General features: G+C 34.1%; 1 protein-coding gene across 1 annotated transcript; it reads left to right on the top strand.

The window, feature by feature from the left end:
- Positions 1–14,452: 14,452 nt before the first annotated feature.
- On the top strand, positions 14,453–51,840 carry LOC128225925 (receptor-type tyrosine-protein phosphatase epsilon-like). Its single transcript, XM_052935819.1, has 14 exons — positions 14,453–14,572; positions 15,521–15,575; positions 31,167–31,379; positions 33,479–33,625; positions 47,164–47,300; positions 48,062–48,149; positions 48,751–48,824; positions 48,959–48,995; positions 49,228–49,325; positions 49,769–49,891; positions 50,012–50,157; positions 50,296–50,431; positions 50,710–50,859; positions 51,697–51,840. The coding sequence occupies exons 1-14, from the start codon at positions 14,453–14,455 to the stop codon at positions 51,838–51,840; spliced, it is 1,668 nt and encodes a 555-aa protein (XP_052791779.1).
- The last annotated feature ends 20,249 nt before the right edge of the window (positions 51,841–72,089 follow it).

Genomic DNA, 72,089 nt, shown 5'->3' with positions numbered 1-72,089 from the left:
CAAGCGGGATAAATAAGTCATAAAAACATCATGGTTATAGAAATGACAAAAGGAAAACAAACAAGACACAATCAAATTATGACTAAATCGTTCGCTAAGGGTGGTGATGTCTGGATTTACCTTTAACTTATTTAAAAAAGTTTTCGTTGACTGTTTTGACTCATTATTTATACAGTGTTTATTCTAAATATCATTGATTTAATTTGTAAAATGCCTAGGAGCTTCATAATAAGAGTTATGTTCTTTTGATAGGCTAGAATATTCTGCTAAGCCACGTCCAAGCAAATGTAAGCTATTTTATCACATACATTGGAATTAATTCAACAAAAGTCTTTCGTAGGACGAGGTCCGTGTTCATAAGTTTAAAAGGTAATGTACTTACTAAGGCGAGTGTTTCAAACTAAATATATCATTTAATTATGAAATTTTCAAAATACTACACGGTTATGAGTTAATATATTTTGCGATAAAAACAAACCTTTGAAACAAAGCTGAGTAAAATCAAGCGCAAACAAATCCCCAAACCATGATAAACACTTTTCAATAATACCAAGTACATACAAGTGAACGTCGGATATATATTGTTATTATTGTTTTCGAACTTTTCATATAATGTTATTCAAAAATAGATATGTTTACTTTTAGCGACTGAAAAACCAGTAATTGGACGGGTAAATCAGTCCTCACAATACAAGCACGAAAAGATACTTTCTGAAGACACATTAGCCTGCTCATGTAGTATTACAGAACCTAATACATTCCCGCGATTAGTCCAGTCATATTGTGGGAAAATTGTGCACATTGGGTTAAAATCTTGAAACTTGGTATACATGCAGAAAATGTGAATATGATTTAAAAAAGCTCAGGACCCACTTTGGATTCATCCAATATGGCCGCCAAAATCCAAGATGGCCGCCATTACCCTAATTGTGTTAATATATTGTTGCGGTACTGTGGTACTATGTACTGCGACCGCAATTAAGTCATTATTTAGTGATTTTTAATGACTTTTAAGATGTTGGAAGTGAATCTTTTAAAATTCATACAAATATTCCTTGATAAAAGGCTTTTTGTTGCCATGGCAACAATGATTTCCTTTAAAATGATTAATTTACCGATTTTAAGAGAAAAGAAAACTTTTTTGATGCTTCTTATAAATTTATGTTTGAAAAGTAACATTAATTGAATATGTTGCAGTAGTGCTGCTTTTTTAAACTTAATTTCGTGTAAAGAAGACCAAGACATCCAAGATGGCGTTCAAGATGGCCACCATAAATATCTTATTGAGCATTGTTTTATCAATGCGTGTATGTTATTAGAAAAGGGTATAATGTTTCAATGTATATTGGTCATGTACATTATGTTTCCTAAATTAACATTACGAACTGACTACCTCAAAGTCAAGGTCAAGGCCATATCAAGGTCAAAGTACAAAAAATCGACAAAATTTGAATTTCTGTATAACATTCGAGTAATTGATACTAATGCAAATTCAATTTTACTCAATATTTATAGCCGTAATTGAAAATTGAATATTCCTTTACATTTCGTTACTATTTATGAAATCGTTAACATTACTTAGTTAACTACGGGGTTTATGGTTAGGGTAAGGATCGAATCAGAAAACATCAAATATGGCACCAAATTAAATATGGTCACCTAATCAAATATTGCCACCAAATCAAATATTGCCATCATGTGGTATTGAGTACTAGGCTTTATTATAGCGCTTGGTTTGGTTGGCCCTGCATGGGCTTTATGGTGGCCAAAATGTGTAGCACACAGGTTTATTTGCTTTTGGCTGAGCAAAATGGTCGTCAAAATGTGGTTTGTCCAACACTGAAAAGGTTATTAAGAGCACCACAAGGGTTTCTGGCTCTAAACGGGCTAAATAATTGCCAATAAGTGAAACTACGTACTAAGAATGCTTATAGATATCTTCACATAAGCTTGTTTAGATTTAAATTGGCTTTACCGTTGCCAAAATGTGGACAATAAAGCACTGCGCATGCTTAAACGTTTGTTTGACACTAAATTGTGTTCATGTTTCCCAATATGATGTTCTTAATCTTAATTAGAGCTCCACGTGAGTATTTAGAGCTTTGGTAAAGTTTTATAGTTGCCAAAACTGTTGTATTTGAAACTGGATATGCATATTGAGAGCTGCACATGTTTGTTTGGCTCTGAATTGGGTTTGTGGTTGTCAAAATGTCGTCTATTTAGAAATTGGAAGGCTTAATAAGAGATGCCAATGGTTGTCAAAATGTGGTTAAGCTGGCGCTGATAAGGCTTAAGTCGAGCTGCATGTGCGTTTGTTGAGCTCTAAATGGGATTCATGGATACCAAAGTTTGGCCTGTTTGGCACTGAGTTGGCTTTGTTAGAATTGCACATGGGTTTGTTTCACTCTGAATGTGCTGTATGGTTGCTAATATATGGTTTATTTGCGGCACTAAGTACAATTTATTATAGCTGAATAGTGGTTTGTTGGACTCTAAATTTACTCTATGGTTACCAAACTGTTTTATTTGACACTGATTAGGTTTATTAAGAGCTGTGCACAAGTGTGCTTGTTTGGATTTAAATGAAGTTTGTGGTTACCTAAACATGGGTTTTGGGGTACTGAGTAGTCTTATTTAGAAATGCACATGTGCACTGGGTTAGTTGGCACATATTAAGCTTCATTAGAGCTACACATCAGTTAGTTTGGCTCTAAATTGGCTCCATGGCTCCCAAAAGTGGTATTGTTGGCACTAAGTAGCTTTATTGGGATTGCATATGTGTTTGGCTCTAGATGGGCTTCATAGCTACCATATGTAATATGATTGTCACTGATCAGGATTTAATAGAGCTGTTTGTTTTGGTTTTAATTGGCTTTATGGTAATAAAGAGGTCTATAAGGCATTGAGTAAACTTGATTGGAGCTACTTATGTGTGGATTTTATCTCTGTTTGGGCTGTAACACAGATTATCATGATACCAAAAAGACTTTATCAGAAAAGCACATGTGTTTGCTGGTTCTGAAATGGGATTATGGTTGACAAAAAGAAGTTATTTGACACTGATAACGCTTCATTAGAGTTGCCCATGGGTTTGATTCGCTCCGAATGATTGTCAAAATGTAGTCAAAAAGTTTTGCTCTGAATGGGCTTCATTGTTGCCTAAATGTGGTCCATTTGGTTAACTAAGGCGGCTATGATTTCTTTACACTGAAATAATCTAAAATGTAAAAAAAATGATCTAAAATGTATCAAAACAATTGTGTATTGTAAAATCGATAGAGCGCCATAGAGCCAGTTGCAATAGGTGCTTTGGACACAAAGTGTACGTAAAGGAGTAAATCTTGAGCTCTTATATGGTTTGAGGTACTCAGTGAACTAATAGAAACACATTTTGCTTTCTAAATACTGATAAGACCTGCCATGGGCATAAATATTCTTGTGTTTTTTTTGTACTACAATATTAACACATTACGGTGAAAAAGCACTGGATAGACTTGAAAAGTGGTATTCTCTGCTGGTGGATTAGCTTATTTGAAACGCAAATAACTATTTGTTAATGCAGCTTGTTAAGCAGTGTATGGGCTAATTTAGGGACACATTATGGTTAACGTGACTTGTGTGTTGGGAAAAGTGGTAAACACAACTCATTTTGATTATTTGGTGTGTGTTTTTATAATGTTTGATATTCAAAAGATTTTGACCTTAAAGTTTTGAAATGCTTATTTTTACATGTCAAAGAGAAGTACATTATAAAACATCTACCATCTGTTCATGTATATATATTGCATCGAAACAGTGTTACATGATAACCTCGGAAAGAGCACTTTTATGGAGATTGCCTTCGATAGCATTTATTTGGAGAAGTTCTAGTTGCTTGGAGCTTGCGTACTTTATAATTAAACGTTCATTGAAAGGTAAATTGTGATAGACAAAAATAAATAATTTTATACATTGCCAATTTTGACAGACCCTTGTGTGAGCAAACAAAACTTAATAAACCAAAAGGGACAAAAAAGACAGAAAACCTTGATATTTTTCTGATTTTTTTGTACTGATCTTGACCTGGACATTGAATATGTCAGTTATTTAGGTCATTTTATTTTGATACTAGCTCAATTATCCATAAGACGCTTACATAAATAGCAAGTTTGCAACCACCCTTGATATGTTTTAATGCTTGAAATGTTGGCTTATCCAAAAATAGAAAATATTGCCAATATATGACTTTGAAAAGGATATCTATATGGGAAAATTAAATGCTTGGGTATTTTTCATATTCTGACCTTGAAACGATCGTTACGTTGGCCTTAAAGTGGTCAATGCTGTATAAAAAAAATAGGGTCCATAATGAAAGAAGAAGTAGCCATGTGAATATTTAACTATGACTAATAAAAGAAAATTAACATATTCATACATAATATTTTTACTAAAATTGACATTTTATGGCGGCCATTTCGGATGCCATCTTGGATTTCTCAGCCCGCGCCACGCTTTGAATATTTCTGCCATCACTTGCATACATACACTTCAACCGAACATTTTGGTGTATACAATTGCTTGTCTCATACACTTTAAATAATAAATTATTGACCCGACTGTCACAATCATTTCTAGTCATTTTAAATGATTATTATAAGCATGAGATTAAAAAGTTTTTCGTTGCTATGAATGTTTTATAGAATTCTTTTCAACAATACACACTTAAAAGAATGTTGAAAACATTTACTTTTAACTTGCACATATGTACAAACTGTTTTCACAGAAAAATTAAAGAACATCAAGAAGTTTACAGGTTTGGGTAGATTACATTGGCGACAAATTTGACTTTTGGGGAAAATGGTTGCCATGGCAACAAAAAGCTAATTCTGTATGAAATTATTTTTTTGTATTATAAAGTTCTTCCGTAAGATTTAATGAAAAAGTAAATACTACGTAAATTATGTTTTTACTGAGGTCATGTCACAATTAATTTACTAATAAAATCATAATAAGGGTCATGGCGGCCATCTTGGATTTTGGCAGCCATCTTGGACGAAATTGAGATGGGTCCTGAGCTTTTTTTAACCTGAACATACATATGTATCATTCGGCAAAGTTTCATAATTTTAACCCAAAGTGCACAATTTGGTGTAATTTTGTCACCATATGACTGGACTAGATGGTGGGAAATGGATTTTGGGTCAAGGCATTTGATTGGTACAATACTAGTCACCGGGCGCTCAGGTAGGCGTAAATGTCATTTAATTTGTAAAAATGTGTAAAATGTTTGAAATAAGAAACAATAATTCAAATACCGATATTTTCATTTTCTGATTTCCATATAGCTTTTGAAGATACTGTACTGTTGAGGGACAGTCCTCATCACATTTTTTTGTAATCTTCAGAAAAACGTTTAAAACTGTAATTTACAATGCAATATTACCCTAATAATACAATGACAACTAGGACTTGCAAAAACAATAAGCATAGTAGCCAAGTAATTTATGATGATTTCGTTTAAAGGCATAAGGTCAAAACAAACAGACTTTAAACGAGTGCTACAGAACAACATAGACACACAGATAGTTTACATTCAGAATAACACAGACATACCACATACCGAACAACACAGACAAGCCAAATACAGAATAACACAGACATGCCACAGACAGAACAACACAGACATGGCACATACAAAACAACACAGACATACCACATACAGAACAACACAGACATGCCACATACAGAACAACACAGACATACCACATACAGAACAACACAGACATACCATATACAGAACAACACAGATATACCACATACAGAACAACACAGACATGCCACATACAGAACAACACAGACATACCATATACAGAACAACACAGATTTACCACATACAGAACAACACACACATTCCACATACAGAACAACACAATTGTGCCACATACAGAACAACACAGACATGCCACATACAGAACAACACAGACATGCCACATACAGAACAACACAGACATACAACATGCAGAACACCACAGACATACCACATACAGAACAACACAGACATGCCACATACAGAACAACACAAACATACCACATACAGAACAACACAGACATGCCACATACAGAACAACACAGACATAGCAAATACAGAACAACACAGACATACCAAATACAGAACAACACAGACATGCCACATACAGAACAACACAGACGTGCCACTTACAGAACAACACAGACATACCAAATACAGAACAACACAGATATACCAAATACAGAACAACACAGATATACCACATACAGAACAACACAGACATACCAAATACAGAACAACACAGACCTGCCACATACAGAACAACACAGACATAGCAAATACAGAACAACACAGACATACCAAATACAGAACAACACAGACATGCCACATACAGAACAACACAGACGTGCCACTTACAGAACAACACAGACATACCAAATACAGAACAACACAGATATACCAAATACAGAACAACACAGATATACCACATACAGAACAACACAGACATACCAAATACAGAACAACACAGACATACCACATACAGAACAACACAGACGTGCCACATTCAAAATAACACAGACATACCAAATACAGAACAACACAGACATACCACATACAAAACAACACAGACATACCACATACAGAACAACACAGACATACCATATATAGAACAACACAGACGTGCCACATAGAAAATAACACAGACATACCAAAAAAGAACAACACAGACATACCACATACAAAACAACACAGACATACCACATACAGAACAACACAGACATACCACATACAGAACAACACAGACATACCACATACAGAACAACACAGACATACCACATACAGAACAACACAGACATGCCACATACAGAATAACACAGACATACCACATACAGAACAACACAGACGTGCCACATACAGAACAACACAGACGTGCCACATACAAAAAAACACAGACATACCACATACAAAACAACACAGACATACCAAATACAGAACAACACAGACATACCACATACAAAATAACACAGACAGACATACCACATATATTTAAACCTCAACTTCCATTCCTTAAATGAACTGCCTTTCGGCAATTGCGGTCATCAATCGATAAACGCAACATCTTCGGATATGTTCGGATCTTAAAGCTATTGATCTTGTTATTGGTTGTATTGTGTCTGCAGGTCCCGTAAAATATAGATCAACATTTTCAAAACTGTTAGTTTATTATATTTTAAATATAATGGTACCAGAAGTGTTTCAAGTTTACGTTTTAAAGTGATTTCAAGTGGTTGATCTTTTCCCGCGTTATTGTGACGTCATTTGAAAAAAATGTTTCCGGTTATAGTCGGGTCGTTCTATTTACAGAATGGGTAAGAACGGATTTTTTTAACAATCCTTGAATGAAATAATGAACTATTAGTGTAAATATAAGGAATGAATTGCGGGGTTGATGTCATTATCGGGGATATGAACGCAATTGGGTTGGTCAAAGTACGCGTGGAGTCCTTCGGACTCCACACACATTGACCAACCCAATTGCGTTCATACCCCGATAATGACATCAACACCGCAATTCATTCCTTAAATAGAACAACACAGACGTGCCACATACAGAATAACACAGACGTGCCACTTACAGAACAACACAGACATACCACATACAAAATAACACAGACAGACATACCACATATAGAACAACACAGACGTGCCACATACAGAATAACACAGACATACCACATACAGAACAACACAGACATACCACATACAAAATAACACAGACAGACATACCACATACAGAATAACACAGACGTGCCACTTACAGAACAACACAATCTTGCCACATATGGATCAACACAGGAAAAGCAGAGATTTGCCAATCAATAGCTTAATTATTTGAAATGATTTTTTCAACAGTACAAAAAAAACTCTTTGTCATCCCCCCCATCCACATGCGTATTGTTAACGTTTATATACATGTGTATAAAGTTATGAGGGTGTAAGCGAAACGCATATGCTTTAACTAATCAGAAATGTTTAGTCATTATAAAATGATAAAATGCCGTATTTTGGTAGCAACATCAAATAAACAAAGATAATTATTTTTAAAAATAAAAAATACATAACAACCATGTCAACTACGATGACGATGATTTCGGTGATGGTAATGCTTATGTATGTACTGCTTCTGCTGTTGTTGATGTTGTTTAATGATGATTTATTAGTGAAATTTTAATATTTAACTCTATTTCTGTTTTATTTTAAAGGAACTAAAAACCAGAGTACAAATTTTGCTGCTTTTATAAGTAACACTACAATGGAGACTAATAAAGGTACAGCAGTTAACTCGCCTCACTTGAACTCTATTGGATTAGAAATACATTTTGACCCTCTACGAGTTGCGCGATACCTTAATTTAAAAAAAGAGGATGGTATTGAAGTTATGACTGTTTGTGAAGTAGAAGTATTCGAATCAAGTAAGATTTGTTTTAAATGTTTTGAATCATGTTTAATTATATACATGCCACTGTTAATAGTTGCATTATCTTTTATTTGGTTAAATTTCATCACAATCGTTAGTACATGTCAACCATACATTATCTAACACTTGTATTTTGTGTTGAAGCTATCAAACACTAATCTCTTCTTAGCGATGTTTGTTAACAATAGGTCGTCGTGATACACTATAATATGTCGTAATATCTGCGCTTTCTTGATTTAGAATTCGATGGTCATGTACATTATTTTTGTTTTGATAATTGCAAATGCTATAAGGTTAAAAGGCAGTAAATTTCTCTAACCATGGCAACAGTTACTATCCTTGAATGTTATACGCTTAACCCGATGTATATGCATACTATTACTTTAAGATTTCTCGACCAAATTACTGTCTTTTGAAACTAGGTATTACCCAACTTAGCCCATTAGCTTACAAATTTGTCATGATTGTTTAATTCCTAAATTCCTAACCGTCTGTCGGATATATAAGCGACGCATTTTCCAAATATATATCTCTTTTGATATGGCCTTCTGGTCCGATCATTTTTATAACTTTCGATTAGAAACACACAACGCCTATGTAAAGTGTAGCAAATATCCTAAAATGGCGTTGCCATTAAATGATGAACAGTTATAATTTAATACCGATGCTTGTAAACTGTGCTGCTACTGATATTAGGAAAAGGAAAGTATTTGAAATGATATACTTTTTTCTCCTAGTTTCACATTGGTCTATTAGACTGATCCTGACAGATACTAAGAAAGTCATTTGTTATACAATATGTAGAAAATTGTTTTAAACTAGCAGAACGATGGCTTAATTCGAATATGATACAATATAAGTGAAAATTTGAAAGTGAAATAAGTTAAAAGTTGTGTTTTGAAATGAGCAAACGTTGTTTACTTAGACAGACATGCTATTAATCATAGGCTGTACGATGGAATATTTTGGTGACAAGTGCGAACGACGGTGCCACTGTGAGAGTCCATGTGATGTACTTACTGGCAATTGCAACGAGTGTGAGCCGGGATGGTATCCACCTAGTTGTGAATCTGGTCAGTTTGGCTCAAATGATACACTCCATTAATACTTTTGCTCTCTTAAATATAATAATCATTAAATCATTTGCACCATAAACAGAAAATATAATAGATGTATACAGCCTTAATGATTGATAATCTTACTTCATAAAATAGGTAGTGTTATTATCGTGCCGAAACTATTACCGTTTAACTACTATGCTGTTTAAATTACTACATACAGTGCAATAATATTCAACATGTTCAAAGTTTCTTTCATTTAAAAAGTTAAAAGCGATGACGTTTTCTACATGATTTTAGCAAGAATTAGGTCTCAAAATATGCATAAATACATCATTTTGAGATGAGCATGAAGGTGTTAAAACTAATCGTAATGTTTAACATGGAGGCTCTTTTTAAAGCAAATAGAGCGCAAATGTATAAGTAACCTACGTTTTAGGACAGTCGCCTGATTGGAATAAACTGCTGCTTTGGTGTCATATGATTTGTACAAAATTTGGTGGCATTTATTATAATTATCTAAAGGCATTTGTTTTTTATTTATCAAAGAAGTCACCCCTTCCAACGATCTTGCATAAATAACTACCAATCACTGCTGTTTAAAAATATCTCGAAAGGCTTAAATAGTTCAAAGTCAAACAACAACTCCGATATTTGGCGAAAATTGATGGGTACGAAACACATGCCAAAAGAAACACCTAAACGAACAAATCCAACAAAAAACCTGCGGCCTACATGCAGATAACGATCCAATTTGACGGTTTTCTTTAGGCACTTGTTTGCTTCTGGTTTCGAATTTAAAATAAAACACCGAAAGAAGCACAATAAAACCGAAAAGTGTCATCGTTAATGGGGAATATTTAAATAGTTATACATTTTCGCCGACGTTTTCAATATAGACTCAAGACTCAAGCTTAGATATACACATACTCACTTAAGGTGTACCCCCTGAGTAAATCATCTATTTTATATCAAACCGGACACAAGGTGTAGCATCTAAATAATAGATATGTTGTGTCCAATTCAATGACAGCTTGTTTGAACGGCTACTTTGGGCTCAACTGCAGCAAAGAATGTTCACACAATTGTAAGAGCGACACCTGCGACCCCAAGAATGTATTCAACGTAAAACGCTTATTAAAAATATCTTAAATTAAGATAAAATCAAATATGTGGTCAAATTGAGTCAACGGGGTGTGGGAAATGCGAACAGGATCCCTGTAACAAATCTGATGGCTGTTGCACTGGTGGCTGTAAAGAATAATACATTGGAGATAAATGTGACAAAAATGTGGGTCTTGTTAACTTATCATATAGCTCTATAACAGGGTCCTAAAAGGTTATTGATCTAAAACGAATATGTGACTCCGAAGACGCATACGAAGCCGAAGCATCGGCCAAATAAATATAAGTCTTCAATACTTCACAAGAAAACGGTCTCTGATCATTTTGGAGTCCTCAATTTTGTATGCGCTTTATGTTATGAATAGTAGATTAACTCATAGCTTTTGGCGCTACCAAAAGTTGACGAGTTCAATTTGCAAAACTATAGTTTAAGATTGTATGGGTATAAATTGTGAAAGCGTACGAAAATCTAGGTTGATTCATGTTTTTAAGATTGTTCCACTGGCAGTTATGGCTACAGGTGCTCTAGCAATTACAGTCAACATTGTATTGCTGAAGTGTGTCACCATGTCAGCGGGATGTGCAGCCTTGGATGCAAGCCTGGTTATGATTTTCTAAAAGACCCAAAGTGTGAAACTCGTAAGTACTAAGATAATTGTTTCTGTAACTGAGACGATGGTATCATTGCGTAGAGCACTTTTTTTTTTAAATTCACGTTGACAATATCTTATTGTCTTGCGATATTAATACTTTAGTTTGAAATATAAATTTAAACTATGGTTAATGGTACTTTCGTATGACTTAATGCATTTCCACTGATATTTCTTCTCATTTCTTATGTCAAGGAATTCTGCGCTGGACTCCTTCTATGCCTTGCATTAACAAAGTGATGTTTTTTTTGTAGCCAGGACTGTGCTCTTGTAGGGATGTATTCACTATATGCCATGTTTATATGCTTATATAGCTTGTTGCTGTAGCGCAAATGAATACATAAACATACAGGGACTATGGAACGAACACTACCTTGTCACGCGGCCATTATCGTTCAAATCATATTTCTTACAATGTGTTGGGTATCTGTCCTAAGGAACGCAGACTAAAAAAAACTGACATAAATATACACAGTCTCATTTACGTGTACCCCTGAGTATATCATTTCATGCTAAGCATAATATAATTCTTTACTTTCAATTATGAACTTTTTTGTCCAATTCTATGAAAGCTTGTTCACAAGACTTCTTTGGACAAACCTGTCGCAAAGAATGTTCACAGAATTGCAAAACCGTAAACTGCAACCCCCAGAATGGCTCCTGCGTGTATGGGTGTAAACCAGGATATGATTATACGATGAGCGCAAACTGCTCAATTGGTAATTGTTTTATTAGCTTAACCTGTTGTTCGTGAAGGCCTTTTATGTCAAAGGAAACATTAGCTTGAAGATTTATCTTAATTAACATTTTTTGGGGTTTTAACTAGTAAAAAACATTTTCAAAGAAGAAAGTCGACCTCTTCATTATAATAACAGTTTTTATTTGTATTGAATTATTTTCAAAAAATGAATATAACTTCCCAAAAGGAGATACTATTTTTGCACTTAATGAAAACGGAAAATATTATATAATGTTTATATAATTTACAAAATCAGCTTTGTATTTCCATTGCAGAATGCATAGCTGGATTCTACCATGATTGTAAAACGTTGTGTGGGCAATGTCAACACCCACCATGCTACAAAACTGATGGCCATTGCATTGGTGGCTGTGCAGAAGGATATACCTGAGATAAATGTGACATATGTATTTAAAACTTGGTATCAAAGGCTAGTATTTCTGTGTCGTCAGCAAAGCATGATACACACAGGAAATACTTCGTCCGCTGTCGTCGTCAACGACCTCGTCATCGTCGTGTTTTTGTTTACTAGGCTTAAATACTCTGCAACAATACCCTAACAAGTAAATGATCAGAAACAAATATGCGGCACAAGAGACGCAGACGAAGCGTTTGACGACGCCACAGACTCCACAACGTTGTTTATACATTGTTTATGATCAGAAAATGACCCCTATCGCTCAATTAGCGAGACTAAAGTTTAAGATGTTAGCGGTAATATAATTGATAAAATCGTGTCAACAATCCAGGTTGATTCATGTTTTTAAGAATGTCCAACCGGCAGTTATGGCGTCAAGTGCTCTAGCAATTGCAGTCAACAGTGTATTGCTGGAGAGTGTCAGCACGTGAGAGGGATGTGCAGCCTCGGATGTAAGCCTGGCTATGATTTCCTGATAGACCATAAGTGTGAAACTCGTAAGAATTAAACATTTGTCTGTAAATGAGGTCCCAATTTCTCGAAAATTCTTAAGTTCCTTATTACAGGATGAAGCTCACTTTTGGTTGTGGTATGATTTGTGTTATATTACATTTTGAGGAGTTTGGGAACTTTACTTTAAAGAAATCTTTCAGATAATTAAGCTAAAAACTAAGTTGTATTTAGTTGGCTTTACGCAATAAGGTACTTAAGCATATTACACATAAGATTGTTCGAGAAGTTGGGGCGAGATGATGGTTTATTGTGTTGTGCGAGTTTGCAATTATAATGCACGTTGACAGTATATTAGGGTCCTTAGGAATGGATATTTCTATAAATATATACTATGAAGAGGATGTTTCATCATTCATCAGAAGGTCGGATAATTACATTCGCAATTACGTATGCTAAACGGAATTTACGTATGACCTAATGCATTTTTAGTATACATTTTCGTTTCACGCGTCATAACAAGTATTGTCAAGGAAGGCTCCTCGACATTGTATTAACAAAATGTAATATTCTTTATGAAGCCTGGATTGTGATCTTGTAGGGATGATTTTGCAAAATGCCATGTTGATATGTCTATATATCGGGTTACTATAGCACCAGTGAATACACTTTTATTATCTTTTCATAAGCATGTAAAGATGCAGACTATGGCACTAACTGGACCTTAGTACTTTTCCATATGTATCAATGACATTTTCTGTTATTAAATGCTATTGTGTTTATGGAAAAGCTGCGTCCGGTTTATTTTTGCGAATCCGGAATAGAAGGAAAAGTTTATTTTCTCATATATATTTAATATTGAAACATTTAACTCACTGAAAATTCCTCAAAAGAAAGATCATTTCTTGATTGAAGTTCACCATTATCATTTGTAGCAGTAGTAGTAGAAGTAGTAGTAGTAGAAGTAGTAGTAGTAGAAGTAGTAGCAGTAGTAGCAGTAGTAGTAGTAGTAGTAGTAGTAGAAGTAGTAGTAGTAGTAGTAAAAATTGTTGTAGTAGTAGTAGTAGTAGTAGTAGTAGCAGTAGTAGAAGTGGTAGTAGAAGTAGTAGTAGTAGTAGTAGTAGTAGTAGTAGTAGTAGTAGTAGTAGTAGTAGTAGTAGTAGTAGTAGTAGTAGAAGTAGTATTGCATCCTGACATATCGGAGACAAATTAATAAAATTCGTATGTTCTTACTGTTAATACATTTATGATCAATACATCTGGACATACATATTTTAACAATAAATAGAACACTTATCATTGCTGTAACATTATGGGAATTAAATAATACTATGAGCGTACGTACTTTGTACTACAAGCCTGGTGATATTTATTGTTAATCATAATACTGTTCTTTATACATGTTCCCCAAAACATTGTTGAAGCACAGTCCATTTGACTGGAAGTTGTTTTCTTCTGTTTTATCATTTCAAAGTTTTCGTTATATCACCAGACAATATATATTTCAGGATGTGAGCTAGGCAAATATGGGGAAGGCTGCAAACGCGATTGTCACTGTGCAGATGGACAAATGTGTGACGGTGTTACAGGTGAATGTGCCTCACAAGAGGGTGAGCAGGGATGGACAGGATCCTCATGTAACTCCCGTAAGTTATGATGATATTAAACAAGCAAATTATTGTTTTAGTCAAATACTCGGACAAGAACAACTAAACTGGACATACTAGTATATCACACTTAATGTATGTCGTCTGATGCATACTAGTGCGACAGGTCGTCATGGGAATTTTCGTCACTATAATGTGAACGGGGATGTACAGGATCCTCGTTGGTATCGACTTTAAGAACAAAAATGTATAACCTTTATGCATAGCAATAGTTAAGCGGTTTGAGGGTATCGTTTCCCATATTGTTGTACATAAATACCGTAGATCCATTTGACAACAAATAAAAAAGCAATGATTCATAAAAAGTAATGTGAATTTTCGTTGTATGAAATGTCCTTACTAACGATTGAAATGTAGTAATAAAGTGAAGAAAAAAGAAATGTTCAAGATTGTGTTCAAATTGATAGACCAACTTTTAGCTTTGATGTTTTCTTATTCTTAGCTATTGATTGATTGTATTTGTCTTGTAAGGTGTATTTTGCATAGACGAATGTATTTCAGTTAAATTTGCTATATTGCAAAATGGCTACTGCAACAGAGCGACAAGATATATAATGTTCCTTTTGCAATAATTTTTCCGTGTTAGATGGAACTATTTTAAGCTGGCTTACCTCAACACACATATAGTGCAATCGTTCTATATTCCATGTGCTCTCTTGTGTTTATTATGAGTAGATATAGTCCTTAACAGATCATTGCAATATAATCATTAAAATTGCTGCTAAACGTTGAGGTGGTGACGAAGTTTGCATTTATTTCTGTAAATAGACAAACTCGAATGAATTGTCTATCAATGACGACAAAATGACTTGCGGTTAATATAAAAATGAATGTCAGTTTTCTCTCAAGAAAAACCCCATAGCAGTTCAAGCATAAAGATATTAATGATATCATAATTAATCATGGTTATTACCTTCAATCTTACAGATGCAAAGGAGGAGCGGAAGTTTACCGCCTCCGAGGTTGCCGGGGCGGCTGGAGGGTCGGTAGTAGGTTGTTTTCTGCTTCTCGGACTGGTGTATGTAAGTGTTCTTGTATATAGAAGATACAAGTCGGCATCGACGGAAACAGACACAACTATTGTTATTCCGTGAGTATGCTAAATAATAATACTGTCGACGAGTCTTAAATTTGATAGTGGAAATAATGCAGGAGACGTTTCATCAAATGAACATTACATTAATAAACTTCTACATTTTAGTGGTGTTGTAAAATATCTACAAATATTCGACATGTATTTTGTTTTATGCGAATCGGGCAATACAACTGACACAGAAAATATGCATTAACATTGAAGAACAATCACCACTCTTTCATCAGATACTTTTTTCCAGAGACATCAAGTATGTTAATACGGGGAGAACACACGGAGGCCTCTATGAAATGCCGTTTAAAATCAACAATGAACATATATATCAGACAATCCAGAAATGAAAAGTGTCGATAATTATACTCTGTGTGAATATGTGAATAAAACATGTCTTTAATTCGAAGGAACTGCGACATATGTGTGTGCTTGAGTGGCAACTTCACATCAACGTGTGCTTCAGTGACATGTTCACTTATGGGTGTGCTTCAGTGATACGTATACTCATGTGTGCTTCAGTCATAGGACACGTTTACTTATATGAATGCTTCAGTGGCACGGATACTTATGTGTGAGCTACTATGACACGCATACTATTATATCAAAATTAAAATCAATGGCGGAATATAGTCAAAACCTTTATGCAATGGCTAGATTTCTGGTTAAATATACAACTGTTATGTGGTATTTTAATGTGGTTTGGAAGCCCCAAATACCTGTCAGGAAATGGCAAGAGCCGTATAAAATTAGTGTTTTTAAAACCCAACAGAGAAGAGACACGTGGTTTAATGGATGTCAATTTTACCATCTTATCCTCATAATGTCTACTGCATTGTTGAATATGTCTGTATGTCGTAATGATTTCATGAGCCTTTTGTTTTGCACATTTTACCAAATAAATTTATTACGTATTAATGTTAGTCTTTTTACAAAACACATAAGCTACTTATCAATTCATTGCAACACTATTTATTTGCTTGATGAACTCTGTCGTTATTTGTGAATTTTTTGTCCTTCACAAACTATGCCTATCTTATTTTTACATGTACATATGACACCCGATAATAAATAAATATATACTCAGAAAAACTGCACTGTAGTTACTACAGTGCAGTTTTTCTGAAACTTTATTCATAAAACACCCAATAAGGCGAATCGCGACTTATTTGAAAAAAGTATTGTTGTTTTTTGCTGAAATTAAATACAAAATTTGGTTTCAATAAGCGGACGAATACGTATTAGACGTCCGGACAATCGCCAAAAATGTCCCAGATATTGACCCCGGGCGTTTTGAAAATTCTTTAAAATACCCTTGTACGCCGCTTTAAATGGGACTGGACGTTTTCATTATCTCCTGTCAAAACTGGTCAGAGTCGGAATTTTGTATGTGAAACCTCTGCAAGTGTACGAAATACTGAACGACGCTTTACGGTCAATTACAGCCAATGCGGCTTATACTGTGCATACATTTTTGAATGAGAAATTCTACGTCCTATATATAAAGACGGCAGTTACGGACTCACTTAAAATATTCAATGACATTAATAACAAGTTTAAACTTTCAACTCCTTCATCATCGGCTAAGGAGGTTTTTATGTTTGAAAATGTTATTATCATTTGTTTTGCTGCCAAAGTTTTAGAACCTAAATTTCTATATTAGAGGACCATGTTCACCACACGACTGTTAATGCTATTTGTAGTGGAAGGTAAATACGTTCTTGAAGAAATCTATGTTAATCTTATAGATTTTCGATCGGTGTAAGCTATTAATAGTTCTGAATTATTTATGAACAGATGTTAATAATTTGACACAAATGTTTCATCGATTTGAAGCAGGGGCATGTACGTAAGTGCTGACACAAGTTCCCAAAATGAATGTTAACATGCACTCAAAACAAGAATCTTATAGAGTTTGAGGAATATCAGAACAAGATGCCATGAAAACATCCTTTAGTGTTCCCTTTTATTTTTCTAAAAGCATTGATATCTTGTTACATTTCATTGTTGATAATGTGTAAACTAAAAGTCCACTTAATACTGAAGCTTTTATTACTTTAGATAGATTATTTAAGAGTTTTGGTTTCTATGCAATATTTTTAGGTTGATAACTGCTCGGCGATAACCAACAACTTTTTGTTTTTTATTTCGAAAAACAAAATTAAAGACTGATGGCCTATCGTTCGTATGAACTAGTTTGGAACTGTTCGGCGATAACCAACATCTTTGAACATGCAGCTTACGGCTTTTTATGAGTATTAACAACCTTTATCTTAGTTCTTAAACATGACACGAAATCGTGTATAAGATAAAGTACAAAAGAATACTAAATTACGAGCTGGGTTTCCAGAAATGATTTATGCCATTCTGTTGGCTAAGTGAGCTGTCCACAAACAACTGTACAATTAAGAGAAATATCTTCTCCGTTGTAATAGTTTATAATGACCAAACGCACATTCATGACAAACGGTTCCTTGCGAACAAGACATTAGTACCCGAAGAAACCAACAAATAGCAGAAGCAAGTTTGCTATTTTATTGAGTATTGAAATAACAATGTATATCATATTAAAGGAAGCTTTAAAACGACAAGTTTCCGAAACGAGACGTCCTTTTTATTATCATCTCATCGCTGGCATTCTCTGGCGCACATACAAAACCAGGAATGACAAGCATCTGAAGTTATCAATATCCAGCTCAGTCAACAATCCTAAAAATGCACTCGGTGAGACTCTTGAAATTTGAAAATATAAAATTGTCTGAAATTATACTAAATAAATACGTCTTATTATAGTTTTGCTTCCGGAAATGTTTTGTTTTATATTATCATTGTTTGAAATATGTATTACTTATGAATTCTGAGGTTAAAGTGAACAAAGTGAACAATTATCTATAAATCTATAAGGTTTATTTGAAAAAGACCATCATTTAAAACCAATTACATTTTCTAGGATTATTTATTTTGATATTATAAACAATAACGTATGTCTGTCACTCAGTTGTATCAATGATTAAACGGTATGCTTCAAGTAGAGAAGATATTAATATGGGTTAAAAAAGATGTAATTTATTAAAGTTTGTCTATGAGGGCAACATCAATCACCACCACCACCACCATTACAACAACGACATCAAAAATTTGTCGACTCATTATGATGACCTTACTTTTTTGGAAATCGTATAAATGTAATTTATTTTTTTTGAGATCATATGTGTCACATTAGTGCCTCTTTATTCAGTTCAAAATAAATGCAACCTCTTGAAAAGTTAATGTTCTCTGAAAACATTGCGTTATGACCAATCGTGTCGTTACTTATGTATGTGAGTAAGGGTTTGACTATGTTCTATCGCGTACTCCGTGTAAAATTACATGATATTGTCATGTCCAACGTTGCCGCTTTTACCCTTTCCGAATTCAAAGCCATGCTGCTCAAACAAATAGTTTGAATGGTCTCTTTATGTTGAATAGTGTGTTATGTGTATAAAATGCGATTAAAAAAGTCCCTATTCAAGGTAATAAGAGTGCGCTTGTTCTTTAGGAAATATTAGAAAAAAAATAATGTACCTATTTTATTCAGTATACCAAAAATGTGTCAGTAGTGCTATTGGAAATTTGACAATCAACTCTTCAATATATCAATTTATGTTTTAATTGAGTTAGTACCAATTAATTACCGATTGGTGTGTGTTTATTATGAATTGCATCGTCCTTTATATAACCATTAAATTCCTTAAATGATTTAAATTTACTGTAGCTATTTACGCGCAGATCAATCAGAAAGGCATAGCATGTTAGAATATACAAAGTGAAGCAAATATGTGTAGCACAACTAGAACTAGCATTGTTAATCAACTATTACGTTTGACGCGATACGGGGACAATCGCGATACCAATACCAGATAGTTGAGGACAATACTCGGCCAATATCAACAAAACTCGCCCAATAAATGATTACTCCGTTTTGATTGGCTACAAAACTCGCCAAATATAGGATTTGAGAAATGAACCATTTTCATTGCCTGTCGAACTTTGGAATTACTAGCCTATTAAATTACTCAACCGCTTTTTACGGTTTGATATTACAGTTGTATTTCACCTGTTTGTGTTTTTACGACTTTAATGTTTGTGTAAACCAAAACAATGGACGACGAAGGGGAAACATTTGACGTTTTGGCATACGATTTACGAAATAAAGACGAAAAGACATGCTTCCTTAGACTGTAGAGCGCTTTATTCATAAGTATGTGCAATGTCACTAGAAAAGCAGACATAATGAATGAATCGGCGATAAACAGGCTCAAATATAAACTTGAGGTAAGTTATTAGAATGTTTTTAACCAAAATGTCGAACCATGCGTAATACATTGTAGGTCATTAAAAATACTTATTAATAAGGTGATAACTCGGGCTTGACTAGTTTGCATTGAAATAACCTCACAAATGTCCTATATTTACATTCCTTAAATTAACTGCCTTTCGGCAATTGTGAATATTTTCTTATGAACGCAACATCTTCGGATATGTTCGAATAGCGATTTTTTGCATAGCAATATACTCGTACATGTAAATTGAAAAGTGTTTATTTTGTTATTGTTAGTATTGTGTCAGCAGGACCCGAAAAAAATCTGTAATCAACATGCTAGAAGGTGTAAATGTATGATACAATAATTATAGCATTTGAGGCATTATTTAGTACGACTGTTTATATAAATGTGTTTTTAACAATTAATTTGCTTCATACATATATTGAGGAAGTAAAGGGTTTTTCCTTTTTGTTTGTGTTTTTATCGTCCAAAAATGAAAAGGTCCTGAACACTAACCATGCAATTGATTTTATAATATTTCAAAATTGTAATCTGAGTTTCAATATCTCTTCCTCAACAAAATATATGATGTTGGAATAACCTTAGACCTAATGCGTTAGTAACTATCTTTCTCGTTATATGGTCTCCTGTTGTTTTCAAATGGTTTTACTGGAAGTATTATGTCTCCGGTTTCATAAATTAATAAAATGTTATCTAAAATGTTGAAGAGCCATAGCTTTGCCGGAGATAGCAGACACACCATAACTTCCTCGATTAAATGACACAAGAACATATAGGAAATAAATATCCTATTACTATCTCCGCTAAGAGTATTATAGTGAAATAAGACGGATGCATGTATTTTATTGTTACAACAAGGATTTATATAAACAATTTGCTTTGATTGTATTATCAAAACGTTCCATATATTAATTTAAATGTTTGTAAACCCATACAAGTATATAAATTGTTATGAATTAAAAAGTGATGAATTCATTCTGCACTTAATGCACATCCTAGATTATGTAACAAAACCTTGTATAATATCTGTTTAAAACAACTGATTTACTTTATAAATGATTTTTAATCGAAATTTACAATAAGCGAATACTCAAAAGTACATTGTTTTCGTTGAAATTGAATATCTTCATGATGCTGAGTTACGTAAAATATTCACCAACAAACCTCGTGTTTCATTACAATTGGATCAAATTTTAACTATTGATGTATACTAGTAATGATCTATTTTAAGATTGTTCTTTATATGTAACAGACAGACAAATGGGTTCCAGGACCAAGGCATTTTCTGCCAACCTACAATTGTAGTAAATTTGTCACGAGTTTTCTTCAGTTTAAACATTTTCATTTGTATTAATTTATATTCTCTACCATTAAACTGTATGCCTTTGGTTTAAAAATGGAATTTGAATTCATATAAGACTGTTCAAAGCAAATTAAATATACATAAAGTAATCCTACAGATTTTTAAAGCGGTTAGGAGGTATCAACGTTGGAAATTGAAACTGAAAAACTGGAAATCGACATACGTTATGCTTTTTGTGTACAAAAAGTCAGTAGATTTTGATAACCTCTTTGGATTCCATCCAATGCATGCTAGCGCAATAAAGATTCTGTGCATGTTGGATATCATACAAATTTAATAAACCTTCAAAAGGGTTGCTTTATCAGTTAAGAAATAAAACGTGTGTCACATCTATGTACCTATCTAAAACAGAGTTACATACAGCTTTAATGAAAAATAATTATTTCTGCACCCGCTACCAGTTATTGCATTTATAAACGACCGCAAGTGTTAAGTTGAAATCACAAGGGTTGTGTATGAAGTTACTGTTTTATCAAGGACAACATTCAATAACTAGCAATTGTTTAAGTGAAGAGTATTGTCATTTATCCGCATGATAGTAATTGCACGGATTAGATCTGCCTACTGGTAACTGCTCCGATGTGAGAGCTAATGTACATACAAAAAAAAAAAAGAAAACACTCTAAAACATCGTACAATCGTCGAAGACAACGTGCAATCAGCAAATGCCTCTATACAATGTGCGTTCAGCACATTCTCCTTTATCAGCTAAAATATATGGTTTGGGCTTCAGTGAAATTTTCCTTGTTGGTTTATCACTTGATAAAAAGCCCTTTCAGATAGTTTCTTATGTATTTTATAGGTGCCGCCTTTATTGTTCTTCAATTTATGAGGTCTTCTTCAACATTGAATTACGATGTGAAGTACTGAGCGGATTATTCCTAAAGGGCATTTAACTGAATATACAGACTTATCAAATTCAAATGTGATAGCAGAAAAAACCCGAATGTAAACCCTTTTAATTTACTGAAATAAATCAAATACGTGTGGTCTTCAATTGTTCAGATACGAAAAGTAAAATCTTGAATAAGAAAAAAAAATCAACGCAAACAGGACAGAAAGAAGCGTCCTTGCAATATGAATTATAAATTTTCTATCTGCTCATAGATATAACTACACATGTGAGACTGGAACATCACAGCCTCGGAATCTGCTACTGGAATTGTTGTTTTCTAAATTACAGTTTACATCACGTTACATTTGCAGTTGGATTTCAGGTACGACCATATCAATGTATAAACGCAATTATGTATTAATTTCTGATAACAAGATTGTAATCGCGTATGTATTAGCAGAAAGTGCAAAAATATTAATTGATTTATGAATGCTAAAAGATTTACTGTCGCCTAATAAAGTCTCATAAGGTAGAAATATCGTGTTGTGTGCTCATTTCTTTCAAATTAAACTCTGTATCCTTCATAGGAGCCATATTTTCGACATTTATTCATCCTTTTTGGAATATTAATACAATATTATTAATTGTGTAAAACCTATTTTGGGAGCAGGAGTTCATCTTTAAAATTATCAGCGGTGTCTTTGATGTCTTTTTATACTCAAACATTTTTTCCGATAGTCGTCCACTCAAAATTGAATGCCATCCTTAACTTAAGTTAAGTGTTTCAATAAGATAGTATTTCAGGTGCATAAATGGCAAATAACACCAATTTGGAACTAACTACGCAGTGTTTCATGCCCTTTCTCTTATTTTAACACACGACAATGATCATTTATTTGCTTTCTATGTTTTGACGATGAATTGTCTGAGATTTAAAAAATCAAACAAATCCTGCTTAACAAGTTGGATGTAGTTGAACTACTATGTTTTTCTTAATTGTGTTTTGATGTTTTGGTTTAAAAACATAACTTTCCTTGAAGAAAAAATATGTTGGAAGAAAGTTCCTAAACAAATCTGTTTTCGATAAAGTAATGGCATCTGATGTACAAACAACGCTATGAAAATTGACTATCAGAAAAATAGAGTTCAAGTAAATGCAACATGTTCAGCAAGGTTAAGATATCACAGACATATACATGTAAAAGGAAAGCAGCCAATAGTCTGAAATGATATAACTATGTTTTGCTTCACAATCATGTGGTGAAAAAGGACACAAAACATGTAATTCTTAGAAATGATTTCTAAGTCACAAATACTATCTTATTGACTCATGAACAAAGCAATGGAGCAAAACGTGGACACGAGTGAAATATTCACCTTTAAAGTTCACTCTTTGATATATATTGCTCTCTTACACTGAAACAAATATTTTTTTTTCTTTTTATTATATGCCTTAAAAGAATTAAAAGTTATTTAATAACATATTTTGAGCAAAAATAGCAAGTTATTGTTGTTAATGAGCATTAAAATATGTAGATAATTGAGGTAGCCAATCGATACTCATGTAATGCCGGTTTCTTAGTGCGATAAAACACTTAAAGCTGATCGATTATCGTAACTATTCAAATTGAAGCCTGATATAAACTTGTATGATACGTTTAAGGTATTTAATTTAATTAAACTATGACCTTGAGCCTTCGTAAGGTGGTCTGTTCATATTTTTTTTTTTTTAAAATAGCATAAATAACTCACCTTTAGAGCATTTACATGAATATTGATCCTAGGGTAGGTGAATGTGGAAACAGTATTGTACGAGCTTTGTGTGGTACGCAATGTCGATGGTCCGTTGTTGTCGCAATGCGCGCACGGCATTTAGTTATACTGCTTGGTTTCATTCCCATATCTCTGGACAAACAATTCCCTTGCCATTCGGGTACAATTTAATATTAAATACGATGCAAGTCTACGACAAATGAAGACACGGTAAGACTATGAAAATATTTAAACAATTGTTGTTTCAAACATTTGTACTGGTTTACATTCAAATGTTCTAAGGCACACAAGGGAGTCATGAAATTGCGCGAAATTGGTCCGACAAACATATGGCATCTCAAGAGGCAATTATTAACATCGACGTTCCAAATTAACTATTGCAGTGCTATATTGCAGCTATATGATATATTTCAAAAACTGTTTTTTATCATGTCGTGATAAAGTACCAAAACCCATTAAACTTATAATATATCTTCAAAAAAACACACATCAGATTTTTTTTAAATAATCTCAGTCCAATAGTATCCTGTGCATGACAGGCCACATTGTATTTATGTGATCTAGGACGGTCATCAACTTTGGTTCGCTTGCAGCGCACTGGTATAATTACATGATATGCAATTAGTCTATTAAATCTATCAAATAGTTTTGATTTACCAATATGAGTGAGTTTATCAGCATATTTCAGAAAAAAGATAAGTCCATTAAAATAATATGGTGTCGTTGCTTTGTCATCATTTAAAAAATCTGAATAACTTTTATTACGATGATACGTCATGTTCTAATAATCAATCAACGTTCTAAAAGTATAGCAGCGACTGCAAACATAATCTAATTTAAATACATAATATACATAATTCATATATTAACAATGAAAGTATCATCAAATTAACAATGTGTACGTTACTGTGTAATAACCGGGCTTAAGTACTAACCGATGCATTTTTTAATTTCTGGTTCCCGATTTCCAAAATTTTAAGGCACGACCGAAGACCAAAACAACAGAGACAAGTTGTTAAAACTTTAACTCAAAACGAACACTACAGACAATATACTTTTATAATTATAGAATAGCAATTCATGAATAAGCCCTCCTACCATATGTTTTAACAAATATTCGGTTTATAAGAGTGCTTCACGAAAAAACGGCGCCATTGACTGTAACGTTGTCACAGGGGGGCCGCGGATTTTTAAGAGTGTTGCTTTACATGACACATGAGTGTCTTAAAGAAGCTTGGACATTGAACAACGATTATTTCTGAACGGCAAAACAGGAAGGGTACAAATTAATTGGTGCACAGTCAAAGCATACCTTCTACATAAAGATTTTGAAACGTTACGTTATGTTATAATTTAAACACTTAAAAACAAAAAAAAATTGAAGCAATTGCTTAAATGCTCGAACCTGTTTGTAACAGTGTACAAAAATGACTTGTGTTTGTTTCCAACTTCAAATAAATCTTGTAGAGCGTCTAGATCACCCTAGTTATGCACTTGTATACTGAAATATACGTGTGTCCTGCATTTGAGAGCATATTAAGCTTTAATTTATTGCTGAAGTGTTTGACAATCATATCAGCTGATTTTGATTAAGTGGTTTAAACGTTCAGATCCAACCGTGCCAGATATACAGATAATTCATTACAGGGATATCAATGCCATAATGATTCCTTATCCGGCAAATGATCAATGTATTTGACGTTTATCAGTCTTTGAAGTAAGTAAGGTGAATACAAACACCGGATTTTATGTAAAGAAGTATATCGGGATCTCAAAACTGTCAGGTCTTTAGAGGACATCTTCTTGCACGTACCAGACGTTTTTGAAATCAGCCAGGTTATATGTAGCTCCTATCGTTTGAGAATCTATTCATGGTATTAAATCAAAATAACACTTCATGAACAATCAAGGTCAAAGTATCGACGTCTCAAGTTGAAATAAATATGTTTCAAAGTCATTTTAACAAACTATTTTGTGCAGCAACGCAACGTGGTAAACGGTATCGGAGACAAAATTGTGCTTATACAAGTTATAGAAAAATGATTACAATTTTTCAAGTGCTTCGATTACCTAATCTCTCCAAGCAGTCATCTTCTACATGAATTTGCATCTTTAAACAAAAGAAAACACATCTGGGTTTTTTCTCCTTGACCTGAAAGCAGTTGAGCTTCATAAAAGATAAACAAAGCACGGGGCAAAGCCGTAAAGTGACATGATTGATAACCGTCTCTGACCTTGTGTTAGATTCCCTTTTACGTCAGAAATACAGCGATGAAACAGGCTTTACATTATATTGGTAAACAATTCAAGACATCCATGCAAACAATTGCATTTTGCGACATTGAAGTTTCTTAGGTATTTGATTTGGTATATTCATTCTTTGGATTTTGAAAAATTATACTTACACAGGTAAATCGTATACATGCAGCTACCTTCTAAGTGTATATTTTGTTATTGAAAGTCCATTTGACAATTGAACCAACCTTAGTTAACTCGTACATTGAAATACATATCAGTAAAATAAAATATTTCATAATGAATAAGAGTGTTCATGAAACTCGCTGCAAAAGCTGCCAGAAGGTCCGGCTCCAGTAATTTTGACGAATGAGGCCTATCATTATATCCGACCCGATGACCCCCCCCCCCCCCCAACACACACATCTCCATAGAGATCAAATAATTTTCGTTAAAATAATAATTAAATACTTTTTTAAGCACATAAATATTAGCTTCTGTGAAGATTTTATAAATTAAAGGCACGGCTGATATAGTTGGTTTGGAATAATACTCTTTTTTATCAAATGAGACGGTAAAACATTTTTATTTTTTGGCATAATGCTCCTAAAATATTAGAGATAATTATTAATAAAGAACAGGTCACGAGTATTTCTAGAACTTGTTATTTTTGCTTTTTAACATTGATGTTCCAATTTTACGCGGTCAAAACAGTATGTTTAAATTGAAATACCATATGGCTATTTCAGTAAAATATGATTATATGTGTTGGTGGCGTGATCAATTATGTATTATGTCTGAAGGCAAATATATTTCTTGTTACTCTGATACCAAATTATTGCCAAAATGTTGAGAAATAAATTAAATAAAGGATTGTCCTTGTCTCTCGGGTGATGTCGTTTTTATCAACAATTATGAAACGGGGGTAGGGTAATTCAAATTTAAATAAAAAAATTATTTGACGGTAAATTTCTTTTAAATTTTGTTTTTGAATACAGAAATTATCAAGCTGATCATAGTTTGAAATGATGCCCATTAGGGGTGTGCTACCTTAAGACACTACTAATTAACTTATCTTCACTCTATGTTGTAGTATTAGATCAACGAGATTGTTTAAGTTCAGGTGTATAAGAGCAAGTTCATTTTCGCTCTATTTAAATGTAACAGTATTAGATAAAGAGATGTAAAACAAATCCTCATTTTGCTAAATGGTTGAGAGTACCTCAACACTGATTTACGATATATACTGCTGTGTGGAGTATTTATTATGGCTATTTAACTGGTAAAAAAGACCCTTATCGTAATAAAAGTGAAATTGCAGATTCATAGATTAAGAGGGGGTAACACAAAACATTAGTTTGCTATAATACAACGTTCATTTGGTTTTTTAAAATCTAAAAGTGTACTAATACGAGGAATAACTGAGAATATCAAATAGCTGTCTTTAATATTATATCTGTAATTCATCGCTAACTTTATAATTTAATCAATTATTATTTGTTAAGTGATTAGAATGACAAATGTGAGAAATTCCAATGATAGCATTTACTGATCTGATACACCAACTTGTAGTGTTGTATTCTAAATTGCATTGTATCTTTTTGTTTCATTTGCAATTGGATTTCAGGTACGTTCAGCTATATGTGCAAAAGCATATCATATGTGTAATATATATTTGCAGTCAGAAAACAAAACAAAACATTTTTTGTTCCTTCATTAGATCATGCATCATCTTTACATAACAGTTTCTTAAACATAAAGTCAAACATTTCTAACACCAGGATACTGGCAACGTGATCTGTGTTGTTTGCATACCTAACCATTTTGATTGTGCTTTGAAATTAATCGGAAACTGGCAACACTGAAGTGTTTTTACTTTAAACAGGAAAGGCAATGTTGGTGTTCATGAAGATAAGTGCGACGTGTTATCGAAACTGTGCCGTTCACTACCTCAGTGCTTTCAATTAATAATGTAAAGCAATGTTAAATATCAAACTTTAAGTCATTGTAGAGCAACATGGTAAGGTATGTCGCCCATTAAAGGTGTTCTCTCAGATCAAAGGTGAACGCCACGTTCTAAGGTTATTGAAATAGAAGTATTTCATAGAAAATAAATAGTTATGGGAATATAGTTAAACTTATAATATAATGTAAATTTCAGACAGCTGCCTTACCCCAATAACGATGTATTAGCAGAAGATAAAATGGACCGAGAATTCAACAGTCTGGTGGTTTTGTTGATTTTGAACATCTTTACAGGAGTTACGGTATTAGGTAATTCGTTAACCTTTAAAACCGTTGTGAGGTTATTTAAATGGAAATTATTCAAGCCCGAGTTACATGGTCCAGTGAACTCTTGTTTCACTGACCGTTCCATCCCGGTAATCCTATCTTTATTGTTAAAGCTGTTTTGATTCGTATAGGGTCTGTTGTGTCATTTGTATTTGTGTGGGTGTTGTGTATTAGTTAGTGTTTCTAATTCATTGTCGTTTGTATCTCAGTATCAGGTTTATTTTTGAATTTTCGACTACTGGGCTAGTCCATGTATTTTGAACTATGTTATCAGTATTAGCATTATAATAATAGTATATACGTCTTGGGCCGTTTTGAGACAATCGTGCCAATTGTCACCCAACGTTCCAGCTCCGCCCTACATTAACATCTGAGTAAATAAAGATATAATTACTTTACTATAAAACTTATTTTCGACAAGCAGGAATGGTTCTTAAAGTGTCTTTTAGATGATCAGCTTTTGGTACCATATCAAATACGTGTTACCCATAAAAAAGTGTAAAAAGCTAAAGTGGTACTAATGACCTCTAATACACAAAGCATTATGAGAACTGCATTTCTATTCTCAATTACAAGAAACTAACACATAATGGTGTTTGCTTTCGTGATATTTTCATTTTCAAGGCGAATTCGATTCGGTTACGATATAAGTATTCTTGAGTAGCATTATTCAGGTTCCAGAGACTGCTCTGTTAATTAAAGAATATTTTAACTTGGGAAACTATTTGAAAAATGAATACAATTAAAGTAATTATTATTGCTAATTTGTTTTGGTTGAAAACATTCTTAAGTATCAATTTATAGTCTTTTTCCTAGAGCTGGTAGCCTTTTGTTGGAAAGGAAATATGAATGCGTAAATAATTGTATTTAATCATTCATAGAAAATTGAAGTGGTATAATATAGTAAAAGCACACAATATTGAGCAACATTGTGACAACGAGATCGACTTTTGTATGTTTTCAGAGTCGTTGTAATTATTAAGTACGACCCTGCATATTCCTGCTTCTAAGTAACTACCACGGGGCCGAATGGTGCAATACAGAATTTTATCGTACACAATAGCTATGTTAGAAGTTCCTGTGCTGTATCACACAACGACTTGGGGTTTATGAAAGGAAAATTATATTTAAATTTCTTAAAAAAATGTGCTATTTAACTAGTTTAAATAATACTTGTATTCCACCCCCTGGTACTTCTTTTTCTGGCTGACTTTCATACGTGCATAAGCAAAATTCCTTATAGAGAGTAAGAGTTGTTTGATCGGTATTTACGTGTTTAAAGTATTTCAAATTTTGTAATAAATTTCTCAACAATATGTTCTTAAAACCGTACAGAAGTTGTATGGTTTTCAAAACATGAAAACATTAAAATAAACACAAAAGTTGCGGAATGTGTTTAAACGTTGTTCAAAACTGAGACAGTCATGTGAAATAACTCTGTGTCTATTGATTACCTCATTCTATAAGTTAACGTAGCGTAAAATGTTGTTGAAATATTCGCTGTGGAGTACAGGAGCTACATAACCATTCGAGTAGTTTCCATTTAGAAAGTTAAGGAACGCGGTTTGTTATACATATAATGTTTAGACATTACACATTTAAAGTCTTATCGATGCATACACACCGAAAACTTACAACTTGTATAACTTTTAAATCGTTTTATTTAAACTACTTTCGCTCCCTTTACAGAATATGCGAACAACAAGGAATTCTAAAGATATTCCGTCCTAAATTAGTCCTAGGCGATTCCGTCGAAAAGTGTAATCAATTGTGACTTTGTTTAAAGATTGACTAACAAAAGTGTTTTTTTACAGAAAACAAACTTAACTTAAAATTGCAATGAGGTTTACCGAACGTATTAGTACTAATCCATGTCAATGTCAACTGATGTCCCGCAAAGCAAGTCTAGGCGAATCATACTGTTGTGTTTTTTTGGTTAAATTCCATCTCATTTCACTGCTCTTATGTTTTCAGATATAATTTCATGTATTGCTTAACAAATGAAGAGTAGTAAACATTATGCCGGGTTGACTGTGTTGAAATAAAATGTAACTCGTGATCATAAACAATTATTATTATGTTCACTCTTGGATGCGCCACTTTTGAAATACTGCTTTCTGTATTACGAAACTCAACAATATTCTATCTCTATATAATTGTTCCTGTATTACACACCTCACATGGAAGCACGGCTTTGATTTGTTTAGAAGTTTCATACGTTATAGACCCCGAAAACTGATAAGAACTTCAGTTTGTTTTTATATTGGCTCAGCTGTGCCATATATTGAAACTTGGACCACCTAGAGAGCGCAATTGCGCATACGAGTAGGACCGATACGGGTGACAATAATATCCTTCAAATGCATCAAGACATTTACACATGACATTCTTTTGACGATAATCTTTTAAATTGTGATTTAAACGGAGTAAGATGAGTTTCTCATTGGCTTGGTTTGGTTGGCACGCGATTCTTAAAACCATACAACCATTTTAACGTTTAGGTCATTATAAACAAGCAGTTACTGATAATGTAAAAGAGAAGTGTGTTAGATCTGTTTTCATCATTCTTTTTCCACCCATACGACCTTTAAAATGATACGTCTGGTGTATTTATATATTAGTTTGCGAAACTGTTTTTTTTTATTATATTTTATTTTTATTTTTAGCCACTGGGTATAAAGTGAATGGAACTGCACAGCAGTCCTCAACATACAAGTCGTGTTCAGCAGAGAAAGCCTTCGACGGTGAAAAAATCTTCCAAGAACCTGAATCTTCATGCACATGCAGTGTTACAGGTGTTGACGAAATACCTCGGTGGTGGGAAATGAATTTTGGATCCAAGCATTTGATTGGTTCTATAAAAGTCAGCGGTCGTGATAGTACGTATGAGTTATTCATTTAATGTGTAAGCAAGTAAATAGCATCACCATTTACCAATTATGCAAAGCACCAAAGTTAAGGCAATTTCTTAGATTTTTTCTGATTTTCAATATGATCGGGTTTCGTTGAAAATGTTATTCTTATGTATCAGTCCTGGAACAAGATGTGATAAACATAGTATTTGATTTGTAAAACACTATTGACTACTTAAATTTGAAAAGCAATATGCACGTGCATCATCATCATCATCATCATCATCATCATCCGATATGTAATATTTTTGTTTTCTATTTTTCTCGAAAGACAATTTACAGAGCACAAACCTTGTTGCTTTTATAAGTAACAATACAATGAAAATTGATAATGGTACAGAAGTTAACTCACCGAACGGGAGTTCTGGCTTACACGTACTATTTGACCTTCCCCGTGTTACGCAGTACATTAATATAAAGAAAAATGTTAACGATGACGTAATGACCATTTGTGAAGTTGAAGTATTCGAATCAAGTAAGTTTTTTTGTTTAACATTTTGAATAAAGGTTTTTATCATATACATAAACATCAATCATACCTGAATATCAGTACGGTATAGATACATTTGAATATTGTAAAATATATGCTATAGATTGGTTTGCGATTTGAAAATTGCTAGTATTATATATTAAGACACACATTTAATTTATGATAGACTGTGAGATGGGATATTTTGGTGACAAGTGTTTACGACGGTGCCATTGTAAGGGCCCATGTGATGTACTTACTGGCAATTGCAACGAGTGTGAGCCGGGATGGTATTCATCTACATGTGAATCTGGTCAGTTTGGCACCGATGATATACCTAATTCATACATTTAAATATGTTCTCTAAAAATATAATTTCAATCAATTTAACTTTATATAGAAGATTTCAAATGAGTGTTTATTTGGATCGACTTTAATAAATGAGTTCATTTCAAAACTATAATAAGTTGACAGCGCGTATGAACATGTTTTTCTGTGATGCGGTTACCTAACATGCATAATTATCACTCGAGTTATATATGAACAATATTGCATTGAGTTATATCACTTCTTCGCCGAAAGGTATGTTATAAATGTATATAGCGTGAATATGATTGAAATATACAAATAAATACTATACATGTATACATCACTGATGAATAATAAAAAAAATCTTACAAAAATGTGTATTTTTGAAGTCTGTGCTAAAACAATAGGCGGTTAGTAACTGTTGTTTAAATTCCTATATTTACACCTCACCCTCCATTCCTTAAATAAACCGCCTTTCGGAAATTGCGATTATCACCGATGCACGCAACATCCTTCGTTATGTTCGGATCGAAACTCATCGCATAACAATATACATGAAAACTAAAAAGTATTTATCTTGATAATGTTGGTATTGTGTCAGCAGGCCCCGAAAAGCTTAAATAAACATTTTAGAAAGTGTTAGTTTATGATATCTTCAATGTATTATTTTCAATTTCATGTTTAAACGTAAATTCAAGTGGTTGATCTCTTCCCGCGTTATTGTGACGTCATTTGATAAATTGTTTCCGGTAACAGTCGGGTCGTTCTAGTTGCAGGATGGGTGAGGAAGAATTACTGTAATGTTTTCTTCAATGAAATAAAGTATTTTTAAACAATTCTTGAATAAAATAATGAGCTATTGGTGTAAATTAAGCAATTAATTGCGGGATTGTTTTGAACATATTAGATTAAAGTACCATTAAACATGTAGCTGATAAATGCGTTATTTATTCAAGGAATGAATTGCACGATTAGTGTAATTATCAGGGATATGAACGAAGTTTGGCTGGTTAAATTACGCTTGGGGTCATTTTGTCCGGTGATTTGAATTTAAAATGACTTAATATGACGGATGCGTGGAAAAACATCATCTTCTATGAGGAATATTCAATTATTTCTACGTACAAATTGAACAAAACTCCCAAAACTACAATGAAAAAACAGGGCCTAGTGTTTAAAATTAAAACATGTTGAGAGGCACACCTTACCTGTACGTCCTGAGTATATTATCTTAGGTTTTTATCGCACTATATTGTAAATGATACTATTCTCTCCTTTTTTATGACAGCTTGTTCACTTGGTTATTTTGGACAAAACTGCAGCAAAAAATGTTCACAGCATTGTAAAAACGACGATTGCAACCCACAGAATGGATCCTGCATCAAAGGATGTAAACCTGGATATGATTATACTATGAGCACAAACTGCTCGGTTGGTAAGTGTTTTACTAGTTTTACTTATGCTCAGAGTATTCCAGTTCTAAAAGGTCGAGTTTTCAAAGAAAATATTTGACTGCACATCCAATTTAATCAATATTGAAAATCATTATAACTAGTCAAACGAAATTTCCGGGAAAAGGGTAAAGTATTTTTGTTATCAAAACAGTCGTAAAAGAGCTCATTATACTATAATGGTTCTTAACATAAACACGTTTTCCGCAAGAGGAGGTATTGTATTTTATTTCTTCGATTAAAGAATAAATATATGCATACAACGTTAAAAACTGACAAAATGTATCTTTAATTAAAAAATTATAATAATATATGCGATGATTGCAAAACGGGATGTGGGCAATGTGAACAGCCACTATGTAACAAAACTGATGGCCAGTGCATTGGTGGCTGTAAAGAAGGATACATTGGAGATAAATGTGACATGGGTATTTGAGTATTGGTATCATTTGTCATACCAATTATTTCATATTCTACATATTTCAAAGAACTTTAAATTTTCTGCAATCTGATCAGTTGATCTTATTATATTTGAGACGAAAAAGTTAGTATGTTTATGTTGTCAGCAAAGCATGTCGTTGTCGACACCCTCGTCGTTGTCATGGTCTTGTTAACTAAGCGTATAGGCTCTCCAACAATTTTCTAACGTAAGAAACATGTTACTCCGAAGACTCTTCGGAAGTGTCTGACAACACCACGGACTTAAATTTAAGATCTCTCAACCTTGTATGCACCTTGTTTATGGCCAGTAGATATTCCCAACTACTTCCGATGTTGCCGACAAATGACGCGTTCAGTTTGCCAAACTATAGTTTTAGGTGTAAGAGGTAGCATAAACTTTAAAAGCGTGACAAAATTCAAGGAATTTCATGTGTTTAAGAGTGTCCCACCGGCAGTTATGGCGATAAGTGCTTCAGAAATTGCAGTCAACAATGTATTGCTGAAGAATGTCAACATATAAGCGGGATATGCAACCTTGGATGCAAGCCTGGATATGATTTCCTGATAGACCCTAAATGTGAAACTCGTAAGTATTAAGGAAGTTCTTCTGTAAATGTGATAATGGTTTCTTTAAGGAGATTACAGTTTGCTTTCATAATGCACGTTAACAGTATATTTTAGTGGCCTGATGAATGAATTCTTCATCTGAAATATAATTATTTATTACCACGAGAATTTTCCTTCATTCAAGGACGCTCGAGGGGTAGATTATCACAATGCCGTATGAATGTTTCATGCGTGTGATCTAATGCATTTCCTGTTTTTCATTTTTGTCTAAAGTAAACTCGTCATAACAAGTCGTACCAAGAAAGTCTTCGCTGGGTTCCTTCTTAACAATGCATTTACAAAATGCCTTATTACACCTTATGAAGCCAGAACTGTGATATTTTATGGATGTATTAGCTAAACGCCATGTTCGTATATCTATATATGGTTACTGCTGCGCCAATGCATGCACTCTTGTTCCCTGTTTATTAAGCATTTAAAGTCAGGGACTAAGGCACAAACTGTACCATGCATTGCAGCGAATTGTGACATGATAGCTAGCATTTGCTCTAAAAGGAGCAGATTAAAATAAACTGACTTAAATATTCGCAAATGAAATCATGTGTACCCACCTAATTATTAAAATAAAATACTATTATGTAAATTATTTGCCGATACTGTCAAATTTGATGACAGCTTGTTCACAAGACTTCTATGGACAAAACTGCAGCCAAGAATGTTCACAGGCTTGTAAAAACGACAGTTGCAGCCCGCAGAATGGCTCCTGTGTGCAAGGATGTAAACCTGGATATGATTATACAATGAGCACAAACTGCTCAATCGGTAATTGTTTTATCAGTATAACTTTGTTTGTTAAGGCCATTATTTCAAAGAAACCATTTACTTTAACAATTTTAAAGGAACATATTATTTTAAAAACATTACTATAATTCCCAATATAGAGACTTTAATTTGCTCGTACTAAAGAAGGATATATATATATATATTTGTTTATGTATATTATTTATTATATGCCTATCAATATCCTTTTCCATATCCAACAGAAAAAATACAGCACGCCGTATTAAAACAACTGTATCACCATACTGTCATTTTCTGATTCCGTATCATGCGAGAACCGAGTGTAGTCTCGGAATTACTTATCAGCTTTTATATGAAATATATAATACATAAAATTATCTAACTTTACACACGATCAAGAAGCATGTAAATATTCAGGAACATGGTTCTACAAAGTATTATGAGGATGAAACATGATTCTTCAAAGAAACATGAAGATAATCACGAAGCAGAGAACACTTCGAATCTATCTCGACGACTAGATGTTTGCCATTATGAAGTTCTTAAATTGTAGCAATATCATAACATGAGCAGTTCGCCAATGAAAGAAAAAGGCGAAAACGCGTCATCGATAGAAATAGTGATTGACTCACGAACATCCCTCATTTCTGCATAAAAAGTTTGTCAAAAAATCCCACGAACATTCACCTAGTTAAAAAATGGCCGCGTTACGTCTACAGAAAATGACGATTAGTGTATACTCGTAAAATAAGTACCGTTTTGTGTGTGTGTGTGTGTGTGCGTGCTGTGACATTTAATATATGTTTTCGAATTAGCTATTTGTTACTTTTGCTTATATATCAAATATTTTCTTATTTTTTTGCTCAATAAAGTGAATTCTGTAAATTCTGACTTCGTTTTGCTGTAGTAGCCTCCCTTGACTTCAATATACAAATGTACGTAACACATTCATACGCGCATGCCATTTACTATTTTGACATTTGACAGATGGCGGTAAATTTAAATCGAATTGAAACCGAAAAATGAAAAATGAATAATTAGATAGACAGGTATATAATAAATGTAATATTATGATAAAACGCTTTACTGGTGACCTGCATCAATTCTCGTTCGGTTAGTAAACATGTATCCGTCGAGACATGCGGTCTCGATGGATACCTGTTTACACACCCAACTCGACGTGGTCACCAGCATAATATCCTCTCTCTCTATATATATATATATGAATTGAAATGCAAATGATAGGTTTCTTTGTTATGTTAAATCAAACATGTATGTAGAATGCAAGGCTGGATCCTACGATGATTGTAAAACGTGGTGTGGGCAATGTAAAAAGCCACCATGTAATATAACAGATGGCCATTGCATAGGCGGCTGTGCAGAGGGATATACTGGAGATAGATGTGACATAGGTATTTGAAACTTGGTATCGCTTGTTGTACCAATTTTTTCAAACTCTACATATTTCAAAGCACTTTGTATTTACTGCAATCCGGTCAGAATATCTTATTAGATTGCAGAAACGAAGATGCGGCACCAGAGTCACGGACGAAGCGTGCGACAGCATAACGAACAAAGTTCTCCCTAATGTGTTTGACTTAAAGACTCCTCAACTTTGTATGAAAATTGTTTTTTATTAGTAGTTGTCCAATTTTGCCCTCGGTGCTGCCGCCATATGACATGTTCAATTTGCAAAACTATGGTCTAAGGTTCAGGAGTTGATAAAACTTCAAAACGTGACAAAAAGTCCAGAATGATTTATGTTTTTAAGAATGTCCCTCCGGCAGTTATGGCGACAAGTGCTCTGGAAATTGCAGTCGAAACTGTATTGCTGAAGAGTGTCACCATGACAGCGGGTTGTGCAACCTTGGATGCAAACCTGGTTATGATTTTCTGAAAGACCCTTACTGTGAAACTCGTAAGTTACAATATATTATTTTCTGTAAACGAGACAATGGTTTTATTGCGGAGAGCACATTGGCACGTTGGCAATAAATTATTGTCTTCAGAAATGAATAATTAAGTTAAAATATAAACCTATACCATGACAAATGGTACATGCGTATGAACTTATGCATGTCCACTGTTATTTTATTGTGTCAAGAAAAAAGTCAAAAAACATATTAAGGAATCTTGCGCTTGGCTCCTTCTATGCCTTGCATCAACAAAGTGTTGTCTTTTTATGCAGCCAGGCCTGTGCTATTATAGGGATGTATTCGCTGAACACCATGTTGATATGTCTATTTAGCTTGTTACTTTAGCACTAATAAAAACACGTTTGTTCTCTGCTGATAAAGCATATACATATAGGGACTATGGAACGAACACTACCTTGTCACGCGGCCAATATCATTCAAATCATATTTCATACAAGGTGTCTGGTATTTGACAGAGTAAAACGACTGACATAAATATACACAATCTCACTAACATGTACCCCCTAGTACATAATTTAATGTTTATCATAATACAATGATAGTCTGTCAATTATGAGCTGTTTTGTACAATTCTATGAAAACTTGTTCACAAGACTTCTATGGAGAAAACTGCAGCACAGAATGTTCACAGTATTGCAAAACTGTAAACTGCAACACCCTGAATGGTTCCTGTCTGTATAGATGTAAACTAGGATATGATCATACGATAAGCGCAAACTGCTCAATTGGTTATTGTTTTATTAGCTTAACTTCTAGTTCGTTAAGGCCTTTTTTGTCGAAGGAAACATTATTTCGAAGATTTAACTTAATCAACATTTAAAGGGTTAAAACTAGTAAAAAGGCATTTTCAAAGATTAAAAACGACATGTATATCATATTAACAGTATATTTGTATTGAATGATTTTCCAAAAATAAATATATTTTCCAACAAATGAGATATTCTATTTGTACGTACTACTGAAAAGGGAAAAGTTTAAAATCACCTTTGTGTATCCACTGCAAAATACAAAGCTGGTTTCTACGATGATTGTAAAACGCGGTGTGGGCAATGTAAACTGTCACCATGTAACAAAACTGATGTCCATTGCATAGGCGGCTGTGCAAAAGGATATACTGGAGATAAATGTGACATAAGTATTTGAAACTTGGTTTCGCTTATTGTCCCAATTAATTCAAATTCTACTTTTTCAAATAACTTTAAAGATCCTGCAACCAGATCAGTGTATCTTATTAGAATTGAGACCTTTAAGCTAGTATAAATATGTCGCCAGCACAACATGATGGATACACAGGAATTACTTCGTCCGGTGTCATTGTCATCGCCCTCGTCGTCGTCGTGTTTTTGTTCACTAAACGCAAAGACTCTGCAACAATATCCTAATATGTAAATGATCAGAAACAAAGATGCAGCACCACAGTCGCAGACGAAGTTTGCGACGACGCCACAAACAAAGTAATCCCTTTGTGTTTGACTTTTAGACTCCTCAACTTTGTAAGTACATTGTTTATCATCAGAAAATGACCCCATCGCATTTGACGCCGCCGACATATGACTAACTCAACCCGCAAAACTGTAGTTTAATATGTTAGAGGTAATATAATCTTTAAAAGCATGACACAAAAAACAGGTTGATTCATGTTTTTAAGAATGTCCAACCGGCAGTTATGGCGACAAATGCTCTAGCAATTGCAGTCAACAGTGTGTTGCTGAAGAATGTCAACATATAAGTGGGATGTGCACCCTTGGATGTAAGCCTGGCTATGATTTCCTGATAGACCATGGGTGTGAAACTCGTAAGTATTAAACTTTTGTTTGTAAATGAGGCCCCGATTTCACGAAAAATCTTAAGTCACTTATAACATTATCAAGCTGAGCTCACTTTTTGTTTTGGTAAAATTTGTGTAGTGTTACAATTTTGAGACTTTACTTAAAACTCATCTTTCAGATAATTAAGATTAACTAATTTTTATTTAGTTGGCTTTACGAAATAATCTACTTAAGCCTGTTACACTTTTTCGAGAAGGGGGGATGATGTTTTTTTTGTGTAGTGCGAGTTTGCATTTAAAATGCATGTTAACAATATATTATTGTCCTGAGGAATGAATTCCTCCATAAATATATACTATCAAGATGACATTTCATCATTCAATAAGGTCGGATAATTATAATTGCAATTACGTAAGCACGCTCAATTGAACATGCGTTTGACCTAATGCATTTCCAGTATACTTTTTTAATTCACGCGTCATAACAAGTCTAAACGAAATGTAATATAATGTTATTAATTAGGAGATTTCATATTGGCCTTGTTATTTGTCCTAGGTTAGCTTATTTGCCTGAGCCCGATAGGGTGAAGGCAAATACAGCTGACCGAGGACAAATAACAGGGCCAATATGAAATCACCTAATTAATAAGTATTTTATTTATTAACTATTAACTATTACCATTTTGGTTAAAAACATTCTTATAACTTACCTTTAGTTCACATTGAAGCCGTATTTATCCCTTATTCATTCATGGTGTCTGCTTTTCTAAACTTGACTTTGCTGATTTTGACATGCATTCTGATAGTGACATTGCACATACTTATGAATAAAGCACTGTGCATTATAAGGAAGCATGTCTTTTCGTCCTCATTTTGTAAATCGTTTGCCAATACGTCAAATGTTTTACCTTCGGCGTCCATTTTATCGGCGTTCAAAAGCATTATAGTCGTAAAATCCACCAATGGGTTTAATACAACTGTTATATCAAACCGTACAAAGTGGTTCAATCATCCAAATAGGTTTATACGAAGCACAAAATTTTCAAAACAGTCGGAAACGGAAAACAAAATGGTTACCTTTAAAATTAATTTCCATCGTATTTCTCATAGTAGGCGAGTTTCGACAGCCAATGAAAATGACTCATTTCTCAAATCCTATATAAGGCGAGTTTTGTAGCCAATCAAATTGGAGGAAACTCATATTAGGCGATTTTTGTTGATATTGGCCGAGTTTGGTCAATATTGAGCGAGTTCTGACATATGTTGTCTTCAATTGTCTGGTACCGTGATTGCCTCTGTATCTTGCCAAATATGTAATAGTTGATTAATCATAGTCTATATGTAGCCTTGATTGTGCTCTTGTAGGGATGTATTTGATATGTCGATATATTGGGTCACTGTGGCCAATGAATACACTTTTATTCTCATCGTATAGAGCATGTAAAGATGGGGACTATGGCACGAACTGTACCATGTCAAGCGGGAAATGTCTTCCTAGTGGTATTTGTGAAAAGGTGTCTGGTAGTGATGAAACGATTATCGTGTACAATCGATAAATCGTCGATGACAATGCTATGTCAGCGACAATCGATTGTGGTTGTCCACAATCGATGTCGCTATTGTTACTTCCGGTAACTACGTATTTTTGTTTTGTGGTAAAAAAAACGAGTAAATGTCACGAAAAAGCCATGACACCTAGATCACGAGGAAGCCACGATTCACCTACGATCACGAGGTAGCCATGATTCACCTTCAATAACGAGGAAGCCGTGCTTCTCAAGGGTTGCCACCGAAGTCTTGCACGGCTAGATCATCACAAAAAGTCTCAGATTCAGGCTCAGCGAGCGTGGTAACCTTTTGCATGGAAGGATTGTACACAGGAATCCCCCGAGTTTTACACAACTAGTGTATCTAATTAAGCTTGCTAGATATGAAGTGAAATAAAAATTCACAATTTTGGCTTCCAATTTCGATTCATAATGAAATTAGGACATTTCTTTACAAATATCATTTCCATTTTCCTGTAATGATGCATTTTCTGCATTAGGCTAAGCAAATTTATTGTTTAGTTTCTCGGCCACTATATTTCATTTTCATTTCCTTCATGTTTGCATCAATTATTTGCCCAAAACTGTATCAACTATTTGCCCAAAACAGTCAAAAATAAATAAAACGAACATCTTCATACGGTGTTTAAGTATTTCAAATGGTGCTTTATGCGGGGCACCGTTACGCGACCTAAATGCAGTGATGTGTCTGCCGCATACTGTATGCGGCGGCGTGGTGCCTCCATGTCGCACTGTTTACGGCAGTGTTTTAGAACTCTTCATATTTCAAGAGTTAATCTATCATTTTCTGCCGGTATACAACTAACAGTAATCTTTTCATGGCCATATTTTCGCACCTTTTATTGTGATGTTATGTTTTATTGTTATTATAATAATACACTTATTTATAGAATATTTAATAATAATATAAATCGACTGAATAAGCAATAAACGGAAGGCATCAAATAATACTAAATAGCTAAAATAAGGCAATTAACTCATTTTTGAAGAATTGTCATTCCAGTATAAAGCTCTTAAAATCTAATATTATAACATGTTGTTTTTTCGTACCACTGCATGAATTGATACAAATAACGTTTCCACGGCAATGTAATATAAATCTGCCATATAAGCCTTCAAGTTTTGTGTTATGATAAAATCCCAGGGTTTCAAATCTTGGATGAATTTGTACGGGAACTAGCGGTGCTGGTTCTCGAGTCTGGCTCTCAGAGCCACCGCTCGTACTTGTGATCGTGCATGGTACGAGATCTGTCTCCTCTCCTCTGTCTTTCTTTCTGGCTCTTTGAGCCTCCATCGTACATGTGTATGTGGTCGCACATGTTTCGAGATCTATTAAATCTTGATTACTTTCTTATCATTGCCTCCCTTTCAAAGGCGTTATCTTCCCATTACACTCCCTCCTCTCTTTTCTTCTTAAATCTCAAAGACTTTCTAATGTGCTTTCAACCTCTCAACTTCCGTATCTTATCTCCTTCTTCACTCTTCTTCCCCCTGTCACTTAACACTTTCGCCTGTATCTCTCCCATACCTCCAACAATATCTTTACCACATTCTCTTCTCTTTCTCCTCTCTCTCAATTCCCTTCCAACTCATATATCTCTCTCCTATCTTTCTTCCCTCCTCTCTATCCTCTTTCTTCCACTCTTTACCCCATTCTTTCTCTCCTCCCGTTTTATCCTCTCTTTCTCCCCCTCCTCTTTCCCATTCCCCTTTCTCTTCTCTCTTTGTTCCACTCCTCTTTACCTCCCCTTTCTCTCCTCTCTGTCTTTCCCCTTCTTTCTCCCCTCCCCCTTTGCTCTTCTTTTTCCCCTCTTTCTCTCCTCTCTTTCTTCCCTTTCCTTTTCCCCCTCTTCCTCTCTCCAATCTTTCTCTCCTTTCTGTCTTCCCCTTCCCCCCCTCTTTCTTCCCTCCCTTTCTCTCCTCTCTTTCTTCCCCTTCCCTTCTCCCCTCTTTCTCTCTCCAATCTTTCTACCCCTTCTCTCCTCTTTTACTTCCCTCTTTACCATATCTTCTTTCCTTCTCTTTCTTCCCTCTCTTTCTTTTCCTATATAATACAAACTTAATTTATCTTTAATAATATAAGTTCAATAAAATATAGGGAGAGGCGCGGAAAAGCATTTTATTTCACAGATGAAAGGTAAAAGTCACTTCGAATATGGACAGAATCAAGCAAGTCAGGTGAAGAGTTTAGACAGTCAACAATTTAACGTGTTAAATTTAGTTCATCACAAGTTAAGTAAACAATTATTTCAATTAAAGATTAACAGTGTCTCCCTTGTTATATATAACCGCCAACATGTAATGACAATTCTTCTTTTAGCAGGGAGTTTTGAGGTCCTTATCAAAATGACTTTTCTTATACATGTTATAGTACACTTACAACGATGAGGATAAAACAATTGTTATTTTAGTGTGCCATAGATATACAAGATTTGGGATGAACATGGGTTCTAGAAATGTACAGAATGAACTAGTAAGAATTTTCTTAAATGTGCAGATTTATCTCCAAAACTTGCGATCAGCACTCGGAAAACGATGATATTACCCTTCGCTGACCAAAACAAATTATCGGATGAGCTTAATACTAAGAGAACAGTATAAACTCGTAGTTTTGAAGAATAAAGTGTATTGAGTGAGACAGTTGCCCAGTAAGAACGTGAATCGTTTTCACGAGATATTTTAATAAAGACATGATTTTCATCTAAAACAAGCGCCATCGTAAACAAGTAATTGCTCTTCGTTCGGTGCACAAGGTCGTTTCCAAATATAATCGTTCTAACATATTAAAAACAATGTTTATATTCATCAAATCGAGGATGTTTTTTACCCCAAACAATGAACCAGGGAAGCCTGGACGCACCTGACATTACTGCCCTTGATTAACTAATTTACTTTTTTGTGAAAGTTTATGAAATTATGATATTCTTATGAAATGTTTAATATAACAGGTTTTTGAATGTAAAGCTGGTTCACATGTATTTAATATGCTTTCCATGGATAAAATGCTAATAACTTACTTGATGTAAGTGTGTGCATCATTTTGCAATTGATGTGTAATTATTAAGAATGTGTTGTGTTGTAATGTTTTTTTGATAAGTTATTAAAGACAGTAAAAGGTTATGGAAATTTACTTACTGTTGCAAAAAGCATGACTATAGCAGCACACGTACTGATTCCAGGTTTAACCATTTGAATAATCATGATGATACTATGTTTAAAGAATGTATTTGTTTGTTACTGAGATTATGAACTTTCGATTATTGTCCGATAGTAAATCGAAATGCTTGGTCCGATTCGATTCGATTATCGATAGCAAATATGGCCCGATTTTCAAACACTAGTATCTGGCATTTGTCCGAACGGCTGTCATGTGGGGTTCAATGGAACGACTTGTGCAGATAGTGAGTAGTAGCATATAATCAAAATTGATATAACAGCGCGGAGTAGTGCGTATCAATTGACAACAACCTCGCCGTAGTCAAATACCTGTGTTAACATCCAAGTATTACGTGGAAAAAAAACACGTTTATTACTGTCCAGCTAGAACAATTAAATGCCACTGAATCTAATGTTTTACTGATATATATTTGTTATTACTCACTCATACAGAATGAGATTTCTTAAACGTCTTTTATTTATTTTTTATTTATGTATACATACTATAAATACAAAATTCTTCATTTATTGAACGAAATAGGATTTTCAGCTCAAGGTATTCGCGACTTTGAATGTAAAGTTCAAGGTTTCTAGACCTAAGCGTGCTTCAATTATTGATAATAAACTGTGTATTTTCAGTTAACGATTACAACGACCCTAATCTTCGACCCATTAACCTCGTTACCGATACGGTTCATCTGCTGGTCATGACCACCCTGCCTACAAAATTTGAGGTCACATATAGCCATAGCGTTCTTTAGATTCAAATCGGAAACCGACCTTCATCTTAAGGTGACCACCAACTTGAGCTTTGAGCCACTGACCTCAAGGGATATCGTATTCCTCTGCGGGTCATGACCAAACAAACTACAAGTACCACGTTTGAGTTCCCAGAGCCAAAGCTTTCTTAAGATATTGAATGTAAACCGATGTTCAACTGAAGGTCACCACGACCTTGACCTTTGACCCACTGACCTCAAAATCAATAGAATTCATATAATGGTCCTGACCTTCTTACCTAGATTGTTTATGAATCTTGAACTTAAGCGTTCTTAATATTTTGATCGTAAACCGATTTTTCAAATAAAGGTTATCCTAAGGTTACTTTGACATTGCCTTTTGACCACCCGATCTCAGAATTGAAAGATATTATCTGCTGGTCATGACCTACCTACATACAAGGTTTAAGAATCCTGGGCCAAATATTTCTTCAGATATCTATCGGAAACCTTTGGGACGGACAAATGATCAAATAACTATATGCCACGATTTTGGGAATACCTTTGTCAGGGGTGTTGTAACACTAGCGATTATAAATTTAAGGTTATATGTTTTAAGTTATGACAAGTCTGACACAAGACTCAATAAAAAAAAATCAAAGTAACTATAAAAAAATAAATGGTATTTATTATAATACATGACCATTTATGATTGTAAACTATACAAATAACAAGAATAAAACGGTCTGAATAAACAACTGTAGTGTATCGTGATAAACGTAAAAATAACAACAAGGCCCATATTACAAAAACATCTTAAATAAATATTCAAATAATTATAAATATTAAAATGATATATTTCCAAGATGACGTTAGAACTTCAATATGTTTTTAATTCTCATGAGAGATAGAGATACTGTTTTCAGACTTACAAAATATCGCTGTTCATGCTTCAACGGATCTTAGGCTCTCAAATCTCACCACCTCGACTTGGTGTGACCCTATCTTGCATGTCAAATATAGAAGAGATAAACGCTGATCCACAAGATGGTATATTTGTAATCGATGTAAAGTCTTTCGTTCTAGAACTGCATTGAATCAAAATCATAGACATAGACCAACATCTTTGGTTAGAACTACGTACAACGTAAATGCGTTTTCTTTTTGGCACAATTAATAAACTTCCAAACTCAAAGCTAATGTATTTGTCTGAATAAACACCCTGTTAAGAAACTTAAACCGGTATAGAGACATAATATTACAAATATTTCAACTGGCGTCTGGTCTACAATAGGTATGTCAACACATCGATTTGTCGCAGATGATAATGGACTGTACCGAATTATATAAATCACTTATCGACATTCATGTATTCAAAGTCTCATCTCCGGTAATCCTTTCGGAAAGTGGTGCTGTGATTCGTGTAAAGATTAGCTAGAACGTAAACTGCATTCTATGTTTCAATAAGATAACATTTCTTCTTACAAAAGGTTAATATAACATTTACCACAAGGCGACTTTTCAAAACTCAGAGGACTTCTTGGATATATGTTTCTATTCGGATATAAGTATTTGTTCTTTGAAAAATGCCAAACAGCTGATGTCCCTTCGCAAAATGTGTACACGATCCATAATTACGTACCTCATTTTCTTAAATTCATGTTTAATTTGGTTTATTAAGCACATCTTGAAACATTTCTCGATCAGAAGAAAACGGGTCAACAGATTACCTTGTTTTGGACAAAAAGTCTTAAATATAATGTTGTATTTTGATTGGATAAAGTTTGTGGAAATGCTAATACTATACCCTCTTTTAATATGATGTAATATAGGACTCTCGGTGCCTATAGATGGCTTTTATAAAAAAAAGTAATTCTTACTATTGAGTGAATATGTTATTATAATTTGGTATCCTCGATAACTGTTATGTTCAATGACACTTCAGTTCGGTGTATTTTGGTAACAATAAATGTTTCAGCCCTCACTGACGGTCAAAGAGATCAAAAAGCTTCTAACGCCGGTGCAATTGCTGGAGGGGTAATCGGAGCTCTTTGTGGTGTCGCTGCAATAGTTGGTGTGACATTTTTCATTTACAGAAGAATACCTCGGTAAGCCATGGTCAATCTGATTATGTTCTGTAATTACTGAGTTTTACTTATGATTCAATTTAACTTTTTAAATAACGACGACTGATATTCCACGAGTATTTTTTTATTGTTTCAGAAAGCCGCAAATAAGTACAACTTACGAAAAGTTGAAGTTTGATACACAAATGCAAACCATTTCACAATCTTCAAAGCGCAGTCCTGCAAAACCATCAGAAAGTTAGTGAATATTAATATTGAATTTAAACGAGATTGGCAAGTCTACAGGATCGTTCTAAAAGAGACAATAAAAACACACAAATATATTATGTTTAACATTTTCATTATCACAGTCACTTTCAAAATTAAAATTATGTTTTAGGATCTCACTTTCAGAAGCAAATCTAAATATGCCAGGATCAAACACATTTACCACATACTGTTCCATGTTAGAGTATAAAACAAAACAAACATATTTCAGCTGAACGCACCAAGGACACGGATGTAAATTACTATGTGTTTGAAAATAACATACCTGGCATACAGATTCACAATCTTTGGGATTACATCAGGGAGAATAAGAAAAAAAGAGGCCAACACTTCAATGACGAGTTTATAGTAAGCTATAAAATCGCGTTTTAATTGTGCTGTATGTAGTCATGTCGTTTGTTTAATTCAGTTGTAATTTGTATTATCATTAGGATAAATCATATCATGCGCACAAGTGTGTAAGATTGTTCTTTATTATTGGTTTTCCCCATCGTTATTAAAAATGCTATTATCAATTTGGCTGTCTGTATAATACTATAATGGTAAAGGTTGACTTACAGTCCTTATAAGTTATATGTATTGTGGCAATTTAGAAAGTACTACATATCTATAAAAAAGCTTTTACTAAAATATAAAAAGATAAACTTTGGGGTATGTGAATTGTGAGAAATATACATAAAAGGTTTAACATTAAATATAGGATGCTTAGTATAATTGCCGTAAAGCTTAGTGTGTATGTGAAAGAGAACGCGCGCGGATGTGTGTGTGTGTGTGTGTGTGTGTGTGTGTGTGCGTGTGCGTGTGCGTGTGCGTGAGCGTGAGCGTGTGTGTGAGAGTGAGCGTGTGTGTGTGTGTGAGTGCGAGTGCGTGTGCGTGTGCGTGTGTGTGTGCGCGTATGTGTGTGTGCGTTTGTGTGTGTGTGCGTGTGCGTGTTGAAGTAGTGATAATACATTCTTGTTTTGTCTATGATTATTGTTTCAAGTGTTAACATCTTGTCATGTGGCATCGTTTGCTGGACATATTAAAACAAATCAGAAAGCACTATCCTAGATAAATAATAATTGTCGATGATATTCATAAATAACAAATCCTCCATTTCCGGCCCACAGAAGCTTCCAACAGGGCTTGTTCATAAACACGAAGTGGCTGGAAGGGAAGAATACAAGGGAAAGAATAGATACAGGGAGATGTATGCATGTAAGTCTCGATAGGCGAGTAATACTTAAAACTATATATTACCTTTAAAATAAAAGAGACTAGTGTTGAACAAAACTTGAGTATACCAAAATATGTCATTTGTGCATGCATTAAATGGAAGCGTGAAAAACTATTAATGCAAGGTAAAGAAAAGATACAGGTGTACTTTTGCAGATATCGATATGCAAGTAAAATTAAAGTAAAATAGAAGAGGAAGATGTGATGCCTTAAAAAAGCAAATGGGAAATGTTTAACTGATAAGAAAGCCTGATTGAAAATGTATATTTTCTAAACATTTCAATTGAACATAGCAACATTATACTTAAATACTTATACACTCTTAGTTGAAGTATGATAATGATACATTCGTAACTATGTGGCTTAATATATAATTTCTCATAATTCTCGTTACCCCGGATTTCATTCTTCTAAATTTATACACCAAATAGGTTGTGGAAAGTTTGATCGTCTTAAAGAAAACTAGTTTCTTTTTAAATTACCTCGGTGAGAAAGATATGGACTTTGTTCTAGACGGAAACAAATATTTTGCAACTAATTAAACTATTGTCCTGTCACTCATACGTTATCTTTTTATGTTTAGATGACCACTCTCGTGTGCCGTTACAGAAGGAAAGGGATGGCGACTGCGATTACATTAATGCGAGCTACATTGACGTAAACTTATTCAATTATCTTAAAATAATTCAACAAATCAGATGCTCCTTGCTATAAACATGTAACAAATTTAGAAGCTAACAGTATATTTCATTACACTTACTGATACAATTGTTTTTATTTTGTCTTGACAGGGTTACTGCAAAGCTCGGAAGTTTATCGCTTCTCAAGGTAATACACGAATACTATTTTATATGATGTTTCATCAATTGACAACCACATTAGGCTACATGTCAGTTATCATTCAAGTTCTGGTCAGATAAAAAATAATATTTATTTCAAAACTTATGATATTTGTTTTCATATAATATTGTTGTCTCATGTACAGTGGATGTTTGGAATAAATGACTACTAAAAAAGGAATATGTTAATGTTTCGTCTATTCTCTTATTATTTTGTAAAGGTCCAACGAATAATATGATCGACGATTTCTGGCGAATGGTCTGGCAAGAGAATGTAGAAAAGATTGTAATGCTTACGAACCTTATTGAAATGGCGACGGTAAAATCAACTTCAATAACGCTCTGATAAGTTGTTTGTCAATGATTGTGTAACTTATTGTATAGTGTATTTTTTCAATTATACTAAAACAATACCACACCATAAGCATTTGCTAAAAACGTACTGGGTAGTATGTTTTATAAAAATATCAATAAGAAAGTTTAAACCGCGCCAATTAAAACTGGTATTATAAATTATATTGAAAGTTTCCATTTTTATTATTATGTCTCTATATTTTACATAAATATTGAAAGCATCTTTGCCATTCTAAACATGTCAAATCATGTAAGATGTTGTTTTTTTTCGCAATCACAATTATCATTTTACGTGGATAATTTCAGTTAATATCATATTTCCTATTACATAATGTTCTGATTACTTTTATGTTAACGTTTGCAATGCGACAAATTAGTCCATTGTACAGGTTGCTTACTCTTTTACAGGTAAAGTGTCTTCAATATTGGCCAGAAATGGACCAAACCTGCTCCTTCGGCGGAATCGACATATCCATAACTGTTGTGAAAAAGTTCCGAGATTATGAAATAAGAACATTGATTGCCAAAAAGGTTTGTTCCTATATTTAAAGGAGTACTAATTAAAATTCTTTGTTATTGTATCAAGTGCTTTTCTCACACGTTTTTATGTTCATGGTTTCAGTGACCTTTACTACGTTACTTCTTTTCCAGGCCAAATGCAAACCCAGGGAAATTCAACAGTATCATTTTAAAGCTTGGCCGGATAAAGATGTACCTGACAATGGATGGTGTCTGGTTGAATTTTTAAATGTTGTTGAAACACAGTCTACAAATTCCCCGATCATAGTACACTGCAGGTAAAAAAAATAACACGTCATTTTGTTTGAAGAATTAAACTATAATTAGACCTAAGCATGTGTTCTACAGCACAATAGTTAGACATTGACCTTTCAAAATGAACTGTCTGTCTAAACAATTGAATTTTATATTTAAAGTGCCGGTGTGGGGCGGACGGGAACGTTCGTTGCTCTTGACAACCTTGTAGAACAAGCAAAGACTGAAAAATGTGTTAAACCTTTGGAGATGGTTAAAGCCCTGAGGCGGCAACGAGTCAACATGGTTCAGACAAAGGTCGGCATTTAACCATATTAGATAATGGTTTAACACTTACAGGCGTGTCTCTGTAGATTGTTTCGTATTAAAAAAAATGTACATGTTTATGTTACTATTTGCGTAGAAGGCGAGTTGTTTTGCCATCTGATGTGGTATTTAAATTTACATCGAAGAGACTTGGGAGAGTCCTGAAAGCTTGAGTTTCCTGAAATGTCAAAATCCCCAAGTTCTGGTTTGAGCCATATGTCCTGGAATGTAAGACCATGTTATGTAAATGTATTATAATTCTTCCACAGGATCAGTATATATACTTGCATGAAGCACTTGCCGAAGCTCTGCTGATGGGCACTGATCACATCTGGCATAGACAGTTTGAAAATGTCCATCCCTTCATGATAGCAAGAGAAACTGGAGAAGAACAGTCAAGGCTGGTAAAGCAGTTTCAGGTGGGATGATTTTACCACTAAGTTAATAATGAATGGTAGCAACTGTTTGGGGTTCTTTAAAAAAACAATTTAAAAAGTAAGGAACTTGTTAAAGGCTATTGATTTTATTGTAAGGTTCCTTGTGTTTTATAAGTTCAGTTCGTGTGTGTTAGCTCAACTATATAAACCTAGATCCGTTTCATTGCTACTTACAAGTACCGGTTTTTATTGTTGTTATACAAACGTATTACAGTTGATTGAAACAAGTCTTACAAATGAAGCCGAGCAGGTGCAGAATGAACCAGTTTATGGAAACATGGAAATAATTACTTCAGAAAGTATGAGTTTTATGCGTTAAATGTGTGTTTAATATGTTCTATGTCCATCGTGATATCTCTTTAAAAATATATAACCAAACATAAAAAGATACATCTGTGAAACGCAGTAATATTATCAAAATCCGTTATTTGTAGTCGACGCATACAGCCCGAAATTGAAGAAATGTGGTTCGAATTTTACACAACAGCTCGGCGCAATCATTTTGCCAGTAAGTATTTATCGAACTAATGTACTATATTACTCATATATATTAATGCGATCGATATGTGCGGTACACAGTCAACGTTGCCTCATTTAATAAGCTAGCTTTAGCATAACATGTATTTTCCAATGCAAATGTCATGAAGAATAAATAAATACATTTTCTCATTTCAATGTTATTTATAACAACACGCCTTTCGCCAAAACACGAAATCCATTATTAGCGTTCAAACATATACAACTTCCCTTTCCACTAGTTTATTCGTTCAGGTGTTACCAGTATAAGATGCATTGCTATTTTGAATGTGAATATTTTAGAGCTTTTCCGGAAATAACACGTTTTTGATATGTAAATCACCATGTGAAGAGCAGCTGGAAGAGTTTTGGTCTCTTGTTGAGGAGCAGCACGTGATAACCATCATTATGCTAACCTCTACTTCCAGCCCAGCATACCAGGTTTAGTTAAACACTTCAAATTAATTTCACAATGTACAAAACAACATAATTATAGATATCGAATCATTGGCGTATCGGGCCGCAAAACGGTGCTCTCTTGTTACGACACTTTCATAAATGTTTAAAGTTTGTTGTATCAGTATGAAATAGTTAATGGTAATGTCAGATAATGGAAATATAATGGATAAATAAGTGAATATGGTACGGTAGTTTTTTTTCATATTGTGAAATTTAACGTAACATCAGATTTTGTTTTAATATTTTTTTTTATGAAAGGCGTTGATTTGTGAGCACTAATACAAGGATCAAATTCCAGTGAGCGGCTGTTTTATTGTCTGGTAAATGGCGGTAACTCCCGCATGCATCAATTAATAAAATTTGATGTGATGTCTGTCTTTCTTATTCTGTGTGTCTCGTTTTTCGTGACTGTTAGCCCTTAATATTGTCTTTTCTCTAAACAGGGTTCTTGTTAATAGTTTGGCTATAATGGGGTTGTCCCTGTAGTTCCCATTGTATTATTATGACGTTTTAAGCGCACAGCTTACATAACTCTTGCCTTTAAAGTAAAAATTGTAACTGAACAGTCACCTATTGTTCCGATCTTTAACAATAATAACACGCAAGCGTAAAGTCATATTGTTTTATATATATTATAGACTTGTGAGTACATGGGCGGAAATCAAGATGGAAAAGTTGGAAGATATTCTATTAACTTAATACAAGAACGGAAGAACAAAACATTTAATGAAAGGAGCTTTTCATTTCGGGACGAGAACAATGAGGTGATACTGGAATGTAAACTTGTATGTTATGTTTAAACTTTTTGCTACTGAGCATGTTTCTGTAGCTTTTTGCATATATATTGTAGTGAAAAACTTCAACATTAATGTATATTATTATTTCGAACACTTTGACACTATTCTTATAGTATACATATGTATTTAATGGAATTTTATAATGGAAAAGATAAATGTACAAAGTGAATGTACATATCCATTTAAGGACGAAGAATATCTGACAACAATAAAACAGTTTCAAATCCGCGGTTGGACTGAAAACGAACCACACCCGCCAATACAAAACATGTTGGACTGCCTCGATGCTGTCAGAAAGTGGCAGCCGCACCTAGCCGAAAACAGACCTGTTTTGATTCACTGCGAGTAGGTACCTTATTCAAGTAGTCGAATATGGTTTTCGATTGAGTACAAATTTCATTTTCTTTTATTCATTTCATGTGTGCTCTCGTTTTAATTATTGGTCATACTGGAGTGATATGTTTGCAATTGGACATGCCTTTTGAAATTAATCCTGGTTATCGTAGAAACAAACATATGTTTAAAACACATTTTGATGAGCCAGCTTATTACCAACATATACTCTTATAACAAGGACGGGACATGAGCGGAGTGGATTGATCGCAGTACTTTTGAATGAGCTTTATCGCATGGAAAAGACACGAGGTCAGATAAACCTCGTGGAGACGGTGAAGACAATGAAACAGAGAAACAGGGACATCATACCTAATACTGTGAGTAACATTTGTATATAACATGTTTGCATTACGTTTATAAATGTTGTTTTTTTGTCATCAAGTTTCCAATAAAAATGATATTTATGTCAGGGACCGGGCAACTGAATCGTTTAACCATTTATTTGTTTGTATTTTTTAAACGTATCTTAATTCAACAGTGTCGGTAGTTGATTTGCTTATCCTAGGCATGTAAACACTGTATACAATTTTGTCAATGGTTCTCACCACCTAGCTCGTTTGACTTTTGACTACTTTTTAGGTCCAATACAAGTTCATTTATGACTCACTTTTGGAAAAGGCCAGGAACATAACGGACTATGAGAACATTTAAAGAAAACCTGCAAAAGTTCTTAAAATGACAATGTCCTACTACTGTAGCAGCTGTCCGAAAATAAAATAATTCGTTTTTTATGGAGTTCATGTTCAAAACAACACAGATCATACATACGACACAACCGCATTGCTTCCTTGAACATTCTAAACTTGTGTGTGTGTTGGTGTGTGTGTTATATTATTGATAATCGGTTTTTATCTAATGCATAGCTTGTTCTGGTAGTGGAAATCTTAGAACGCAATTCAAAATGCTAATTATATGAAATAATTATACATGTAAATGTTTTACGTTTGTAGTCGGGACGGTTTAATTTTGTTTATTAGTTTTTGTAAGGCTTGCTCAGCCAAAGCTAGATACCTGTTTTATTCTACTGTATGGCTAGTAGTAATTTTGGAAATCTTATAATGCTAATCAAATTGCAAGCTTTATGCCATAAACATGAATGATTCCCGTTTGTCAAAGTGATGCATTGCATTTTTGTATATGGATAGCCTATACGTATTGTATGGATAGTTTATATGTATTGTATGGATAGCCTACACGTATTGTATGGATAGCCTGCACGTATTGTATGGATAGCCTGCACTAAGCTAGATACCTGTTTGATGATCAGTTACTCGAGACAAAGAAACCATTCACGTGTCTTGTTTACAGAAGGAAGAAACTGTGAGCCATTTGTTTGTGCTATATTTATAATCAGATTTTATATAAATGCATTGTATGTCTTGGGACTGGCTTTCATTATTTTAACTACGTACACGGAATATAACATGCACGTAGATCACGTTATAGGTAATATAATAAATACACTATTCAAAGATATTTCATGTGCACTACCAGTTTTGCAGTATCGAGGAAACTGAAGTATTCTTTGATGTTATTGATATCTTGTACTGTTGGCTTGCCTATTAAATGTTAATACACTACTTCAAAGATTTGACATATGCTCTGAAATAGTTTTAATGATAATAACCTTGTAAACTGTTTGTATGCATGTGATTTCCCTGCAAATGATTACGACGATTTGTCAATAAAAATACCAATCCAGACTCAGTTTCATAGTATAAATGGTTATGTTCAGCTGCTTATATTGCTCTAATATCCCTATTAATGATCTGAAAGAAGGTCGGAGGCCGACATATTGAGGTTAATTTCCTAAACAACAAGACAACGAATTTAACATATGATTTTAGAATTGAATAATATTCGTATATAAGTAATTGGTCATTGTCCACTGTCTAAAAAAAAACCAAAACAAGAATAGTAAAATAGCTACAACATGGGGTTATGAAAATTGTCTTAGAAGTGGTACTAATGTCATGGTATTGTTTTTTCCTTAATTATATAAATATATAACCGTTAGAAAAGTGGCAAACACTGTTGTCAAGAACACCAATATGAACAACCGAATAGTACAAAGTAGGTCTAATGAATATTTAACACTACCTGTCGAACAATCCACTGCATGGTAATATAATTGGTAGGTATTGACACCCATAAAACATGTCCCAGGTTTCTCGTTTTAAATCAAACTATACAGACACTATGTCATGCATCTATTTGTTTCTACGACCCATGTTCAAATCATGTTTTCTACCGAAAATCCTAAGCATCTTATCTAACGTGTGATAAGATTTATAGTGTATGCTTATTTTAAAAACGAATATATGTGCCAAACATACTTATAAAAATCACCAAAACAGTGTACGGTACCAATAATTCGCCCACTTCAAACTTCTATTCTTTAAAGAAATACCCTAGAAAAAATGTTCCCGACTTACATAAAAATATATCATTTATATTTACGTTCTATAAATCTGGGCATGCGTCTCGGTTTTAACGACTATCTCGGGATGAAATATTTCCAATTTTTTAGTGGAAAAATCTCGATAATCATCCGCTGGAAGATATATGGTGCAACCTGGTGCAATTTCAATATTGAAGATACTTTTCTTATTTTCAGGGGAAATATAGTTTTCTTTGTTAGAAGATTCATTTCGACACATACTGTAATTTATATAAAAAGCTAATGCAATTGTGAAACGCAGGCGACTAGTTGGTACGGGCGAAAAAGTGGTTCCTTACCAGTATATCAATTGCATTACTTTGCTCTTTTGAAATTATGCTGGACAATATCGACAATGATTAAAATCAACTTATAGCAATCATTGTGTTCATATGAATTTACATCAAACAATGACAAAACGTTGGACACTTTTATTGATACAGATCTGGTAAAGAACCAACACAACAGAAATGTTATATAATAAATATATAAGACACTGGTAAAATGTAAGCCATGGTTAAATGTGTAGGCATATGAACAAAATAACAGAAAACTAGTAATTCATTAAATTGTTGTCTCAACTGACAGCCTTTTGTGGCTTTTAAACGATACCGGTTATATTGTTTATGGATCCATCCATGAATAAAGTTTGTATATAACAAATATCATAGGTATGTGTTAGCCGTTAACCTTTACAAAAGACACTATTTTAATTTGCCTGCGTAGCATAGGTAGGTATTGATATAAGGTTTTCCTTGCACACCGGACCGGCATTTCCGGTAAATTTAGTCATGTCCAGCACCCAATGCCAAAAGAACCTCGCGCATCACGTGTCATTTATTTCTTTAACTGTCAACTTTATCAAACAGAAATATGGCCACTTCAATAGAATGCGATTGTATATCTCAAGTGTTAAAATTATTTTTTACTGATACGTTACGTGGCAATATATATGCGCATATAATAAACTATTTCACAACAAAGAAGGTTCAAGGTTGTTCACTTCAACAAAGTTCTACACAGCCCGTCTTATTTTAACAACACTTACAATTTGAGTACACTAGCTTGATCAACAACAGACCGAACTACTTGTTATAGTGTCAGGGCTCGTCATGTTTCAATATTCATTCAATAATTTCAAAATTATCCGCTCTCCAACTTGACCATTTCTAATACAAACTAAAGGGGAGATATATGCCAACCTCAGCATCATTTTGACACATACAAATAGCAATAATATGACCAGTTGTCATCTCAGTAAATTTTCCGGTTTCCCACACTCTCTTTTACATGCTAGTCGATAGTGCATTAGTTGTTTGTGATATTGTCTGATACGGGACGCCATGACATTTTCAATTACGTTTATGATATTCTCAAATAAAATTATAACTGCAACACGGACTGAGCTGTAATGTTATTTATATTCGAGGCAATTGCCTTTAGACATTATTCGTTGTTTTCATTAATTACCGCCTATTACAGTTTAAATAACGCATTTATCCAGCATTATGCTGCATATCATAAAAAAAAACAAATGCATGTTTGTTAATTTGGGTCTTCTGTTATGGGTATATCATTCCCGCACATTTTGACAACAATGTATGCTGAACGTGTATACACATTATGACAGACAAATACTGATATTTTATGTATAGCTTAGTCAATCGCGCCAAATTGATCTAATTAACTTTTGACCACTTTTTTATTAATACGAGAAACCCTTAAAAAAGATTCAACTAGCACTAAGGCACTTTATACATATATGAACGACGCAGTGTGTCTGTGAGACAGTAATGTCGATTTATGCCCTCTATTTCGCCATGAGAAAGTATTATTTTTTCTTTATGTCTGTGTTGTTCTTTTATCACGTGAGTTGAAGTGAACCAAGTGTGGTCTGCACAACGGTGATAATAAAGCAGACGATTCCTACTAGAACACTAAGAATGATCATGTTTCGCGCCTTGAAAGCGGCCCTTAAGGATCCCTCGATGTCACCTTCAAAGGTCAACTTGTTGGCCTGAAATGATAAAAAGATATATGCTCACCGTTGTTTTGAAGAGATTTATAAGTATAATAAGTATATAAATTTATTAGCTCGGGGAATTAAACGTTCTAACGTAGCACACCCCGGGCGATCATATAATTTCCAAAAATACTTTCAAATAAATCAAAACTTGTTTAATTTTCGAATTATCTTTTTGTATTGACCTCGCAAACCCCTTAAAACGTTTTGTTTTTCGCCTCTGACCATGCAATGTTTACACGTCGCAATTATCATTACAGGTTATTCTTTATGTATAAGTTCATACTTCTCTATTGTTAAGGCAGCTGTAACATAAATTAAATCATGGACGTCAACATATACCATTACTGAGTGGTGAACGCATACATGTATACAACACGTGAGAGATGTAAACATTCATGTTAACAAGAAGTGCGAGGTGGACATTAGGCCTTTTTTACACAAAAGGAAGGCAATTTCAAAGTAAAACAGCGTTCTTCCAGTTATTTATTCGTACAATGTATAGTTGCTATGGCGGAAGAAACATGCATGAATCGCATTTATCTACGTCATCATAAACACGTAACCCAGACCAAAAAAGCTTGGCAATCGATTAAAGTAATTTGCCAGACCAATTTGACCTTTATATAAGTACGTTTGATTTCTAGTTTTAGCAAGAGCTTGTACCGATCGATCCATTTGCCTCTTCACAGTGTAAACAAGTATAGCTTCGTCAATGTAATGATAGTGCGTTTAAATTGTCCTTGTACGAAGGCGAGGCGTTTCGACTGGCTGCAAACAAACTATTCAAATGTAGGATGAAGCGAAGAAATGGGGTTTGCTAAGAAACATGTTTGATCGACTCTGCTACTTTGATAGTTATTCACTTGTCCCTTTCCTATCGTACCTATATTTGACTAACCTAAACTAAACTTTTTTCTTCTTATTATCCAGTTTTCAAAATCCAATATATTTACAAAAGTTAATAATATATTACTCAAATGTTTTTACTTATAAAGCATGCTGTGTGTGTAGAATCTTATTAATTAATTATTCACCGAATATTCCTCGACCAAACCATTAGGATTTTACATACTGAAATGTTTTGTCAATTTATAAACTAGAAGTATCTCTCTCTAGTTTAGTCCCTGAGGGGGTTTCTGTGTGCATGAAAGGTCCCCTTATTTTTATTGCTGATTTTGTTAGAGGAAGGGCTCAGGTGCTAGAAAAGTGAGGGTGATCGTGTCACATCATGGTCATAACCGAGAAATTCAAGATGGCGGCCAAGATGGCCGCCTAATTTTGAAGGAACAGCATTAGCAATCAGGGACTGTATTACCCCTGAAAAACATGTCTTTTCGCCAAGATATTGGAGTAGTTTGAACAATAACGGCGTTAAATTTCAATCCATGTATAATAGTATAGAATAATAGTATAATATTGTTGAATTTTCTTGCTTTAATTAACAAAGAGGACTAAAAAGACATCAATGCGATGAACTTAAATGATTGATAGAAGAACCTTAATCTATGTTAAGAAGACGACCAAATGTTTTACTGGCTATATACATAAGCTTATAATTGTGTAATATTTTACAATCAACTTTTACGTCTCAGATCCAACTGTTTTTTTTTCTTCTATTATTAGTAACAGTGACATTGACCTTGACTCTAGGAGACCCAAATGTACTCCGATCAAAGGTCTCTATGAATTATTCCTACATAGCCAGTTTGGATTCAAAATGCCAACCCTAACAAAAAATATTCACTTTCAACCGTTTTTTCAAATTTTAGTAACAGTGAAATTGACCTTGATTCTAGAGGACTTAAACGTAATTTCATGAAAGGTTTCCAAGTTTGTTCGCAATATATGAAACCTAACACAAGTAATTACGGTTTATTTGGTAGTTTGATGCCGTTTTATGACAGCTCACAATTTTTAAAGCATTGATAGAGAAAGCACAAAAAATGGAAAATGCAATGATTGTGTATCAACACCCCTGAAATCCAGCGTGGGCTAGAATCTGGTAAACCTTTTTGTGTTAATGATAAATAAAACGTTCAAAAATTGCTTGATACGCGTATAATTTATATATAAGTTGAATTATATGGCCATTTTTTATAAGAACCAAAATGTAAAACACCCGTAATGAGAAGAAATTACATGTGTAGGGGCGGTATGGTAGGCGTACATGTTTGGATACGTTAAGAGATTTTTTCCACATTACTAACCACAAATAGTTACATTTGACCTGATAGTGGTTGCATACGACGGACTTAAATCAAAGGAAAGCAATACTTTTGATGATCAGTATTCCCATATTTTTCAAATGAGGTTTTGCCTGAATATTCGATTAAGTTTAAGTAAGCAAGACGATTATACAAATATATCACTAGCAGATATTTGTATCATATGTATACTATACGAAATGTTATCTATGTAGTTTCTAATTTTTACCATTTCGTTATACGGCAATTCCCCAAATGGTGCGACAAAAAAGCCATTTGGCGACGCGAAAATACGCAATAATCCGTCGTTTTTTCAGCTGCCAAATGGCGTATTTAAGTATTTTCGTAGTTACCTGATTTGCAAAGCAGACAGCAAGAATACCGGTGGGACAAAAGCAGCAAAAGCAAACGATGATCGAAGGAATCATGTAGTCTGGCGGCCTTTGGTTGTTGACAAGGACTGGGGCGGGTTGAGTGGACACCTGCAAATAAAAGGCCTTCTAATTACAACATCGTGTTAAGTTTTCTTCATAAGGTTTGTTTTTAGAGCCCAATGTGAACATTATTATTTTTTTCATATCGTTGCCATTGCAACCAAAGTTCTAATGAGATCCAACGTTATCCAACATTGAAAATAAATTGCATGAATATTTATAGGCGATATCGGTAAAATGAATGTGAGCAGAGAACAACGGATTTGCGGCGGACGGGTCTGACTGGTAAATTATCACTCATTGAGCGGGTATTGAGCTCTAGCTGCCAATTGACCCTGCTCCCCTGTGATTTTTGTAGGGTATGATTTTCCAAATGTTTGGCAAACCGCCACACAAGGCGATATGGTTACGCTCAGCTGGAGACTGCGTGAGTAGCGAGCATTTGTTCTACGATAACCTTACTTTTTAAGAGTGTTTACTACTTATTATTCCATACATTGTGATCGTATTTAAGGTACTAAATTGGCAAATTAGTTAAATGAATATATCAAAAATATAAATATAGTGCTTATTACGTAGCTAATAACAGAATATAGATATAACACAGATTGCTAACACAAATAAAATTATGTCATATTGTGTAATAAATGAGGTTTTTCATATTTATTTTTAAACCAGTTATATAACCTAAGTTACCTTAATTTCGTTACACAGACAGTGATTTAATAAACAATCATATAATAATACGAATCTGTTCAACAGAAATTTTACAGTGGCATATTAAAGGTAAATATTTAATACATACACAATGAAACGTGAAATGGAGTTTACAAGCACATACATAATTTGATAAAAAAGGTGAAACAATATGTAAGATACATTTGATCATTGCAACTACGCAAGATCTGTTCAAGCGATGATTATATTATATAATATATACAGAAATTTTACTTTTTCTGGTCAGTACACATACGGGTGCCACAGCGCTGCTGAAACACAGTGGATTTAGTGTCTAGGGGTCCGCCTTACCTACTTCCAGAAATCCTGTTAATATAACGATCGAGCAAAGAATCAACGAACACGCAAAATGTCAAGGCGGTATCGTTGGTTTCAGTCGAAATTACTCGGGTTACTATCGCTGGTGCACAACTCGTCATTGTAAGGTATAATAGGTCGTAGATCTCCTGCCGCTTACAAACATGACACCGAAGAGGCATTGGTCCATTCACATCACCAATCTTCTCAATAACGAAACAGGGAGGTATCCCAGTGAAATAAGCATGACTGTTTTATTTGATTCTGGAGATGGTTACAAACGGCAACTTCACAACGTTTATGAGATTTCTTAAAACAAAGGAGAAGACATGTGTTTGGTATAACCAGACATTCATAGCTTACATGGTGGGATGCAACAAGTGCGTTTGTGAGTTAAGGAAATGTTGTTCCCCTTAAAGTCTTAGAAAAGAACCTTTATCATATTGCTACACTGTTTAAAAAAGGTCACGAACACAATTGACTGACGACCTCCTTGAAGGAATCGAACGCTTCGTCAAAATAAACAAAGGTGAAAAAATGAGATATAACACATTCTGCCAAAAGAAACATGGTCGAGGTAATATTCTAGACATGCATAACAGTATTGACATAAGTTTAGTGCAGCCATGTAGGGAATCCCTTGGTCGCCGGGTCAACTATCATGTGTCCGTCTGACTTCACTCCCATGAACATAACCGACGACTCCCAGATGTAGAATGTAGCGATTGGACAAGGGGCCAAATGGTATCAAATACGAGTGGACAAGTGGTATATTTGTACCACACGAAATTGTTGACATATTGCGTAATAATGTAAATGTAAATTCCAGTGACTCTGAAGAATACGATGGCGAAGTTGACTTCGATAATATGATGGACATCTTGTTTGAAGACGAATCTGATTCGGACAAGAGCAAATAGTTCCTATTTGACGAGCATATCTCATTGAAATAAGATAATTTTGCTCCATTGAAGAGTACAGGTGTTTGTTTTTCATGTTACGACTATTATGTTATAAATGTTAGCAACTGTTAAATTATTTTAAGATAATGGAAGAGAACTTTAGATGACTCTGTTTATTTCAAGGGTGTGTTTTTAGCATTATTAATACAGTAGTACATAATATATAGTAATGTTGCACTGATTTTTTGGTTAACAACTCTTAGGTTAACAACAATTATCGGCTGCAATATTGTATCCGTTATATGATTGTATTCAGGAGTGTTCTTTTTATCTCAATAAAATGTCAAGTTATATTTTTGAAAATTGAGGTATTTTTTATGCAGATTGGTATTTGTGTAACATGTCTCCTAATTGTAGAGTCACTCGGCCTTCGCAATTAAAACGTGCATATCATAAGAGAGTTGTGATGAGAAAGGTGAAAACTATGTTCGAAAGTTGAAAAAGATGTAGTAACTAATTTGCTGTAGTTTCGATGATCATTTATATCGTTGTGTACATTGAATCTTACTTCCTGATGAACAAAGTCGCGTTCGACACATTTATCCTTCGCAATGTGTGCGTATTTTTCCGATTCGAAATCTAAACACTTTGTAGACATACACAGTTAGTATATACACGCAGAATGTGTTCCAAAAGAACGGACAGTGCAATGAAGCGAAAAACTGCAACAAAACAAGGTAGGCACAGGGCCCGACAGATAAACATCGGTAATTGAATTGATTTATGAGAGATTACTGCTGCTGAATATGACATCGTTTTGGCCAAAACGTCTTTGACCGGTTAATATTTGTAACGATCACCTAACTTGCAATGTGTTCGTAAACAAACATTCTGCGCGTTTTCTAAACGGAGAAACTAAGATAAGACGTGAGATGACATAAAAATTGCGTATCTTAAAATCGTATTAAATGGCTTATTATCGACGACATGCTAGCTCTAATAGACAATTCTAGGCTTGTATAGAGAAACTGTTTTTGCCGATAATAGGACAATCTTGTATCTAGTCCCACTAAATTCTTTTCATTGCCCTGATGAAATATATTGAAATTGATAATACTGATGTTCTTTCTAATCGCCTTTGTATAAATGGAGTTCAAAATTATTTTACATTACCAAGCAGCAAAATAATAGCTTTTGAATACTCCTGTGTATGAAGCTTATCTTGCTTCTAAGCGATCATGCGGATGAACAATTACTTCCTATATATTTGTGGCAGTAATTCATATTGGCGTCCCGTGTCATAAATTCTTAGCACGAATTCCTCGTCTGGCCATTAAGATTCTCTACAACTGAAGATATTCAGAGAGTAAGCACGAAGTGACAAAATCATTTTAGAAAGCATTAAAACAATGATTTTACATTTCTTTTTACGATGCAAGACGAACAGTTAGCGACTGAATTCTTGAATTAATTGATATAAACATATTGAGTAATAAGTCATCTTATGTACGTTATAGTAAGTGTTTACTTTTTGTCTTCTAAACGTTTAGTTGATTGGTCGTGTAAAATCTGGCGCCGACTTATGGTTCACAATACCAAACACATGAAGCTCAAATGCCTTCATATAAGCCAATCCATATGCTTGAGCTTCTAAGTAACTCACTTGAGAAAAACAAATACTGACTAAATGAGTCTTTAGGGTTTTAAATCTGGTTGTAAGAGCTCATCTTAATAAGTCCATTGACGGAGGAATGAGCAATTATCGAGTGCACATATCGTATTTTGCTCTCTTTACTAGCATCGACACTTTTGAGCCTAAAGCTACGCGAGTTTCAAGAAAATACCATCAATCTTTAATTTACACAATAAACAGCTGATACGCAGGGGATACACAGCTGATACACAGGGTTCCCCTCTTCAGGACTACCATGTTCTAGCATTAGAACATAAATGTTTCATCGTGATAATAATGATGATAAGGATATGTATGTGTAGCAGCACAGGTCATATACATTTCGCAAATTAAAGTTTTTTTTTCTACAGTTATGTTAGACCACATCGTTACCAAATCACGCGTGAATATTCGATAGAGCAATTTCAGCATGTATATAATGAAGCATATTTTTCAAAATATATCTTTTATTTTTTATCACTACTTTTTACAATGTAATTCGTCTTTTCTAACAATGATAACATATGTTTAGCCGTGTGAAGTTTGCTTAACAGACAGAAATCGACATTCGACAAAGAATGAACAGCTGGTTCGACAAACAACAATTGACATTCAAAATAAAGAAAAAATATGAGCTTGCTCGCAAAACGTAGATCGACCTTTTTTCTTTAGATATTGTTTCGTATATTTGCAACCAGAAAAAATATGAGCTTGCTCGCAAAACGTAGATCGACCTTTTTTCTTTAGATATTGTTTCGTATATTTGCAACCAGTATATCTTCATGCAAACTCGTTCCATAACGACTTGTTTATACAGCGTGTAAATCATTATATAAACGTTTAGAAATAGTTCCAATTATCACCCCCAACAAACGTTTACGTACGACATGCGAGATCGGCGGTGCATACGTCGCTGTCGTTTGGAAGTGGCCAGGGGGATATGGGGCCCCGGGGTAGATATCACGTGACCTGGGTGGATACGGTCCGTTGGGGTGGGGAAACGTGCACGTTGGGTCCAGAGGCGGCTCTATCTTAGGATATCCGGTTTGGGGATGTCGATGCCCACCAGTCGCCTGTTCGTACGTGGGTAGAGAATCGTCAGGCGGTGGCACTGAAACAGGAAGACGTTCGTGAAAGGTTAGTTCCATAAATGTAATGTGCAAGAACATCACAATTGTATACACTTTCAGCACATAAAGATAAGAGCCTAATTTACTTCTTCATTAAATTTAAATGAAATTATGAATATTTCTTCACCACCACGTCTGTATATTTACAATATCATTTGTTGTAGTGTACATATTTCACACAACAATTTTGTTTCGAGATGTTAAAGGGGCTAGACACCAGAGGGTTTAAACATCGGCAAATACAGTATTTCCTCAGATAAGCCTATTATACAAGAATTGTCAATGCGAACAAGTATGAGGCGGTATATGAATCACTTTACATGATTAAAATTATAAATGCAACAATCATGATGCTGTCTCAGCTGTGTTTCCGCGTTTAAAATAGCGCATATTGGTTTCCCAAATTAGATTATATCTGTTTTTGAATACAAATACATATACCGACGCTATTTTGAAATTTTCAGGGATTTACGTGGTAGATAAACTTAGTATTTTTCGAATTGGAAAAATGCGCATAAACTGCAAAGGATGCATTTGTTGTAAGCGATGTGACACATCAGTAATTTAGATTTATTTCGTTGTACACAACGTCAATTATATGTAAGTTTTTTGACGATTTTATTTCTTTTTTGCAAATGTATCATCTGGTGTCCAACCGCTTTCAATGGACTAATGTGAACTTTGGGGCCGTATTCATAAAGCATCTTATCAAAAAATATTCTTTTTTAGTTAGATTTTAGTTAAAGAAAGCTAGCAATGCCTTTACAGTAAAAATATAGGATAAGGTAGGTTCTTAAAAATATTCGTTGTTAAAAATCGAAAAAGTATACTTAGTTGAAAATTTTAAGAAGCTTTATGAAAGCGGCCGCAGGTCTCAAAAGGCTAGTACGCGGTTCGCAGAAAAGTTGGCAATAATTGTTACAAAATATCGTTTAATAACATTTGGTATGCAGCACACAAAGTGAGGGGTTAATCAGTACTCGGGACTCAAGAGGGTGCTTCGAATTATTCCATACTTGCATCCTCGTGAATAAATTAGATTTACCTTTTCATTTTTGAAATAATATACGTTTTTTACACAGGGCAGTGCGGGTTTGTTTTTGTAGTTTGATTTTTAAATTTGGTTTCATATGCAAAAAAGTGCCTACCAGCTTAAATAAATTCTGCATGGCCTAATAATAAAATAGCGCGCGGGTCTTATAAAAAAAATATTCAAAGTTACAACAAATATTCGCCGCAAAATTTGCCCTTTGTTTTTATTGTTCTGTGGTGATATTCAGAATTTATCGTTTGCATTAACTGTTATAAAGAGCTATTCAAAATCGCACCCTCCCGTCCCCTTGTGTGCTTTTCTTGATCTGAAGTGGTTCTCACAAACTTACACTTTTCCTGTTTCTTGTCTTGTTTTCTTGTGGTGTTTACACATTAACCATGTGTTGTTCTTGTAATGTTGTAGAATTCACACATTACTATACTAATATCCACTAACACCATTGAATTATACATCTTATTAAACTAACATTTAAGAAATCTTAATATGCAATAAGTATTCTATTTTAAGTGCATCCATGTATTACCTGCTTTTTCGCTTCTCATGTTATCTCCGTCAGCTCCGGTCATAATTGGCTGTTAACCTGCACCATGACCGTCGATATTCCGTTCTGATCCATGATTTTACACACACTGGACGAACTGATCATGGTATAGGTAAATGGCAATAGCTGTTTCTCAAGCAAATATCCTAGCGTTTTCGGACCCACGCTAGTATTCCGATATCTCTATTCAACGCGTTATGAATATAATAATTGGTACCGAGGATGTACTCACAGTCGATTCAATAATATATGTAAATCCACAATGACATGGAGATGTAAAATATTTATTGACGAAAATTTCACTTCATAAACCGATCTAGGAAGTTTGTTCGTTCCATCACAGTACACAGGCTGTCCGTGAACTTTTTGACTGCACCTCGTTTTTGAATAGACCTTAAATTAAAGCTGCATTATCTATCAATTTTTGTTTTTAAAAGGGCACATTGTTGTTGTTGTTTTGTTTTTATTAAACCACGCAATATTGACTTTTGGTCACAGCACAGTAATATTAACCTTCCCTGTGGGAAAATCGATGGAGATATATGGTGAGATTGGCAGCAAGACCATCGTCACGGTGACTGGCGAGACGATCGAACGGACGGACAAATTTGAGCTCGACTATGTATATAGACTACTTGCAAATTTTCTGTGATGAGACAATGAAAATAAAGGGAAAAATTGGCATATTGTGCATTCAATTCACACACTGTTATTGCGATACGATGATAAGACCTCAGACCTGAAGTCTCGGTCTCGTGACGGTCAAGTTCATGTAAAAACCTTTTCATAGGCCAATTTGAAAAAAGAAGCTGACCTTTTTTTGGATCGTGGGCCATACAACAATGTTATCAATCTTTAGTTATTTTCGGTTAATAAAAGTCGGGAAAAATGGTCATGGTAGAGAGCAGACAACTTTGTTGCAATCCTCTAAAATGACTCTTTAGTTTTAAAAAAAATGGTTATGCTTCAAGAGAGGATACTCACAAGTTAAATTGGAATCGGTCTAGATCAAAGTCAATTTTTCGATACTACCTCAATTGATGCAGCGTTTTGTGTTTGCTTTATATCTCCTTTATCCATTGTAGGACATCAATGACACTTGGTCACATCTAAGAACTACTGAGCAACTGTCAGAACCCATTATTCAAATTGTCACAACAGTTTCACATTGAATTTTCTAGAAGTCAAATTGCCAGCAAATTTTAGCTTTAGAATTCTTGCCTATCATCCTGATTCCCTTGATACTGGTACTGAGACACAAATTGAAAAAGAAAAAATCCATTAATGAGTAATATAAATAGTTTATGATTGCAGCAATAAATATATAACAAAAGGTTATGTTGGGAGGTGTGGGTTTTAGTAGGTTTTAACATATATTTGAATTTTCTGTTTATTTGGACAATGTACCCAAAACATACCGCATTGCTTTTACAAAATTAAGGTTATCTTCACACCCTTTACGTATTGAAACTGGCCGAAACGGCAATGATAGAATAAATCATGAGCATCGATTTTGTTTAATATGTGGATCTGGTGATTTGGAAGATGAGTATCATTTTGTCTGTAATTGTAAAACATATGAAAATATTCGGAAAAAAGTATCTTTCGAAAACCTACTATGTAAAACCAAGTGTTGTTAAATTTATTGAACTATTACAAACAGTAACTAATGTTCTCCTACGGTTGTGCAAATTTATTCATGAAGCATTTGTTATACGTTCTAATATTGTTAACAATGTAGTGCAATAATAGAAATGGATTTAAATTGTTCTCTGTTGGATGAATAACGTAGCAGTCCAACCTTATTTGATATTGTTATTTATGCATGCATATGTTTATTATTTTCTCTTTTATTTATATATATCTTAATATGCAATTAATTGATTAGAAATAATTATGTCACGTGATATATAATGTATATTAAACTTATCATGTAACAAGAAACAATATGTTTACGTTACTTAATAAATATGTTTGAATCTTGAATCTTTAATCAAACATTATGCTTATTATGCGCGGCTTTGTCAGAACTTTTTTTACATTCTAATAAAGATGTTTCAATTTTTATATTCGCACTTCATTTTCTGTACGATAAACTTGTCATTCATTTTGCATGATCCGGTCGACCTTTCGTGACCCCTATAAGCAAAGTTTCGCAAATTAGACCTGAATATGCATATATAAAACACGAATCAAATAATACCGATAGTTTTCTTAATAAACGCGAAATGAAACGGAAATCATTATTTTCACATAAATAAAATATGGAATGGGAAATGCAAATCTGAGGATTGATTCTTATTTGTCGTACGTTCATGCAGTATTAATGCTCGATCACAAATTTTGCATAATTTCAGAAAGCGCTAGTGTTTCAGGTTATATTTGAAAGAGAAGACAAACATTTCAAACTTCTATCATCGGACAAAGATTTCATAAGATTTTGATGTCCGTGACTTTGACCTTTAATAGACTGGCGCCTCGCCTTAAATATGGAACTAGTCCAGGGCAAACTACCATTGATTGTTCATGGTTCTAGTTTCAACCGCTCGTGAATCATTATTGGTGGCCCAAAGTTTTTTTATAGACTGTTGACCGTGACCTTCCCCTTTGATTTACTGTCCCCCAATACAATAGGTTACCTCTTCTTGTCAAACTGCCATTTATGTGTCATAAACTCAAATGTTACCGTTCTTGAGTTTGGTGCAGAACATGTGTACATAGATTCATGACTGTGACCATTGCCGTTCTGATGTAAAAACAACATTGGTCATCTACTATTCACATCACCTACCACTAAAGTTTCATGGTACTAGGTCTAATTGTTCTCGAGTTATTTTGTTGACCGAGACTGCTTACCTTCACGGTTGACCTACTGACCTCAAAAGCAATAAGGGTTATCTACCACTGAAGTTTCATTGTCATTTGTCAAACTATTCTGTATATTTTTTTGCGCAGACAAAATGATCATACGAGTGTTGACCGAGATCATGACATTTATCTACTGATCTAAAAAGCAATGAGAAATATCTACTGGTCAAGGGCAGCCTACCACTGGAGTTTCATGGTCTTATGTCAGTTATGAAATGAAAATCATTTTTGAGCTGTTGGACAAGATTTGATCTACCGACCGACCGAACGACCAGCTAACCATCAATGAAAATATGCAATACAAAAGGTAGTGGAGGCTCATGAAGGGTCCTACCATTTTATGACCCAACATTTTCTAAATACGCAAACAGTTACACATTGATAAGCATACTGGTACATAAAGATTCATAAAAAATAATAACAATTTAACTTCAGCATACATATGTTTATTTGTTCAATTAAAGTTCAAAAACCACTCAGCGATACTTCTTTTCAATATTCCTGAGGGGAGATTACTGCGTGGAAATCAAATTATGTAAAATTGGTAGTGTGTGACCGTGAACACATTTCCTACTGTGACGTCACGCCGGAAGTGACTTCAAGTATCCAGCAGAAAATCTCCCTAGTTACTCTGTTGTGACAACGAAATTAAGACTGGTTTACAAGCTTTTACAAATTTTGCGAAATATAACTACTAGACGCAACAAGTATTGCATAAAGGTATTATCATAAAACAATATTGGTTTATCATTGGCCATCTCGTCTTATGAATTTTTTTAACAAGAAAACACTCCTGTTTAAGGTGTTTAATTCTAATCCATCGAAAATCTTTCCCCACCCACTTAATATCAGCCACTGATCATCCTGTGGCTGTAGATTGATAGTAGACTGTAAATGATTACAAAATCATCTGAAGGCTGAATAATTATTTGAATGTTCTAGAACATTGTTTAAATTGCTATCGTAAGAGTTATTGAGTACTCTATTTGATTCATTGGCGTTTTTTTTTTTTTTTTCAGTTTTCCCTGTTACTGCTTGAGATGTTGATGGTGGTGATTCATTTTCAAGTTGTATACGTTAAGACAGCAAAGTATATTTTGTGTATCTTAGAAAACATCATCAATATTTTAAATTAGAGCTACTCGGTACTGTAAATAATTATTTGAAATCGAATGACTTTAGGCTTGGATTTACGAAATTCGACTAAAATGAGTATCCCACTATCTGCCAGTTGCTGTTTGGTCCTTGCTCACTAAACTTCAAAAGCAAGTTAAATAGCTATACTAATTCCAATGGGTTTAGGGTTTTTTCCGCCCTTGGGCTTATGGGTTTAATAGCTGTGTTGCCTTGTGCCTCAAAACAGGGTTTATTTTTGAATTTTCGACTACTGGGCTTGTCCCTGTCGTTTTTAATGTATTGCTACACTAAATAAGAATTCGATACATGGTCATGCTTTGAAAATTAAAAAATAGTCCTCTTATGAGATTGTTCAAAAATGTTTAAGGTGTTAGTTTATTTTTATTTCACGTTGGAGAGCTTTTCTAGTGTATTTTTGTGGGGTCAATAGTTGTTAAAAAAGGATGTCTTAGAGGCACACTCCGATGTGTTTTTAACTATTTTATAATCTCCCAAATGAGAAATAATTCAAGGAAAGGTTCAGGACTGCATCCGGAGAATCCCTTCTGTTTAAATATCCGAGTCGATTAAATTAAAATTAAAATGACTTCAATTTCTTTTCAGTTTTTTTTTCTGTCAGTTTCTCAAATTTTACCAAATTGTTTTGTGTTGGCTTTGTTTGTTTTGATTGGATGGATTTGGGTGCATGTAACTCAACTGAACTCAACTTAATTTTATTGTAAATAAAGGGCTCAGGCCCAGAATACAGCATATAACAATGTTTACAATAATAATATAATATTGTAACCCTGCGGGGTTGTGTAATCAGGGTGTGCAACTTGTGGTTTGCTTCACCTTCCAAAGGATCTCCATAATTCGGCTCTAAACGTCATGGAAGTTGCTCATCCCCTAAAAAATGAACTATTTTCAGTTTTAAAGGGTGCACTTTATTAAATTAAAAATTAAATGAATTTTGCATATATTTGTTCTACCATATAGGCATACTGACATGAACAGTAACCAAGCTTTTTGGCAGTGTTTTAGCATTTTATAAATGGCCCGGAAATTCAGAATTGGATTATCTCATAGTAAACTTTAATAATAATATTGACAACAGTAACAATAAATACCGCAAGATTCAACCAAATTTGATCAACAAAACAATGAAACTTTTATCAAGGAACGTGATAACAACAACAAACAATACATGTGAAAAAAATCACAAAAAAATCTGTAACTATAAAAATACATATTGTATTTGTTTCAGTTTTAATCTAATGCAGGTAATTTATTTATACAAAAACAACTAGTGTGTACCGGTAATCAACCAAAGTGCGATCTGAAAATCGAGGATACCGGCAAATAAACATGTTCAATTATGAGGTCACAGAAAGTGACGTCACGTTTCCAAGCAGTTTCTGTTTACATTTGGAAACACAAAAGTTGATTTTAAAGCTCTTGCAATTTTGCGAATATTCGCGCACACACGGCGTTTTGATCTGAATAATGGTATCATATCACTGTTTTCAATGCTCATGCATTTATTTGATAAATATTTTAATATTATTTCATTGTTGATAAGCTGAAATTAATTATTTTCACTGAGTGACAATTTGCATTTT

This window comes from Mya arenaria, chromosome 3 (assembly GCF_026914265.1).
Source record: "Mya arenaria isolate MELC-2E11 chromosome 3, ASM2691426v1".
NCBI classification, from domain to species: Eukaryota; Metazoa; Mollusca; class Bivalvia; order Myida; family Myidae; genus Mya; species Mya arenaria.
This window is presented reverse-complemented; position numbering and strand designations above follow the sequence as displayed.

Coding starts and splice junctions, on each gene's coding strand:
- LOC128225925 (XM_052935819.1), top strand. CDS start 14,453: ATGGGGAAGGCTGCAAACGCGATTGTCACTGTGCAGATGGACAAATGT. Junction 49,892..50,011: donor GAACATTGATTGCCAAAAAG/GTTTGTTCCTAT, acceptor CTTCTTTTCCAG/GCCAAATGCAAACCCAGGGA. Junction 50,158..50,295: donor CCGATCATAGTACACTGCAG/GTAAAAAAAATA, acceptor TTATATTTAAAG/TGCCGGTGTGGGGCGGACGG.